The 72089-nt window shown below is 41.2% G+C and overlaps 1 long non-coding RNA gene across 1 annotated transcript; it reads left to right on the top strand.

The window, feature by feature from the left end:
* The first annotated feature begins 43722 nt into the window (after positions 1-43722).
* LOC144380503 (uncharacterized) lies at positions 43723-68923 on the top strand. The gene is made up of 3 exons (XR_013444686.1): positions 43723-43770; positions 53521-53592; positions 68819-68923. It is a non-coding gene; the product is annotated as an uncharacterized LOC144380503 (long non-coding RNA).
* The last annotated feature ends 3166 nt before the right edge of the window (positions 68924-72089 follow it).

The raw sequence follows: 72089 nt of genomic DNA, 5'->3' as shown, positions 1-72089 counted from the left end.
GTCATTATCTAGAACTTCTTGCTTGCCCCAAATTTATAAATATATTCTCCTGTATTATCTTCTAAAAGTTAAAAGGTTTATTTAGGTATTTAATCCATCAAGAATTAATATTTGTGTTGGGATCTATTTTTATCTTTGTATAAGAATCACAGATTATCTCAGTATCATTTATTGAATTCTTGCTTTATACACCTGTGTAACCCAAACCCTTATCAAGATACAGAATATTATTATTATAACTCTAGAAACCTTCTTCATGTCCCTTTCCAGTGGATCTCCATCCGCAAATACCACTGTTCTGATTTTTTTTCACCATAAATTAGTTTTTCTTGTTCTAGAACTTCATTTACATAGAATCAAGCAAGAAATATTCTTTGCGTAAAGTTTATTTCATCCAGCCTGATGTTTCTGAGATTCATACATGTTGTTGTGCATACCAGTTTATTTCATTTTATCACTGAGTAGTATTCCATTGTATGGAATATCACATTGCTTGTTCATTGGTTTCTATGCTTTTTCCTTTTTTAGAATCTTTTTATTTTGAATTAATTCTTGATTCACAAAAAATTGCAAAGATAGTATAGAGAGATCTTGTGCCCCCTTCACCCAGTTTCCTCCAGTAGTTACATTTTACATAACTATAGTACAATACGAAACCAGGAAATTGGCATTGGTACAATGTATGTGTGTATGGATCTGTAATTTTATCACGTGTAGATTTGTGTAACCACCACTGTAATCAATATACAGAACTATTCCATCACCACAAAGCTTTACCTCCTGCTACAGTTATAGTTATATCTCTGTCCCTAACCCCTGGCAACCACTAATCTGTTTCTCCATAATTTTGTCATTTTGAGAATGTTGTATAAATGGCACCATACAGTATGAGACCTCTTGAGATTGGCTTTTTTTACTTAGCATAATGCTCTGGAGTCCATCCAAGTTGTTGTATGTATCAATAATTTGTTCCTTTTCATTACTGAGTAGTACTCCATGATATGAATGCACCACTGTTTAACCAGTCACCTTTGAAGGATATTTGGGTTGTTTCCAGTTTTTGTTTATTATTAGTAAAACTGCTATAGACATTTGTGTGCAGGTTTTTGTGTGACTATAAATTTCCATTTCTCTGGGATAAATGTCCAAGAGTGCAATTGCTGGACTACATGGTAATTGTGTTTTTTTCTTCCTTTTTTTTTTTTTTTAAAGAAACTTCCAAACTGTTTTCCAGAGTGGCTGTGCCATTTTATATTCTTATCAGCAATGTGTGAGACATACAGTTTCTCTACATCTTTGCCAGCATTTGGCATTTCACTATTTTTATTTTAGGTGTCTAATAGGTTTGCAGTGATATCTCCTAATGGTCTGAATTTGCATTTCCTGAAAGGCTAGTGATTGAACATCATTCCATGTGCCTATTTGACATCTATTTATCCTCTTTGATGAAATGTCCCTTCATGTCTTCATCCCCTTTTAATACATTTTTTTAAACTGTTGAGTTTTGAGAGTTCTTTATCTGTTCTAGATATGAGTTTTTTGTCACCCAGATAAAACCGAGTGAAGGGTGCACGAGATCCCTCTACTTGTATGTGGCTAGATTTTCTTTTGTTCCATTGATCTATATGTGTCTATCCCTCTGCCACTACCACATAGTCTTGACTACTGTAGCTTTATAATGTCTTGCAGTTGGCTAGAGTGATTGCTCCCATTTTATTCTTCCTTTTCAAAGTCGCTTTAGTCATTCTAGATCTTTTGTATTTCCATATAAATTTTATTTTTTTTAAGATTTTATTTATTTATTTGAGAGCAAGAGAGCAAGGGGGAGAAGCAGAGGGAGAAGCAGACTCCCCACTGAGCAGGGAGCCAGATATGGGGCTCGATCCCAGGACCCTGAGATCATGACCCGAGCCAAAGGCAGACCCTTAACCAACTGAGCCACCCAGGCGCCCCTCCATATAAATTTTAGACCATTCTTGTCAATATCTACAAAAAATCTTGCTGGGTTTTTGATGGAAATTGTTTTAAACTTGCATACCAATTTGGGGAGAATTGACCTCTTTACTATACTGAGTCTTCCAATTCACAAACACAGTGCGTGTCTCCATTTATTTAGATCTTTGATTTAAATAAATTTTATAGTTTTCAGCATCTAAGTTCTGTACCTATTTATTTATTATTTTTGTCAATTGTAAATGGTGTTGTGTTTTAAATTTTGTGTCTATGTGTTCATTGCTAATATATGGAAATACAATTGAGTTTGGTATGTTGATCATGTATCCTGTGACCTTGCTGAACTGACTTATTCTAAGAGATTTTTTGTAGATTCCTTATTATTTTCTATGTAGATTATCATGTCATCTGCAAATAGGGAGCTTTATTTCTTCCTTTCCAATCTATATGCCTTTTATTAACTTTCCTTGCCTTATTGTGCTGGTTTGGATTTCCAGCACTATGTTGAATAAGAGTAATGAGAACAGACATTCTCACTGCGTGTATTAGTTTCTTGGGAAATTTGTGAAAAATTATCACAAACTTGGTTGCTTAGAACACCAGAAATCTATTCTCCCACAGTTCGGAAGGCCAGAAGTGTGAGATCAGTTTCAGTGAGCTGAAATCAAGATGTTGGCAAGGCTGTGCTCTCTCTGGATGCCCTAGGGGAGAATCTTCTCTTTTCTGGTGGCTGTAGGTATTCCTTGGCTTGTGGCCATATAACTCCAATCTCTAAAGCCAGCATCTTCAGATCTCTCTCTGCTCCATCATCACATCACCTTCTTTTCTGTGTGTCTTATTAAATCTCTATTTGCCTCCCTTTTATAAGGATACACGTGATTGCATTTAGGCCCATCCAGATAATCTAGGATAATCTCCCCATCTCAGGATTCTTAATCACATTTGCAAAATCTTTGTTTTATATAAGGTAACATTTATAAGTTCTGGGGATTAATATTTATAAGATCTTTGGGAGCCACCATTCAACCCACTACAGTCTGCCCTCTACCCTTTAAAGGTTCGTATCCATCCCATGTGCAAAATACGTTCACCCTATACCAACATTCCTTAAAGCCTCAAGCTATTATATAGCATTAACTTGAAATAAAAAATCTTATATAAATATCATCAGCTCAAAAGACCCAAATCTCATTATCTAAATAATCTAAATCAGGTATGGATGAGAGTCTGGATATGATTCATCCTGGAGCAAAATTCCTCTCCGTCTGTGGACCTGTATAACTAAAGAACAAATTGTCTGATCCCCAAATACAGTGGAGGATCAGGCATAGTACAACAGTTATAGATAGTCCCATTCCAAGACGAGAGATGGAAAGAAGAGAGAGGTCACTGGTCCCAAGGAATTTCAAAATCAACCAGCACAAATTTCATTAAGCTTTAAGGGCTGGGAATAATCCTCAGTGGTTTGAGGCATTGTCCCCTGGGTCTGTGGCTCTTGTCTCTCTATACTTGTAGGTCTGATGTCTGGGCCCAAAGCTCTGCCCTCTGGACTTAGGGGTCTGTCTTTGAAGTTGGTCTTCATTGTTTCTTGAAGGATAGTACATTTTGCAGCTAAGTAGTAGAGTTTTGAGAGTCCAATGGCCTTCTTTCATTTTGTCCTGTCTTTACCTCATTCTGTCCAACCTGGTAGTGTTTCTGCTGCGGTCACATTCTCAAAAAGTTTGTGAGTCTCCTGGGCACATCACAGGGATTTGCACCATTAGACAAGAAGGTTATCCACAGATATTTCCTGGGTCATTCCATCTCTATCCTGGCTTCTGCTGAGGTAGTTGAGGGGATCCTTGAGTTACATACCCAACCTCTTAAGTAACTAGCGCTAGCAAAATGCTGTCCGGCCACACCTTTGGCCTTCTCTCCAGAGCATGCCTTCCTGACAGCAAATCTCCTAATTTTAACATCCTTTGCAATACAAACAGGCTGAGAATTTCCCAAATCATCAAGTGCTGATTCCTTTTGGCTTAGGAGTTTTTTCCTCTTACATTTTACTGTAAACAAAAGAAGAAACCAGGCTACACCTTCAATATTTTGTTTGGAAATCTCAGCTAAATGTTCAAGTTCTGCTATCACTTAAAAGTTCTTGTAATATCACTTACAAGTTCTACTTGCCACACAACTGTTGGACACCATTCAGCTAAGTTTCCTGCTACCATGTAACAAAGATCATCTTTTCTCCAGTTTCCTGTAACATTTTCCTCATTTCTTTCTTAGTCCTCACCAGCGGCAAATTTAACATCCAGATTTTCTACCAACATTCTGCTCAAGTGGTGGTGAAAGCTTTGACCCTCCACTGGGCTTCCTCTGACACTACCTGCCGTAGGAATTGGGGTGCTTCCTTATAGTCTAGTGGGGGTGGAGGTCTGGACTCTCCACTAGGTTTTTTTACTGGTGGGGGTGGGGCTGGAGCTGCAGTTTTTTTCTGTAGTATTTGCCTGGAGTAGATCTGTAATCCTCTAAAAGTTTTCTGTCCTGCTCGGTTGTTCCTTTCCTAGTTCTTTGGGTAGAGAATGCAGGCTTTTTTTTTTTTTGGTCTGCTTCTATTGACATTTCTGTGTGTAAGCCTGTCCAGTAACAAGGCTGGGATATATAAGGCAAAAAGAAACCTCAGGGAATTCACCATTGTGTTGTTCCTTGTGTCCCAAGGTAACTAGATGGTTTGTCTTCTCTGTAACTTCCAGTCTCTAAAAAAATTATATATATATATATATATGAATATATATGTATATGAATAATGTCCAGGGTTTATGGTTATACTTAGCAGGGGAATAGGGAAAAATGTGTCTACTCCATTTTCCTGGAAATGCAAATGCTTCTATCATTTTAAAAGAAATAAAACTCTTCCAAACATATGAAATTTATTTGGCTTTGCATTGGAGTCAGGCCAACCTGGATTTGAAATTTTGCTTGACTGTTAACCAAAGGTATAATTTAGTTTGATAACCATCCTGTACCCCAGTTTCATTGACTTTAAAATAAGACTAGTAATATCTATTTGATAAGGTTTTTTTGATGGTGAAGTCAGAAATGTATCTGAAATACTCATCACAGTGTCTAGCATGCTGTAAGTATTCAATAAGTGGCAACAAATTTGTTATTATTTCAAAATAATGAGATCATTTGTCAGATTCTTCAATAAATAGTTCCTTCCTCGTTGACTGGCCCTTCATTATGGATCTTATACTAGAAAGTTTCCGGATTAGTTATTTATTTTTGGTGGTGAATGTGTCTACACTTGCATCAGTATCACAGTGTTCTAATTGTTATACTTTTATGATGCTTTAAAGCTGAAAGGGTTAATACATCATTACTCTTCTTTGTGTTTTTTATTAGCTTAAAAAAATTTTCCCTCTAGTTTTTTCATCTTTTCCCTGTTACTATGTTAGATGTTCTTTAAAAATCTTTTTGAAAAATTCAAAACCAAATCCCATTGGGACTTTAATTGGAATTTTGTTTGACCTTTAAATTAATTGGGAAAGAATTGACATTTATATACTATAGAGGTATCGTCATCTAGGAAAATGGTATGTTCTTCTCAATGATGTTATTGTTATCTCAATGATGTTTGGGAATTTTTCATGGAATTTCTTAGATTTATGTTAAGTTCATTCCTGGTTATTTTTTTTTTTTTTTCAAGATTCCACTTATTTATTTGACAGAGAGAGAGAGAGCAAGAGCAGGAACACAAGCAGGGGGAGTGGGAGAGGGAGCAGCAGGCCTCCCGCCGAGCAGGGAGCCCGATGCGGGACTCGATCCCAGGACTCTGGGATCATGACCCGAGCCGAAGGCAGACGCCTAACGACTGAGCCACCCAGGCGCCCCATTCCTGGTTATTTTAAGTTTTAACAATTATTATGTTGGGATGCTCCAATTCTATTACCAAATTGATAACTAGATATTTTGTGATGACCTTCCCTGCATAATTTGTGGGTTAGTTTGGCCAGTATTTTTTAATTGATTTTCTTAGGGTTTCCAGGTAACCCTTCATATGGTGATAAACTGGTGTCTTCCTTTCCAGTAATTATAGCTCTTATTTCTGTTTTACATATTATTGCCTTGGTCAGAGCTCCGAGAGTCATGTTTGTGGTGTCTAAATGAGGTGTCCATCCCGATCAGAAGAGGGTCCCCAAATGTGGGGCGATGAAGGGGTGAAAGCCAGTGGCGTGGGCGGTAGAAAGAATTCACCTGAGGCACAACAAAGGAGACAGAAATTTACCGAATACACCACAAGGGAGGGACGGGCAGGACAGCAGAGGAGAGACTGTCAGCCATGAGGCAGTGGGTAGGGGCTGTTTTCAAAGGGGGGAGATGATGAGGTAGGTGACGAATGGCATTTTCCCTTTTTTGGTTAACTGTGCCCAGTTGTAAGTAACCCATTGGTTAGTTAGGGCCTATGGATGTCTTTAGGTGGGTCACCTGATGCGCCTGTCTGTATTCAGCCAGGGGGTTGCTGTGGGCCCTTTCTACATTCCATCGCTCAAGCCTGTTTGCCTAAAAGATGCCTCTACAGTGTTAAAATTAACATCTCATAGTGAACATCATTATTTTGTTTCTGCTCTTGATAGAAATGTCTCCCATTATTTCAGCTGAGTATAAAGTTAATTGGGTTGAGATAAAAAAAACATTTATCCTATAAAATAATGGTTGTTTGCTTTCTGGAGGTCATAGAGCCCTTTGAGAATCTGATGACAGTTTTACGAATTTTATTTCTAAAAAATACTTGCAGATACCCATGCACAATTTTGCATACAATTTCATGGGATCACAACCCCCCTGAACTATTATTCATGGACCCCTAGGACCCTAAGTTAGGAACTTCTGATACCAAGGAAATACCCGTTGATTCTTAATTTTAAAGGGTTTTCATATTTAAAATCATGAGTTGGATTTGAACTTCATTAAAATGCTTTAAAAGCATTCTTAGTGATGAGCTTTCTTATTTAACCTATTGATGAGATATATGCTATTTATAGACTTCCTACTATAAATTAAATCCTGTAGACTTGGAACAAACTCTAATTAGGTACGGATATGATAGGTTATTATTTTAATATTCTGTTGCATTTGACTTTATATATGTTAAAAAACCAAAATCCAACTAAGTTTAAAGATCTAATTGGCTTTATTAAGCGATTCAGGAATCAGACAGCATCTCATCTTGCAAGTAGAGAGATGCTCTGAGGAGTTGTACAAAATGGAAGGTTTTTATAGGCCAGAAGGGTGGGGCAAGGAAGTTACTAGCAAAAGAAAAGAAAGGATTGTTTTAAGCCAGGACGGTTTCTTTTGAGGTGGGGGGACAGAAAAGTTTTTATCATACAGATGACCTCCCTAGTGCTGATCAGGAAATTTCAGATTGGCTGTTACAAAGTCACATTCCTAGGAGAGACTGAAACTGTTGTAAATCTTGGTTTGCAGTCATGAGGGGCAAATGACTTCATTTTGGGCTTGGTTTTTCTTTAACATATTATTTATGCATTTTGGCTCTTTTTAAAAGTGCTAATGGTCTATATCTAATTTTAGCTGTTCTTGTCAGGTTTAGTGTCAGATTTATTTCAGTTACATAAGACAAATTGAGTAGGTTCCTGTTTTTGTTTTGTTTTCTATTTGTTTTTTAATTCCTGGAACAATTTATGGAGCATTAGAAGTTAGCTAATTGAGAGTTTGAAAGGACTCATCAGTGAAACTATTTGGTCCTTCAGCCTTCCTTTGAAGGTGCTTCCCTGCAAACTTTTCTTTCTTTATCACTTATTGGTCTGTTTGCATGTTCTCCTCCTTCTTTATATGTCTCCAGAAAATTCTCCATGTCACCAAGCTTGTCAAACCCACACATCTGTGTTCTTTTTTGTCCATTATATTTCTATTTATTTGTATTTCCTCTCTTCTTAAAGTTGTATTTTGCAAAGTTTTGTCTAATTTTTTGAGAACAATTTTATTTTCCTTATTTTCAGTTAATTTATTCATGATTTTCTATTATGTCTATCCTCTTGATTTCCCTAGGATTGTTTTTGCTATCTTCTGACAAACTTCTTGAATTAAATTTTTAATATTGTAAATCCATTTTTTAAATAACAGAATCTATTAAGGCTATGAATTCACATCTGAGGACAATTTTGACCATATTCTATAAAATCGAGATACAGTGTCATTTTCACTCTTGAATATTCACATACTGTGGTTTTATTTTCTCTTGACCCAATAACTACATAGGAATGATTGTATGCTATTGGTTGATAAAGATTGAATAAAAAAAAATCATATATATTTCTTCCCACTATGGGATTTCTCGGAGACCATATTATGGCATTGTGAATTTCTAGGAAGGTAATGAATATGCAGCATTTCTTACATTTATTGTCCATGGAACCCTTTTACTGTGGAACACTTAACGTTTTGCATGACGTTCGGGTCAGAGATAGGAAAGCATTGCTCTAGCATAGTGTTTTCCAAATCGCGGAAAGTACCCCATTAATTATGTTGGGAATCAGTTTAGGTTGTGATTAGCTTAAAAAAGAAGCTAGTTTAGAAATTGGCTCAGCACTGCTCTTACTATGCATATATCCTTGTCCCCTTGTGATCTGTGCTGCCAAGCTTCATTAAACACATTTTTTCCCATGTTTCATTTTTTATATCATTTATTGGCATTTTGGGGTATAGTATTTAAATGTTCATAAAATATATGTGATATTGACTTTATGCTTTTACTTTATGATTTGTAGTAATAGTAAGTATTATTTAGTGAAACATTTGATTCATTTACATGTATGGGTCATGATGTAAAATGTACTTCTTACTCAGAGTCATGGTTGAAAAAGTTGAAAAACAGTTCTAGAATATCAGTCCAAAGCATGGGAAATACTTGGAGGATAAAAGGAGATGATTCAAATAAAGTGAATTTGTGGGGCCCAGTGTACATTGAAAATGTGAGGCAGCTTATTTAAAAAGCAGAAAAAATTTATTTTTTTAAAGATTCCACATATGAGTGAAATCATATGGTATTTGTCTTTGTCTGACTTATTTCACTTAACATAATACCATCTAGGTCCATCCATGTTGTTGCAAATGGCAAGATTTTATTCTTTTTAATGGCTGCATAATATTCCATTACATTTAACATACATATATCCATATCCATATATATGTATCTGTATGTATACACACATGCCACATATTTCTCATCCATTTGTCTATCAATGGACACTTGGGCTGCTTCCATAGCTTGACTATTGTAAATAATGCTGCAATAAACATAGGGGCACACACATCTTTTCAAATTAGTGTTAATCAGACCTATAAATACAGAAAACAAGCTGGTGGTTGCCAGAGGGGAGGGGAGTGGGGGAATGGGCAAAATGGGTGAAAGGGAGTGGGAGATATAGGCTTCCAGATATGGAATGAGTAAGTCATGGGGATGAAAGGTCCAGCAAAGGGAATATAGTCAATGGTATTGTAATGACGTTGTACGGTGACAGGTGGAGCTACCCTTGTGGTGAGCACAGCGTAACATATAGAGATGTTGAATCATATGTCATACACCTGAAACTAATGTAACATTGTGTGTCAACTATGCTAAAAAAAAAAAAAAAAAGGAGCAAAGGTAGCCTATTATATACTTTTTTTTTAAAGCAGGAAAAAGTACCACTAAAGATACCAAAATAATAGAGTTTTTTCTTTTCTTCCACAGTCTCTCTCCACCTGTCATGCTATTTTTATCTGCTATTAGAAGTCCTGCTCCCCCGGGCCTGAATCCTGGGGTGCCTCCTCCCTTTAGCTGCAGAACAGACATTACAGCATGGCCAGGTGGGGAAGTCCATCCGGCCGGTTCTCCTTCCAAAGGACCCAGTGCTGCAATCCTGAGCAGATGAAAAGGAGTGATTCCCGAAGGACTGTGACCTTGTGCCTGACCCTGCTCTGCATCTGGATTGCGGGTGGGTGAGAAGCTTGTCCTCCTCTGAGTCACACTAAATGCTCAGAGGAGCTGTTAGTCCAGGCAAGGACCACAGCCACCATGCTCCGCGCAGAGAGCCAAGGGTGCATGTGCCCAAGCTGGTACCTAAGTCCTTGCTGAGGCCATGGATCCTGGAGGTAGGGTGGGGGTGGGAACCATTCCAGAGAGTAGGGAGGCTCCAAGGCTCTGGAACATGTTCCATTGTCCTATCTGACTTCACCTAGGAAACACAAATGCAAAGGTTAAATTGTTAAGAACGTCAAGATGGTGATCACAACACATTAATTTCCAAGTGTAGGGTTTGAGGGGATGATTCACTGGGATGGTGATTTCTAGGGGGGTGCGGTTGGGAGATGGACAAAATAGGTAAAGAAGAGTGGGAGGTACAGGCTTTGTTATGGAACGAATGAGTCACGGGGATGAAGGGATGAAAGGTCCAGCATAGGGAATAGAGTCAATGATAACGTAATAGCGCTGAATGGTGACAGATGGGAGCTACACTTGCGTCCAGCGTAGCTTCACATACAGAATCACTATGTTGTACGCCTGAAACTCATGTAACATTGTGTGTCAAATACACTTCAGTAAAAAAAAGAAGCTTCACTGGGGGGATTCACAGGACTCAGAATACAGTTGTATTCATCTCTAAGATTTATCTCAGTGAAAAGCCACGAAGCACAATCAACAAAGTGAAAAAGTGCACAGGGCCAAGTCCAGGTGCAGTTTTCCAAGAATCCTCTCCCAATGGACTCACAAATGAATTATGATGACACATGTGACATGCTCCCAAACTTGGAATCTCATTAGAGATTCAGTGCCCAGGATTTTTATTGCCGGCTCATCATGTAGGCACCCCTTGCCTGGCACCTAGCCAAATTCCAGCCTCCCAGAAGGAAAGCAGTTCAGCATAAACAACACTGTTTGCACAGGTGAGGCTCAGTGAGCTGCCCTTATCTGTTCTGGGAATGGTGGGAACCCTCCCCAAATCCAAGTGTCCAGACGCCAGCCAAGGACCCATCTTGTAAGCAGGCCTTTCCGAGGATAAGCAGTCAGGCCTGCTGGGTTAATTCTCTTCTGCACAGGAACCTTCTGGAACGTGGGGCCCAGTGCAACAGCACCGGTTGCACTCCCTTGAAGCTGGCCCTGGTTGCTGTAACAAAGCCATGCTCTGTGAAATGGCACAAGAAAGTGGGGAGTGCAGGCTGCACTCCGAGGGTGGTGGACACAGAGAGTAGCCCTGAAGTCTTCAGGGTCAATAGAGCAGGGACCTTCGGCCACTTGGCTGCTCTGTCCTCTGGTGTTGGGTGGAAAACAGAGGCTGAAAGTGCCCATTTTCATGTTCTTCCCCTTAACCACTGACAAAGAGTCTCTCTTTGACCAAACGGTAGTTGGGCAGGCTCTTCTGAATCCTCTCCCAACTAGGCCTTGACTTTGGGGCTTTTGTGTTCATCTCTGCATTGTCCAATTTTAGCAAGAACCCTGCTAAGTCAATCTAGACAGAATCCTCCGTCTTCCATATCTGATCACCCTCCACATCTGATAGGGTTCCTTTGCCCCCACCGCACCCCAGGTGATATGTGATCACCCTGGCCCACCCTCAGCAAGAATCATGTCAGAAATCATCATTTCTTAGTGAATTTCCATTCACTGACCACCACCCCGCCCCCAGCCCCTGGTCCTCGGCTATAAATTCCCACTTTTCCTTGTTGCATTCGGAGTTGAGCCCAATGTCTCTCCCTACTGCAAAACCCCTGCCGTGGTCCCTCCACCAATCATGATGGTCCTGATAAAGTCTGCCTTACCATTCTTTCTCAAGTGTGAATAATTTTTTCTTTAGCACCATCACTCACACCCTTCAATTAACCGAACTGCTAACTGACTCACAGTGTCATCATGGGAAGAGATGAGAGGAAAATATGTCTTAAAAATCAAAAGTGATGGCAATTTTGTGTTACCATGCGATTAAGCAGATGCTAACGTGACTTGATACACGTGCCCTTTATTACTTCTCTTACTAATAAAAACTTGAGAGTCTATAGGTGTTAGTGGACTATTGCTGCAGAACAAGCCACTCCAAAACATAGTGGTTGAACACACCAAACATTTATTTAGCTCACAAGCCTGTGGGTTAGTGACTTGGGCTGGGCTCAGGCAGTTCTTCTGTTGGTTTCATTCGGGTTCAGTCATATATCTGCAGTTGGCTCCCCATTAGCTAGTGGCTCTGCTTCTAGGGGCTGGAGGCTATGGCAACAGGGGTGACTGGGTCATGTGTCTTTCTGGCCTGGGCTTATTCACACAGAGGCAGGTAGATTTTCAAGAGACGTAGGAGATACCAGGCTCTGATGCACAAATGCTTTTGAAGTCTCTGCTTGTGCTGCACGTGCTAATGTCCCATTGACCAAAACATGGCATCCAACCCAGATTCAGTAGGTGGAAAGCAGACTCCATCTCTGGATGCAAGGGTCTGCGATGCCCCTTTTAGGGGCATAGAAGCTGGGAGCAGAAAAATTTGTAGCCTTCTTTCTATTGACTCACTGGAACCCCATTTTAGGAAACAGAGAAATCAATAGCAACTAGTATAATCTTTAAATGGAATTCCAATCCATTGTGGGATGGAGTGTTCATTAATTCTCTTGTGAAAATTGAGTCGTTTTATGGAAGTCTGAATCTGATATAAAAAGAACAAATGGCTCATTTGTAGGGGTCCGTACAGATAGCTTGACAACAATGACAACCATGAAAAGCGTACACACACCCATTGATTTAATTTCCAGTATAGGAAAAAATACAAAAATACAGGTTTGTTGGAAAATTGGTCGATGCACCAGCAGATCACATTGGGACTCTTTGAACTCTTTCTGACAAGCCTAATTTGTAGAAACCATTAATAAGGTCTGTTTGTTTCCTGTTCTGTCTTTTAGTTGGCTATTATTATACCATATGGTGGGTTGTTCATTCTCCTCACTATTCAGACTTGAAATGGAGAGCAAAAACGTTTTTCTTGTTATTCTTTGTTTTTGTTCAGCTTAACAGAAGAATTAAAGCCATACAGGATATGTGCTGTCCCCTGAGTATTTGTGTTTCAAGAAGCAGAACTTCGCATTTCTAAAATTGCCCTCAAGGATCTTAATTTGGCCTTGAAAACACCCACACAATGGGATTTTGATACTTTTACTGTCAATGAACTTTAAACACATGTCTTCCAGTTCCAGTAAGGCCTCTGATTGCTTTTCCTTCTTCCTGCAAATTATGTGTATTCAACAGCATGTGATCTAGTTCTTAGAAACATTGAGTCGTCGGGCACTGACTAGGCCTTGCTTGGCACGGAAGGCCACAGAGAACACTGTGGGGAGGGAAGACCCCTTGCTTCTGCCCTCTCCAGGCAGAAAGCACCTGAGGAGGGAGCTCTTCACCCAGGGGCCTGGAGTTCCTGTGGCCAGTAGCTGGTGGCTCTGGGGTCTTTCCCAAGGGTTGGTGGCTATGTTGAACTAGAGGTCAGAACTGTTGGCAGTTTAGGAGAGACTCACCAATGCTTTTACTTCACTCCTATAAGCACGAACTCTGGGGAAGAAGTTGTTTGAATCTGCTAGGGCTGTCCTAACACATGCCATAGACTGGGGGGCTTAACCAACAGACATTTATTTCCTCACGGTTCTGGAGCTGGAAGTCCAAGAACAGAGTGCCAACATGGTCAGGTTCAGGTGAGGACCCTCTTCCTGGCTCGCAGAGGCCACCTTTTCAACATATAGTCACATGGGCTTTCCCTGATGTGTGAGTGTGTGGAGAAAGAGCATTTTCCTCTTCTTAGATAGGCACTGATTCCATCATGGGGGCTCCATCCCCATGACCTCATCTAAACCTAATCATCTGCTAAAGGCCCACCTCCAAGTACCACCATATTGGGGGTTAGGGCTTCAACATCAGAATTTGTTGGGGGGGGCACAATTTAGTTAGTAATAGAAGTGTTTATCTGGGGATGGGGTAGGGAGGGATCAGAGCTCCTGGGGGCTGGGAATCCTCACTCCATGCAACAATTTACTCCCAGTCCCCACTTCTTAGTCATCGTTCGGGTGCCCAGGAGCAGCCTAGGGGCCCTCAGGACTGCCCAGAATTTCTACCCCTGTGCTCCTTCCCACCACCACCCTGGAGACTTGGGGAGGCTCGCCTTACTTCTTCCAGAGACATCTTATTACTCATGTGACTGTAGCAGTCTGCATTTTCCAAAGATGGCTGAGATAGTAACTTCCATCCCAACATTCCTCCACACCCGTGTCACTCCCCCATTAAGAGGTGAAGTCTCTGTCCCTTCCCCTTGAACCTAGTGGACCTTTTTTTTTTTTTTTTAAAGATTTTATTTATTTATTTGACAGAGAGAGACAGCGAGAGAGAGAACACAAGCAGGGGGAGTGGGAGAGGGAGAAGCAGGCTTCCCGCAGAGCGGGGAGCCCAATGCGGGGCTCGATCCCAGGACCCTGGGATCATGATCTGAGCCGAAGGCAGACGCTTAACGACTGAGCCACCCAGGCGCCCCGAACCTAGTGGACCTTTTTGACTGCCTCGACCAATAAAGTGTGGAGAAAGGAATGTTACATGACTTCTGAGGTGTGATCATAAAACTACTCTGCCCTTCTTCCATCTTCGTCCCTTGGCATGCTCACTCTTGGAACCAGCGTCATGCTCTTAGGAAGCTCAAACTAGCCTATGCAGAGAGCACAGGGAGAGCCATGGAGAGGAGCTCAGCCCAGCTGAGGTTCCAGCCAATTGCTATGTCACCCCAGCCTTTGAGTCTTTCCAGTGGGGACTCTAGAAATTGGGAAACAGGGAAAAACCGTCTTTGCTGTCTATTAGAGCTTGAATTCCTGACCCATATTCTCTCTGAGCAGAATAAAATGTTTCTTGGTTTCCATCACCATGTTTGGGAGGTTTGTTATATAGGAATAGTGAGTGGAGCAGGGATCCTTTCCTGGGGTCCAGATTCTGAAGAAAAGGCACAATCCTCTTCTAGAAAAGCAGCATTACAAGCAGGGTGAGTAAGCATCCTGGTTGCCCGGGACTCGGGACTTTTCAGCGTTAAATCCCAGAATGTCCCAGGTGAACCAGGATGAGTTGGCCATCCCTGAAGGAGGGCGAAGAGCCTCCAGGAAGGAATGATCGGTAAGGGAGATGGGATTTCCCAGGGCCTGGGTGATTTTTTTTTTTCTGCAGCTTTATTGAGATCCAATTAACATAAAACCCTGTGAAAGTTTAAGGTGTGCATGTGATGATTTGGTCCGTGTTTACCACAGTAGGGTTACATCCTTCACCTCACATAAATTATCCTTTCGTTATTGTTGTTATGGTGAGAACGTTGAAGATCTGCTCTTATAGAAAATTTCAAGTATGCAACACAGTACTGTCAATTATAATCACCATTTGTACCTCACCGCCCCAGAACTTACTCCCCTTGTAACTGGAAGTTTGTACTCTTCTACCAACATCTCCTCATTTCCTCCACCCTGGAGGATTTAAAAATGCACACCAAAAAATGCATTTGGAGTCTTATTTGCTTAATGAAAAGCATTAAAAGAAAACCCCATTGGGGTGAAGAATCTGGGTTGGAGATTGGGAAAGGGGAAGAATTTGAGGGTGCATTTGTGTGCCTGTGTTGAGGGGTTAACTGTCACAAGATAGGAGCCCTTGCATGCTGCCCACTTGTCAAGAAGTTGTCTCACCTGAGTAGGGCTAGGACTAGGGTGAGGCAGGACTTGGGTGCAAAATTTAAGGGGGTGCCAAACACTCAGCAATCAAGATACATAGTATTTTTTTTAAAGATTTTATTTATTTATTTGACAGAGAGACACAGCAAGAGAGGGAACACAAGCAGGGGGAGTGGGAGAGGGAGAAGCAGGCTTCCCACCGAGCAGGGAGCCCGATGTGGGGCTTGATCCCAGGACCCTGGGACCATGACCTGAGCCAAAGGCAGACGCTTAACGACTGAGCCACCCAGGTGCCCCAAGGTACATAATATTTTAATGCAGTAATATAAAAAATCAAATTGGCAAACTACAGCCCACAGGCCAGCCACCTGTCATTGTAAATAAAGACCCAGAGCCTGGATGCGGCTGAGGCAGTGAGGCAGGGTTGGATCCTGTCTTTACACAAAACATCGCTGTTTATTCATCATGGATTTTTTTTCACACTGATTTTGATTTTTGGAAATATTACATCAAGGTATTATTTATCTTCATCGCTGAGATTTCAGCACGCCCTGAAGTTTTGTGCCTGAGGCAAGTGCCTCATTTGCCTCATCCTGGCCCCGTTTGCCCCCACCTTGTTTTCAAGTTGTGTAGCAAGTAGCTTGGACACAGGTAATGGACCTCTGGAAGCCCTCAAACCCCTTTACTGGTGCAGCGTGTCTCTCCCCACCTTTGGTGGGCTTTGCTGTTCATGGCCTGTGTCCGCCACCTTCTATAGAGGCCTCCCCTTGGTTACTAGGGCCAGAAGTGCTGGAAGATTTACGTCCCTGGAGTGATCCTTAGCTGATGTCTGACAGATGTAGAAGTCCAGCTCACTCGCCTCCAGACCTACCAAACTCTGAAGAGCTTTTTCACCTTGGAGCTTCCTGTGGGATCAGCTGGGGCTGGGTGTCTCTTAAATCCATGGCCTTGTTCGGCTCCGTCCCCCTTCCCTCAACAGTTTCTCCCCGGAGCATCTCCTGCATGAACCACTTCTGCCTGAGTCCTTATCCCAGAGACTGCTTCTGCAAGAAGCCCCGCCACTCAGTAAAACTTACAAGCCCAAACTTAAGGGCCCTGTACAACTGTTTTTTTCAGGGTCTGCCTATAAAATTAGGTTTCCTTAGCAACTGGACTCATTACTATGACAACTATGAGTCATGGTTACCAAGGCAAACTAGACTTTCGGAAAAAAGAGAACAAGGCCCTCATCACTTATCTTGGTGGTGTTTTTTTTTTTTTTTCTTCCTCCAGTCTACTTTTTTCTCTCCATGGCAGTTGTGTGTGGGCTGTAGGGTTCTTCACTTCTCTTAAAATGGTTTCTTTCAGTGAAACTTGGATGAAGTGAATCAGGCATGTGAGTGGAGAGCCTGGCGCTTGGCTGCCCCTCGGATTGCTCAGGAGGGAACTCCGTGTGCCCAGCTCCATGCCAAGGGACAGAATGCCCACAGATATGGGGCCAAGATGCAAAACTGGACCCAGTGCCCCATGGCCAGTCTGCTCTGCCAGCTTCTCTCCCGAAGTGCTCAGGAAAAGGATGTGGCAGAGGGTGGGTACAGCGGCACCTCAAAATAGTACTGCCATAATATATTGGTAATGATAATTGCCAGTGATAATTATTATTTCAAATTTCAAACATAATTTCAAAATGATGGCTAAGTGAAGAGATGTTGCTTTTTCTCTAAGACACATATATGATTTTTAAAAAAGATTTATTTATTTGAGAGAGAGAGAGAGAAAGAGCTTGCATGCTCGAGTGGGGGGAAAGGGGCAGAGGGAGAGAATCTCAAGCAGACTCCCTGCTGAGTGCCCAGCTCGACCCGAGGCTGGATCCCGTGACCCATGAGATCATGACTTGAGCTGAAATCACGAGTCGGAAGTTTTTTTTTTTTTTTTAAAGATTTTATTTATTTATTTGACAGAGAGAGACACAATGAGAGAGGGAACACAAACAGGGGGAGTGGGAGAGGGAGAAGCAGGCTTCCCGCCGAGCAGGGAGCCCGATGTGGGGCTCGATCCCAGGACCCTGGGATCATGACCAGAGCCGAAGGCAGACGCTTAACGACTGAGCCACCCAGGCGCCCCATGAGTCGGAAGTTTAACCAAGCCACCCAGGCGCCTCTATAATTTTTTTTTTTTTTAAGTCGAAAGGACCTATACAAAGCAGCTAGCTCTTTGCATAAGGCTTTGTTTTCCTTGGGGGCAATTGTTTTTGTTTTTCCTGAACATCTCTGCCTCTTCAGGGCTGACACTGTGTGGTCTCCTGCTGGCTCCAGCCTCCCTGCTGGTGGGAGGCCTATGGGTGGGCCGGCCCCCTCTTGCCATTCTGTCCCACTGTCTACTGGCTTCTCGGGAAAACAGTGCAGGGGTCAGGGCTGAGAGAACAGAGGTACCTTGCTGGTTTTCTTTTAAAAAAGCAACTCACAACGCAAAACCCTCTATTATTCTAAAAAGTCTTTTTCCTGTTCAGCTCTCTGTTTCCATGGAAATGGAGCTAGTCACCAACCTGCAAGTCAATGGCTGCAATGGCTGTATATTGTTCGTTGTTCTCTTCTCCATGGTATTGATTCCATTTGTCCTCTTTGTCAGTGGGCAAGGTACTGTCACTGTAAAGCTTTGAATCAGACACTGAGTTGCCATCGGGGCCAAGAAGAGGGGCAAGCACAGGCTTTCAGAAGACTCCTTTCTTCCTCATTGCCATCAAGCCCTGGAATAAAAGCAACCGGAGGAGTTGATAGAGGTCAGGGGCAGAGTTGATCCAGTCCCCCTAACGTCCAAGGTCAGCCTGGAGACTCAGGAATGGAGGTGCTTCCTGGCTTGATATGGAGCCTTAGCCGTTTGGCTAGTTGTTCCCTCAGGGAAGAAATAACTCAGTGGGGGCCCAAACCAAAGCAGAGTAGATTTGTGCTGGTACATTGAGCCCTGCTGGCACCCCACTAGCCCCCCTCCATTCCTTTTACCAAGCTGTGTGCCCATCCCCCAGCGTCTTCAGGCTTTGCAGCTAATGACTGGCACCTGGGACCTGCAGGGGATTGTCCCTGAGCACAAGAGTCCCCTCATCTGTACAGCGTTGGTAAATGTTTAACAACTATCTGTGTAAAAACAACAACAGCCGAAGGAAAAAAAAACCCTAAAAAACCAAAGTCCTGGTTTCTATCATCTACCATTTTCCATGGTGTAAATACTCCCACAATGGCTAATTTCAAGCTGAATTTGGAGTTGGGAATAATTCATTGCTTCTTGGGAGCCAGGACCAACTGGCTGCAACACATCACTAGTGGGAAGGGCCTGGGGTTTCCATTCACACCCTGTCCACTGCCAGGCAGCTGTGATGGACTGCTGAGGGAAAAGCTAAGTCAGCTCCTTCCGGAAACCTGGCTGAGTCTGGGACTTCACATGACAGTGTCCCTTCACTTGGTTTCCTCCCCTTTGTCATCCTGCTTCTTCTCCTCCCTTACTGGCTTCTTCAGGGAGCACTTCCTTAATGAGTCATTTGTACACAAATCCTCATCTCAGGGTCTGCTTCTAAGCATAACTGACCTAACACGGCCAAGAGCACATTGAACGCTGCCAGGGGCAGAGAGCGACCCTTCTTTTAAAAAAAGTTTGGCTTAAAAGGTAGACGGTAACAGCAAGTGACAGTGAAAGAGTATTATGCTTACTTTGGGGACTTGTAGTTATTGGATTTTAGGGTTCTGTGGATGAGAGCTGTAGGATATAAAGTAAAAAGGGAAATCATTATAGTCGTTCCTTGACAATTCTCTGAGTGACTCCTGCCACCTTGAGGAAGGCATAGTGGAGACAATCCAAGGACTGATGGCTAGGAGGTTAGGGAGCTATAGGTGAAGAACAATTATTTGAGGGAAAGGACCTCAGTGAGAATAATGAAAACAATAGTCATTATCATTTATTGAGAGTTTGCTGTGTGCCAAGCACATGCTTAGGGCTTGACTGACATTATTCAGTAATATGTTTACATAACAACTCTTTATTGAGCACTTACTGTATATTAGGCCCTGTTCTAAGCACCAGAAATCCCAGTAGTAATAACAAAACAAAGTCCCTGTTCTCCTGGGGCATACACTCTAGTTTGGGGGAGATTGACAATGAAAGCAAACATGGTTATGTTAAAGGATACAAAGAAAAATAAAATGTAAAGAAATGCAGTGACTGGGGTGAGGGTGTGCATTCGTTTCCTAGGGCTGTAATAATAGACTACCACAAACTGGGTGGCTCACAACAATGAGAATTTATTTTCTTGCAGTTCTGGAGGCTGGATGTCTGAAATCAAAGTATTGGCAGGACCTTGTGCTCTCTGAAGGCTCTGGAGGAAAATCTGTTCCAGGCCTTTCTTTTAGCTTCTGGTGTTGCTGGCAAGCCTTTGTGTTCTTTGGCTTGTAGACACATCACTCTAATCTCTGCCTCTGTTGTCTCATGGTGTTCTCCCTTGTGTGTCTCCATGCCTCTTCCCTTATAAGAACACCAGCCATATTGGATTAAGGCCCACAGTGATGGGATATGACCTCATCTTAATTTGATTATACCTGTAAAATCTTATTTCCAAATAAGGTCACACTCAGAGGTACTGAGGGTTGGGACATCAACAGATCTTTCGGGAAGACAACTCAACTCATGGTGGGCTGCTATTTTTATATAACTGAATGTCCTCTCTGATAATGTGACATTTGAGCAGAGACCTGGATAGAGTGGAAGAGTGAGCCAGAGTGAGCCATGTAGCTATCAAGAGAAAGAGTAAGTGCAAAGGGCCTGAGGCAGGAGCAGACTCGGTAGAGTCCAGGAGCACCAAGGAGGCTAGTGTTTCTAGAGTTCAGTGAGCAAGCAGGGGAATGGGGTGGTAGGAAACAGGACCAGAAAGGTAGCAGAGGGCTAGATTATACAAAGTCTGATGCTGACCATGGAGGGGGGGCTCTGAGCAGAAGAGGGGTGTGATTTGACTTACATTTTTAAAAGATCCCTCAGGCTGCTCTGTGGGGAATAGATTGAAGGGAAGGGACAGGGGAAACAGGGAGGCCAGTGGGGGCTGTGGCAGACATCTAGGTGACACGTGATACTGACTTAGAACAGAGTGGCAGCTGGGAAGGTGGTTTTCAAGTGGCTGAATCTTGGGCAAATTTGGAAGGTAGCACCCAGCACTGCATCTGCTCATCTAACCCTCTCAGCAACACGATGAGGTAAGTACTTATCATCCCCATTTTACATACAAGTAAACTAAGGCTCAGGGAGGTTCATGAGCTTGCCCAGAATCACTCAGCTGCTGGTAGGAGGTAGTATGAGGTCTGGCACCTAAGTCTGTCCAGCATTGGCACCAGTGATCTCAACAACCATGCAAATGGATGAACATACCTTTTGATTTCACCTTGCATGGCTGTGGCCTATGAGTGGGGAAGAGCCTAGGGTGGATTGAATGGTGGCTCCCCAAAAGGTATGCCCATGTCCTAACCCCAGAATCTGTGGTGTGACTTTATTTGGAAGGAGGGTCTTTGCCGATGTAATTTAAGTCAAGGATCTTAAGATGGGGAGGGTATCCTAGATTCTACAGGTGGGCCCTACATCCAATGACAAGTGTCCTGATAAGAGACAGAGGAGAAGACGCAGACACAGAGGAGGCCATATGAGGACAGAGGCAGACATCATAGCGATGCAGCTATAAGCCAAGGAACACCTGCAGCCACCAGAAGCCAGAAAAGACAAGGAAGGAGTCCCCCCCCTCCCCAGGAGGCTCCGGAGGGAGCATGGCCCCGCCGACACGTTGCTTGCAGACTTCTGGCCTCCAGAACTGTGAGACAATACCTTTCTGTTGTTTTAAGTCACCCTTGTGGTCACTTGTTACAGCAGCCCTAGGACACGAACACAGGGTCAGACAGAAATGAGTCTTTCTTCAGCTCAGCCAGTATGAGCTGAGGAACCTGGAGATGATCTCAACTCTCTGAACTTCATTTTCCTCATTTCTATATTGCAGGCATACACCTTCCTTACCGAGACCTTGGGTGGATTAAATGAAGGAATGTTTTTGACGTGCTTATAAGGTTAAAGAACAGAGCACGCTGTCCTGTCAGGATGTGGCTGACAAAGCAGGTGTCCTCGGAAGGCAGCAAAAATCCAACTGAATTAACATCAAATGAAGTTATTCTTGGAGGCCATTTCTGTCTTAGACTGTTCTCTGGTCCCTTTAAGCTTACTCTTATTGAAGTATATATTGAAATGTGGTAGTACAATTATTTACTTCTTCCTAGCTGAAGCAAATTAGTGTGCATTTATATGACAAACAAGAAAAACATCAGAGTTTTAGCCGCAAGACAGCTGAGCCCCAGTCGTGTGTGCCTGGAGTGGTTGTGATACGAGGTGATGGGGAGAGTGTGAGTCTCCCTGCGCTATGCTGAACTGAAAAATCTTAGGCAGTGCTAACATCTTGTTCTGTAAAAGCTTTCTGAAGACTGCTGTACATTCTTTTGGCTGAAGGGTTACAGGGAGAGAAGGTTGTCAGCTAAGATGCTGGCAGGAGCTAAATTGCTTTCAGGAGTCAGATGATTTGATTGGCCCCTGCCACCTATCAGGGAGTGAGGTCTCCAGGAGACTGGGCAAGGGGATGGGTTGGTGGTTTGAAAACTTGCCCACAGATTCAATGACTCTCCTCCCATCAAGAGGTAGGGTCTGACTGCCTTCCCCTTGAATATAGGCTGGCTTTAAGGACTTGCTTCTCTAAGGAATAGGACTCAACTTGGCACTTTCACCAATAATAATTTTCCCACTGTTAGTGGGAAGGGTCACTTCCCCATTTAAGTCGGAAAATTCGATACAGCTCCTGTGTGGTTCTCTCTCTTTCAGGACACACACCTCTGGATCTCTGAGCCATCATACAAGAAGACTGGTTACCTTGAAGCCACCACGTTGGAAAGACCATGCGGAGGTAGAGAACGAGGTTTGAGGAGGCCCAGCTGTTTGAGTGTTTGCAGCCCAGAGGAAGACCTGTGAGCCAAGAGGCCTTTGAGATGCTGTCATCTCCAGCCACTCTTTGGCTCCGATTACATCACAGACTCTGAGTGAGACACTACCAAGCTGAGCTCCCCAGTTGGGAGAGGTGATAACAGATGACTGTTGCTGTTCTACACTAAGTCTGGGGGAGTTTGTTATGCAGCAATAGATAACTGGGACAGAAGAGTGTATTTAGGTGATGACTGGAGCAGTGGAAGGGGAAAGAAGATGAATGAATTATAGGGGTTGCAGAGTGTGGTGGGATGTAGTGGTGGGGGGCTTACAGCTGGAGAGTTCTGGTTGGCCATGGAAATTTGCCATATTTGTTATTCATATATTCAAGTTTATTGAGACCCTGTTTTGCTAAGCACTGAGGATATAGACAGAAACAAGACCCAGTACCTTCCCTTAAGAAGCCTACAATCTAGTTAGGTAAACCAGGGTAACAAACACAAGAATCCAAGGTGTATATTATGGTGTCTCTCCCCATCAGATGAGGGCCCCCAAATGTGGGGCGATGATGGGGTGAAAGCCAGTGGCATGGGCAGTGAAAGGATTCACCCAAGGCAGAGCAAATATAGAAGTTTGTTGAATACTGCGCAAGGGAGTGGCGGGCAAGACAGCAGAGGAGAGACTGCATTGAGGCAGGGGGTGGGGGCTGTTTTTAAAGAGGGAAGATGAGGAGGTACAGGGATGTATGGCATTTTCCCTCTTTTGGTAGCTGTGCCTGGTTGTAAGTAGCCCATTGGTCAGTTAGGGCTTACGGATGTCTTGAGCAGGGTCACCTGATGGGCCTGTCTGTCTTCCGCCTATTCCATTGCTCAAGCCTGATGTCTAAAAGTGGCCTCTATATCCCCACCTGAACAATTTTGACCCTTTAATCTTTAAGGTTGCTGAGGATGGAAGGTCTTATCTTCTGTAACTTCTTCCTGCTCAATAGGTGCATAGAGATGTCCCTACCTCTGGGTCAACACTGGTCAGTTGGGAATTTATATGTAGGAATCATGAAGGACAGAGGCAGTTGTGTCGGGAGTCTCCTTGAGCAGAGACAATCATCTATTGGCTTGAAGTTATGGCAGTGAAGGAGTCTTGGCGCCAGGTGGAGAGACATGGGAGAAAACAGCAAAACATAATTAGAATAGCAACAAAAAGAAGCCCAAATAAGAGTCCTTTGATAGTTGACAAAAATCTCCCACCAGTCTGGGGGTTTAACCAGTCATTAAAGGAAAGAGAGGGATCCTTTAAAGTGCCAATTTGAGTATTCCTGTCTTCTAGTAACCCTGTCATGTTTCTGTGGTAATCTGGAGCGCATAAATAACATTCTTTTTTAATAAAGCATAGATTCCTCCTTGAGTTGCAGTCAGGATATCCAAGGCCATTTGGTTTTGGAGGACCACTTTCTGAATTTATGGGTGAGTACGAGTTGCATTTGGTTTAAGGCAACCTCTCTATGCTTGGCTAAAGCCTCTATTTGCAATCTGACATCAATAGAGGCAGCTCCTAGGGCAAATATGCCTAAGGGATAAAACCATCAAGAAGCCCTCTTTGATGTCTAGCCTTAACAATATCCTAATTATGAAGAATCACTGGCAAGTGGGAGAAGACTAGTCTGGGAATATGGGCATCCCCAAGTGCATCATCCAATCCAGTCATAAGTGGGGCCATCCATTATTTCCACAAGTCCACAGTTAACCCCATGAAGTGGGTGCACTCTGGCTTTTAAGGAGTGATTTTGTCATCCCAGCCGCACAGAATTGTTCAAGGTGATAGTTGAATTACACAGTTGCTGGGGCGTCCATCCCATTTTCCAGCTGTTTAAATAACCATATGCCCATGGGGTTCTGTTATTATCCCCACAGAATAACAAACATGAAGACTGTCTATAGGGGCACCTGGGTGGCTCAGTTGGTTAAGCGTCTGCCTTCAGCTCGGGTCATGATCCCAGGGTCCTGGGATCGAGCCCCACGTTAGGCTCCCTGCTCAGTGGGAATCCTGCTTCTCCCTCTCCATCTGTCCCTGCTCATGTGTACCCTCTCTCTCTCACTCACTCTGTCTCTCAAGTAAATAAATAAAATCTTTAAAAAAAAGACTGTCTATACATGAACTATTGTGGCAATTTTTCTGAAGTTACCTCAAGTTGTCTAGCTCAGGCAAACAACAAATATTCAAAGACAATCATGATGAACTAGAATTTAACACCCACAAAGGTATGTCATTGAAACATAATTTTTCTCTAAGATTTTATTTATTTATTTATTCATTCATTCATCTGTTTATTTATTTTTAGAGAGAGAGAGAGAGAGTGAGAGCACAAACAGGAGGAGGGGCAGAGGGGGAAGGAGAGAGAGAATTTCAAGCAGACTCTCACTGAGTGAGGAGCCTGATGTGGGGCCCGATCTCAAGACCCTGAGATCATGACCTGAGCCGAAATCAAGAGTCAGACGCTTAACTGACTGAGCCAGCCAGGCGCCCCCATAATTTTTCCTCATTAAAATCACCCTTATTTCCAGGGTGCCTGGGTGGCTCAGTCGGTTGAGCGTTTGACTCTTGATTTCGGCTCAGGTCATGGTCTCAGGGTTGTGAGATCGAGCTCTGCACTGGGCTCCACACTGGGGGCGGAGCTTTTTTGAGATTCTCTCTATCCCTCTGCCCCTCCCCTGCTCTCTCTAAAAAAATAAAAAAATAAATAAAATCACCTTTATTTCCAGAGATAGCCAAGTCAAGACTCATTTGCAAAACAAGTCCAATTTTAACAAACTTGGCCTAATTATTTACATAAGTTCAGCAATAGCGATTGATCATATAAATCTTTTAAAATCTGCTTTGCTGGAACTTTTTATAAGGAACCTCCACTGAACTTTTAGTAGCCTCTCCAGGCCAGGAACCAAGCCAACTACTTGCCATCAGACATGCCTGCAATACCTGTAGATTTGGGCGAATTCCTCTTCTTGAGGTCCCCAAAGTATCCTGAGGTTCCTGCACCTGCCAGGAAGTGACATTCTTTACTCACCTGGTAAGGCTGCTGGGAATTCTGTAAGCAAGGTATCAGGCCAACAGTTCCAAGGGGCTCTATTGGCTTGGTAAAATCAACCTTAGTTCCTTAAAGCTATGTGGTCATATCTGAATCCATGCATGCCTCTCAAATATGACATTCCAGTCAAAGCCTTGGTAAAATAACCAGTGTTTCCAATGGTGTCCTGTTACAGGGAGAACAGAACTTATGTAAATAACTATGATTGCCATGGAAGAAAGAATATTCACTGAGACTTTTTGAATTTCAGAGGGTTCAGGTAGAGAGAAAAGTTAAATGCTTCCATTTCCTCACAAATGAATACTTTATCACATTTCTGTAAGTCATCGATACCTTAAGAGACAATTTCCTTAATCGGGAAGAGCAAACATTAGAAAACCAGCAGTGTTTCAAAGTGGAGACATAATAACTATAATCATCTCCCTCAATTCATTTAGTCCTATGTTACTAATTCTTCCTCAGTTCGAGTGCAGCCTCTTAGTTGGTTCTGGAAATTCTTACCCATTTTAGTTTTATGATTTTAAAGATATCAAAAAAACCTGTATTTGTTAAAAGTCCTTGGGGCGCCTGGGTTAAGTGTCTGCCTTCAGCCCAGGTCATGATCTCAGAGCCCTGGGATCAAGCCCTGCCCTGGGCTCCCTGCTCAGCAGGGAGTCTGCTTTTCCTTCTCCCTCTGCCCCTCCCCGCCCCCGCTCGTGCTCTCTGTCTCTCTCAAATAAATAAATAAAATCTTTTTTTTAAAACAAGTCCTTTTTTGAATCTCCTTAAAGATGAAACACATTTCGCAAGAGCATCAGAGCAATTAACTATAAATGACAAAAGACTCAAAATTAGACATGCTTAAAGATCTGATATGAGAGGTCATTATAATGTAATTGACAAGGAAATTCAGTTATTTCTGTGACACATAACACTTTAATAATTAGAATATCAAGTGATGACCTTATACTAGAACATAACATACCAAATAAACAACCTTAATTAGTCAGAAGAGACTTTGTTTACAATTCAAATCTTGGAAGTTTGTTAAAACCTTAGAAAGTTTTAAAGCACATGTCTAAATAGGATTACAGATCATCAAAGACCTGATAAAGACAAAACTTAGAAATTGTTTTTTCTGGGCAAAGAGAAAAAAAACCTTCGTTTACATTTTCATATTGAGAGCAGACCAACAATCCAAGAAAACTGCTTTTAATGGAGAGAAAAGCAGAATTTCAACCCTATACCAGTGTACTTTTAAAATCCATTCATTTCAATCTTAGTCTATCCTGACCACACAGAAGATTCTTTTCCAAAGATTTCCCTCTACAACCTTCTACAATTTTCTTTCTTTTTTTTTTTTTTGCATTCAGATTTTGTCCCAAGCCATTTCTCTCCAAACAACCAGTCTCATTTTAGGACAAAATTATTTCCTTTTTCCTCCAACAAAAATGTACTCTCATTTCTTACATCTTCCTTACACATCTCTTACTTTCCTACATACAGAGTTGCTTCCCTTATTTCCATCAGTCTTAATTATATTTAGCAGAAACCTTAGACTCCAGTGAAAACTAAGTAGGAACCAATTGTGAATTGTCTGTTGCACCGGAATTCTTCTGATGGCAAATTTATGAATACACTTTATCAGTAAGGCACAAAGCATGTTTTCCAACAGACCCAAGTATCTTTAGTTTCTCTACAGTAAGAAGCCAAGAGCACAAACCTGTGTTCAGTGATCAATACTTTAGTATTTTATCTCATTTGGGAAAGACTTAGATGTCCAACGAATTCAATCCAATTTGTCATCCAAGCAAAACTTTAAAGTTTCGGGTTACCAAAGACTTTTTTTTTTTTAAAGATTTTATTTATTTATTTATTTGAGAGAGCGAGAATGAGAGAGCGAGAGAGAGCACACGAGACGGGGGAGGGTCAGAGGGAGAAGCAGACTCCCTGCTGAGCAGGGAGCCCGATGTGGGACTCGATCCCGGGACTCCAGGATCATGACCTGAGCCGAAGGCAGTCGCCTAACCAACTGAGCCACCCAGGCGCCCCTCGGGTTACCAAAGACTTTGAAAGCTATCTAAACAATTACCCATGAAAACGTTGAAACAGACATAATTAACCATCATTTTAAATCATCTCTTTGCTAACAAATTGCCACAGATAATACAAGCTGATGTGACCTTCAGTAATCCTTGGTAGAATAAAAGTTTCATATTTAATGCTGATACCTCTATAAATACATATCTGTCTTAATTAAAGCAACAAACTTAAATTAGTTTAAATACTGCATTCTCTTCCACCTGGGTCCACATAAAAGTCAATCAATTTGTTCCCAATTGTCAGTTTTTACCTGGGCCACTGGTGGGGAAATCTGAAGTGGGCGGTGATGCAGAAAAATGTTGGGGTTCAGAGCCCACGGCCAAGAAGGAATTCTTGAGATGTCTTTGGTGCAAAAAGGTGGTTTTATTAAAGCACGGGGACAGGACCCGTGGGCAGAAGGAGCTGCAGTGGGGTCGTGATGGGGTGACAGATTATATACTTTCAAGTTGGGAGGGAGTTAGGGACAGCACAAGCCTCCAAGGTATTTTGGAAACAAGGTTTCCAGGACCTTGAGGGGGCTAGCTATTGTCAGGAAAAGGTCATTTATTACGGTCTAATAAAACCTTAGTCATGAGACCCTTCAGATGTATATCAATGGGTCATACGCTTGGGGGATGATTGCCAACATAGATCTTGGGGGGGTAGAGATAAAGGAAGTTTCCAAAGGAATTTTTATGTTAAAGTGGACTTACAGGATCCTGGGGGGTGGGGAGTTGGGATGTTAAACTAAAGTTGCCTTTTGTCCTTAGCAAAGTATTAACGTGGAGGCAGCTGAGTCCCTAGAGGAAGGTCCCTCTGCCTGTCTCAAGGACTTGTCAGTGGGCTGTAAGTAGTAAGGAAATGTAATTTTTCTTTTGCCTGTGTTTCCCACATCAGGTGGTGTAAGTCCAAGGGGGTGCTCGCTCCTTGACAGTGAGGGTAGGAGGAGGAGCCAACAGTGCTAGGGGCACCGAGGAGGGTAAAGGAGCCAGTTATGCAGGCTGCACCCAAAGTGGTGCCAAAACAGGAGGAGGGAGAGGGGAGGCAGAAGAGGTGTGGTGCCTAAAAGCCCAGAGGGCAGAGAAAGAGGACTCCGGGTTCTAAAGCTCCTCAGCTCAGACAGATGAGCAGACGCCATGTTTCTCCACCAAGTGGAAATTGGCAATCCATGTTGGGCTGGATAAGACAGGGAACTTTCCCGAAACAGAAGGAACTTTGGCAGCTGCTTGGGGATATTCCTTAAAGTCCCTCCGGAGGTAGACTAACCAGAGATAGTTGGCTTCAATTATCATAGCCATTAACCCAGGAAATGAATGAGGGAGAAGCCCCCACATATAACAAGAGTAACCTGGGTCTGTTAGGAAGAAGAGAGAGAGAGGGTCAGTGTCCCCTTCATTAGGGATGGCCTGTGTTTCCTCCAGCAACCTGGGTTTATTAGGAGGTCGGGGAGGGGGTTTGTTAGCCTGGTTAGTCGCCAAACACATTCCGCAAGAGGCCCTTAGGTCGGGGTCCTGATTTAGGACCCTGAAACCGAGCAAGACATGGTTTACAGTTTTTATGGAGGTCAGGGTTTTGGGACAATGCCATGAAGGCTTGCATATCTGGGACTTCTGACCATTTGGAGGAGTTCCGGCAAAGGAGGTCAAGTTGGAAAATAGTATGATAAGAAAGTTCTGTGGAAGGGCCATAACTCTTGATCTGGCATTTGTATCGAGGCCAGGAAACATAAAAAGACGAGACATTTTTCCTCAGCCCTTGGGGGTCAAATCTGTCCCAGCTTTTAAGAACAGAGCTCAAGGGTGAGTCCAGGGAATCGAGGGGGTTTGTCCCACAGTGGGAAAGACTGGCTGCTGATTCCTACCAAAGGGAATGGAGCTCCCACTCATGGTGGCGGTCGTGATTTCAGTCAGGGCTTCCCGCTCACCTGAAAAAGGACCAGACCTTAGACAAGGTGACTGACTCTTTTGGGGCTCCTCATGCGGGGTTCCCCCAAATGTGGGGGGCCATAAAGTCTGGGAGGGGAAAAAGAACATCTGAGGGTCAGGGAAGACTTCTTTGAGGGTCAGAGTTTTGAAGAATGACTAGAAATAAAGGGAGACTGACTGTGAAGCTAATGAATCTTAAGCTACGGAGCCCCTCACATGCACCGCTTTTCCCAGGCCCTTGGATGGGCCTCAGTAATATATGGTTCTATATTTTTGTAAAATTTGAAAAAGATATCTTAACTGTAATTGGTTAGGACCTTCTATTAGTCAAGGTTTCCCAGAGAAACAGAATATCCATCTATCTACCTACCTACCTATCTATTTATTTTTAAGGAATTGGCTCACGTGATTATGGAAATGAAAAGTCCCAAGACCCAGGAGAGTTGGTGGTAGAGTTTCAGTCCCGATCCTAAGGCCCGAGAGCCAGGGGAGCTGATGATATAAGTTCCACTCTGAGGGCAAGAGAAGACTGAAGTCCCAGCTCAGGGGACTCACTCAACATTTTTGTTCTACAGGTTTTCAGTTGACTGGGTGAGGCCCATCTACATTAGGGAGGGCAATCCACTTCGCACAGTCTGTGGATTCCAATGTTAATCTCATCCAGAAGCATCCTCACAGACACATCCAGAATAATGTCTGACCAAATGTCTGGGTACCCTGTGGGCCAGTGAAGTTGAGACATCACATCAAACATGACAGACCTCTGTCTTGTCTCGTTGCGAATGTTACTCCCTGACATTTCCCCACATGTAGGTGTTCTTAGGTAGTGTTGGAGCAACGTCAGAATTCTGAGGATCCAACTGAGAGGAAGTTGAGTTGGGCTTACATTTAGTTTGGGTTTAGTGGCATAAAAATCGGTGAGTTCTATAACGTCACTTCTGTGTATAGTTAAGTTATTGCTGGCCACCCTGGCGTAGAAATGGCCACTACCCTCCACCGTGTAGACTCTTTGGCATTGGGATACAGAAATTTTGGAACTAAGGTTGTATAGTGATATGAACATATTCTGGTATCCAGCACCAGAATTACGTGGGTAGTGTAAGAAAACCTTTGAGCTTTGATAGAAAACTATGCATGGTCTAGAAGATACCACTCTGGATTATCAGTTTCTGATTCTGTGGGATAAATTATAGATAACCAGCAGCAATGCAAAATGATTCTTGTCTAAAGACGTGCAAGTTCTGTCCTGTCTGGTAGAGGTTCAACTGACTTCCCTAACCCCTGCAGAAAACCTGGATTATAAAGTCTCTTAGAGGACCTGTGTTCTGATTAACTTATAAAGGTAAGTAAGCACTTCTATAAATTGAATATTCCCCAAATTACTAGAAAATGAGAAAATGGAAGTTCTAATTTTTAAATGTGCTAGGATAAAAAAATTCTTACGGAAACTAAAAAATGTTTAAGAATCCAATGTCTTAATTTAGGTAAATCTTTGGTAAATAAGACTAGCTTACTATTTTTGGTTTAATAAAAACAGCTGTGTCTTCTCTGATTTATCAGACTTAAGTACAATATAAGTACACACTTTATTCTACATGCTTATGTTCTTCCTAACTTACAGAGATTTACAACCAAATAAAGTAGCATTTCTTCTACTTAATATTTAAGCTTATAAAAACATAAATTTGTGTTTAACCAAATTGAATCATTATTCTCACAAATTTTATTCCAACAGAAATTATGCTTTGCAGTATTTCCACTTGAAGATAGTTGCCAAGATTTTTAGGGTGCTCCAAAAATGGATTGATATTAAATTGAAATAATGGATATTCATTGGATGCCTAGATCATTTCTAAATAAGTTAGAATGCTGAAACACTGATTGTGAGGCATAACTTAAAGTTTACATGCTTTTGCTTCATATTTTTTTTATATGCCTGTAGAGAGGCTATGTCTTTGAGTCTGTTAAGGAATGTGTTCATTTTTACCACACTGAGAGTTTGTTTAAAGAATGTGTGTGGCCGTAGAAAGCTGTGTTATGAGTAGTCATGAGCTCTACAAATCCATTAAAATCCTGGTGTGTGACAGACATTTCTCAGTTACTCCTGTCCCCCCCTCCCCCGCAGTTTTCTCTGTGAAATAGAGTTACTTTGGTTAACAGTTATGGAGGGGAGGAAAAATGTCTTTGCTACTCTCTTACACTCCGTAACTGGAGCCTGCAAATTAAATTGACAAAAGCTAGATTAACAGAGGAAAAAACAGAGTTTATTTGTGCATGCAACACACATGCACGTGGGAGAACTCAGTGATGAGTAACTCAAAGGAGTGGTTAGAATTTGGGGCTTATATACCATCTTGATAGGTGAAGGGAGGGCAACAAAGGCATTTATGAGAAAACAAATGATTTTTGGAAAGATAAATGGGTTTTCAGGAGAACAAGCAGGAGATAAGAGAGTTTGTAGTGATGTTTGTCTATAGAGGTATGAGTAGTCTCCTTCATGGGCTATAAAACTCCCCTAGAGAAGGAATTTGGGGTAGCTTTTGTCAGCATTCTCCCTTCTGGGAATAGATCCAATCTGAAGAGCAATTTATGACAGCCTTATTTTCTAGAAGTTCCTGTTTTAATCAGATAAGGAAAGCTCTGAGAAAAGTTTTTATTTTTTATTTTTATTTTTTTCCTGCATATGTTGAATCTCAAATGTCTTCAGTTCAAAATAATCTTTATACCACCTCTGGGTTTCCAAGTGGGTCCCCATATTTCTAATGAATATAGGTGGTTAAAACTAAGGAGAAATCGTTTCAGAAAAATACACTTGTGTATGTGCTTCTATGTTTCAAGCAAAATGGTAGTTTTGTCTTAAAAGCAGCAGTTCTCGATGCCTCGGGGAAAGATGGCGGAGGAGTAGGGGACCCTATTTCAACTGGTCCCCGGAATTGAGCTGGATATTTACCAGACCACTCTGAGCACCCACGAAACCAGCCTGAGATGTAAGAAGATCTGGATCTCTACAAACAGAATATCACAGGCGGTTGGTTTTGAGGTACGAAGCGGAGAGCCGTGATTCTGCGGGCAGATATCGGAGGATAAACAGAGGCGGGAGGGAGCCTGGCCATGGGGATCCTACACCGCCAGTGAGTGACAGCCTCGCGCGCTGTGGACGGGCACAGACTCGCAGACCGGTAGCGTCGGGAAAGGACTTTAGGGCAGCCCCCGGGGTGGAAACCCAGAGCCACAGGGTCGCAGGGGTGAACTGGGAGCGGCTGGTGGTTTTAGAAGCACAAAGGGCAGAGACGTGCCCCGACCTGGAGGCAGGACTGGGGGTGCTGCGGAGGGGCACACAACCCAGGCCGCTGCAGTTTATAGCAGCACGGACAGAAACGGAGACGGTGTGGCCTGGAGAGCTCACTGAAGAACAGACTGAGGCCTCTCTGCTCTGAGGCAGAGGGTTGGAAACGGTCTCTTCTGCTCTGACTTGCAGAAGAGACGCGGAAAGCCGTCAGGGAAAGGCGCCAGAGAACAAAAGCCCCCAAAACTGATTCCCACTGAGCCCATCCCCCGCCACAGGGGCGCAGGGCAACTCCGCCCAAACAGGGTTGCCTGAGTAACAGCGGGGCAGGCCCCTCCCGCAGAAGACAGGCTGGGAAAACAAGAGGCCAGCAACCCTAAGGTCCCAAGAAAACAGGTGCATCTTGCTTGGGTTCTGGTCAATAATTTCGACTCTATACATTCCCTCAAACACCCATCAACAGAATGACTAGGAGGAGGAGCCCCCAAAACAGAAAAGACTCAGAGATTATGACTTATGCTGCAGATTTACAAATGGATGCAGATATAACCAAGATGTCGGAGATGGAATTCAGGCTAGCAGTTGTGAAGACAATGGCTAGAATGGAGAAATCAATTAATGGCAACATAAAGTCTCTAAGGGCAGAAATAAAAGGTGAGTTGGCAGAACTTAAAAATGCTATCAATGAGATCCAATCCAATCTACATAATCTAACAGCTAGGGTAACTGAGGCAGAAGAGAGAATAAGCGACCTGGAAGATAACATAATAGATAAAAAGGAAAAAGAGGAGGCCATGGAAAAACAACTCAGAATCCATGAAAATAGAATCAGAGAAATAAGTGACACCATGAGGCATTCCAATGTCAGAATAATTGGAATCCCGGAGGGAGTGGAGAGAGAGAGAGGGCTAGAAGATGTATTTGAGCAAATCGTAGCTGAGAACTTCCCTAATCTGGGGAATGAAACAAACATTCGAGTCCTAGAGGCAGAGAGGACCCCTCCTAAGATCAAGGAAAACAGGCCAACACTCCGGCATGTAATAGTAAAACTTGCAAATCTTAGACCAAGGAAACCATCTTAAGGGCAGTTAGGGGGAAGAGATTCCTTACGTACAGAGGGAGGAACATCAGAATAATGTCAGACCTATCCACAGAGACCTGGCAAGCCAGAAAGGCCTGGCAAGACATATTCAGGGTACTAAATGAGAAGAACATGCAGCCAAGAATACTTTATCCGGCAAGGCTTTCATTTAGAATGGATGGAGAGATGCAGAGCTTCCACGACTGGCAGAAGCTGAAAGAATATGTGACCACTAAGCCGGCCTTGCAAGAAATATTAAGGGGGGTTCTATAAAAGGAGAAAGACCCCAAGAGTGATATACAACAGAAAGTTACAGGGACAATCTATAAAAACAAAGTCTTCACAGGCAACATGATGACAATTAATTCATATCTTTCAATAATCACTCTCTTTGTGAATGGCCTAAACGCTCCCATAAAACGGCACAGGGTTGCAGATTGGATAAAAAGACAGGACCCATCCATATGCTGTCTACAAGAGACTCACTTTGAACCTAAAGATACATCCAGGCTGAAAGTGAAGGGATGGAGATCCATCTTCCATGCCAGCGGACCTCAAAAGAAAGCTGGGGTAGCAATTCTTATATCAGACAAATTAGATTTTAAACTAAAGTCTGTAGTTAGAGACACAGAATATCATTCTTAAAGGGTCTATCCAACAAGAAAATCTAACAGTTGTAAATATCTATGCCCCCAACATGGGAGCAGCCATCTATATAAGCCAACTGTTAACCAAAATAAAGAGTCCTATTGATAACAATACATTAATTGTAGGAGACCTCAATACTTCACTCTCAGCAATGGACAGATCATCTAAGCAGAAAATCAACAAGGAAACAAGAGCTTTGAATGATACATTGGACCAGATGGACCTCGTAGATATTTACAGAACATTCCACCCTAAAACAACAGAATACTCATTCTTCTCGAGCACACATGGGACTTTCTCCAGAATAGACCATATACTGGGTCACAAATCAGGTCTCAACTGATACCAAAAGTTTGAGATTATTCCCTGCATATTCTCAGACCACAATGCTCTAAAACTGGAACTCAATCACAAGAAAAAATTTGGCAGAAATTCAAACACTTGGAAGCTAAAGATCACTCTGTTCAAGAATGTTTGGGTCAACCAAGAAATCAAAGAAGAACTTAAACAATTCATGGAAATCAATGAGAACGAAAACACATCGGTCCAAAACCTATGGGATACTACAAAGGCAGTCCTAAGGGGGAAATACATAGCCATCCAAGCCTCACTCAAAAAAATAGAAAAATCCCGAATTCACCAACTAACTCTACACCTTAAAGAACTAGAGAAAAAGCAACAAACGACGCCTAAGCCACGCATTGGAAGAGAAATAATTAAAATTAGAGCAGAAATCAATGAATTAGAAACCAGAAACACAGTAGATCAGATCAACGAAACTAGAAGTTGGTTCTTTGAAAGAATTAATAAGATCAATAAACCACTGGCCAGACTTATCCAAAAGAAAAGAGAAAGGACTCAAATTAATAAAATTATGAATGAAAGGGGAGAGATCATGACTAACACCAAGGAAATAGAAACAATTATTAGAAATTATTATCAACAACTATATGCCAATAAACTGAGCAATCTGGATGAAATGGAGGCCTTCCTGGGAACCTATAAGCTGCCAAGACTGAAACAGGAAGAAATTGACAACCTGAATAGGCCAATAACCAGTAATGAGATTGAAGCAGTGATCAAAAACCTCCCCCAAAACAAGAGTCCAGGGCCTGATGGATTCCCTGGGGAATTCTACCAAACATTCAAAGAAGAAATAATACCTATTCTACTGAAGCTGTTTCAAAAAATAGAAACAGAAGGAAAATTTCCAAACTCATTCTATGAGGCCAGCATTACCTTAATCCCCAAACCAGGCAAAGACCCCATCAAAAAGGAGAATTTCAGACCAATATCCCTGATGAATATGGATTCCAAAATCCTCAACAAAATCCTAGCTAATAGGATCCAACAATACATTAAAAGGATCATCCACCACAACCAAGTGGGATTTATCCCCGGGATGCAAGGGTGGTTCAACATTTGCAAATGAATCAATGTGATAGAACACATTAATAAGAGGAAGGAGAAGAACCATATGGTCCTCTCAATTGATGCAGAAAAAGCATTTGACAAAATACAACATCCTTCCCTGATAAAAACTCTCCAGAGTATAGGGATAGAGGGAACATTCCTCAAGTTCATAAAATCCATCTATGAAAAACCCACAGCGAATATCATCCTCAATGGGGAAAAGCTGAGAGCCTTTCCCTTAAGATCAGGAACACGTCAAGGATGCCCACTCTCACCACTGTTGTTCAACATAGTACTAGAAGTCCTAGCAACAGCAATCAGACAACAAAAAGAAATAAAAGGTATTCAAATTGGCAAAGAAGAAGTCAAACTCTCTCTTTTTGCAGACGACATGATACTTTATGTGGAAAACCCAAAAGTCTCCACCCCCAAATTACTAGAACTCATTCAGCAATTCAGTAATGTGGCAAGATACAAAATCAATGCACAGAAATTAGTTGCTTTCTTATACACTAACAACGCAACCGTAGAAAGAGAAATTAGAGAAACAATTCCATTTACAACAGCACCAAAAACCATAAGATACCTCGGAATAAACCTAACCAAAGAGGTAAAGGATCTACACTCTAGGAACTACAAAACACTCATGAAAGAAATTGAAGAAGACACAAAAAGATGGAAAAATATTCCATGCTCATGGATCGGAAGAATAAACATTGTTAAAATGTCTATGCTACCCAGAGCAATCTATACCTTCAATGCCATCCCGATCAAAATTCTAATGACATTTTTCAAAGTGCTGGAACAAACAATCCTAAAATTTGTATGGAATCAGAAAAGACCCCGAATCGTGAAGGAAGCACTGAAAAAGAAAAACAAAGCTGGGGGCATCACGTTGCCCGATTTCAAGCTATATTACAAAGCTGTGATCACCAAGACAGCATGGTACTGGCACAAAAACAGACATACAGACCAATGGAACAGAATAGAGAACCCAGATATGGACCCTCAACTCTATGGTCAAATAATCTTTGACAAAGCAGGAAAAAACATGCAATAGAAAAAAGACAGTCTCTTCAATAAATGGTGCTGGGAAAATTGGACAGCCACATGCAGAAGAATGAAACTCGACCATTCTCTAACACCATTCACAAAGATAAACTCAAAGTGGATGAAAGACTTCAATGTGATATAGGAATCCATCAAAATCCTAGAAGAGAACATAGGCAGTAACCTCTTTGACATTGTCCACAGCAACTTCTTTCAAGATACATCTCCAAAAGCTAGTGAAACAAAACCAAAAATGAACTTTTGGGACTTCATCAAGATAAAAAGCTTCTGGGGCGCCTGGGTGGCTCAGTTGGTTAAGCGACTGCCTTCGGCTCAGGTCATGATCCGGAGTCCCGGGATCGAGTCCCGCATCGGGCTACCTGCTCAGCAGGGAGTCTGCTTCTCCCTCTCCCGCTCCCCCCTCTTGTGCTCTTTCTCTCTCTCACTCTCTCTCTCAAATAAATAAATAAAATCTTTAAAAAAAAAAAAAAGATAAAAAGCTTCTGCACAGCAAAGGAAACAGTCAACAAAACAAAGAGGCAACCCACAGAATGGGAGAAGATATTTGCAAATGACACTACAGATAAAGGGCTGGTATCCAAGATCTATAAAGAACTTCTCAAACTCAACACCCAAAAAACAAATAATCAAGTCAAAAAGTGGGCGGAAGATATGAGAAGACACTTCTCTGAAGAAGACATACAAATGGCTAACAGACACATGAAAAAATGTTCATCATCATTAGCCATCAGGGAAATCCAAATCAAAACCATACTGAGATACCACCTTACACCAGTTAGAATGGCAAAAACGGACAGGGAAAGAAACAACAAATGTTGGAGAGGTTGTGGAGAAAGGGGAACCCTCTTACACTGTTGGTGGGAATGCAAGTTGGTACAGCCACTTTGGAAAACAGTGTGGAGGTTCCTCAAAAAGTTAAAAATAGAGCTACCCTATGACCCAACAATTGCACTACTGGGTATTTACCCCAAAGACACAGATGTAGTGAAAAGAAGGGCCATATGCACCCCAATGTTCATAGCAGCAATGTCCGCAATAGCCAAACTGTGGAAAGAGCCGAGATGCCCTTCAACAGATGAATGGATAAAGAAGATGTGGTCCATATATACAATGGAATATTACTCAGCCATCAGAAAAGATGAATACCCAACTTTTACATCAACATGGATGGGACTGGAGGAGATTATGGTAAGTGAAATAAGTCAAGCAGAGAAAGTCAATTATCATATGGTTTCACTTATTTGTGGAACATAAGGAATAACATGGAGGACATTAGGAGAAGGAAGGGAAAAATGGGGGGGGGAATTGGAGGGAGAGGTGAACCATGAGAGACTATGGACTCTGAGAAACAAACAGGGTTTTAGAGGGGAGGGGGGAGGGGGGATTGGTTAGCCTGGTGATGGGTATTAAGGAGGGCACGTACTGCACGGAGCACTGGGTGTTATATGAAAACAATGGATCGTGAATCACCACATCAAAAACCAATGATGTATTGTATGGTGACTAACATAACATAATAAAATAAAAAAAAATAAAAGTCCAATCTGAGGGGCGCCTGGGTGGCTCAGTCATTAAAGCATCTGCCTTCGGCTCAGGTCACGATCCCAGGGTCCTGGGATGGAGTCCCACATCAGGCTTCCTGCTCAGCGGGAAGCCTGCTTCTCCCTCTCCCACTCCCCCTGCTTGTGTTCCCTCTCTCACTGTGTCTCTCTCTGTCAAATAAATAAATAAAATCTTAAAAAAAATAAAAGTCCAATCTGAGATTCCTTATGAAAATTTCCAGCAAGCTTAAGAAGGCCTATCATATGGTACATTAACCCTCTTGCTGCACCTATGTAAACAATCAGGCCAAACCTGACGAGACCAATGGTATTTTGTGATCATGAATACTCTTTCTTTAAGATTGGTTTTGATGACAAGTGGGGAGACCGTAGTGGAAAAGTGTGCCTCAGTGGAAAGCTATGCATCATCTAAAGGACACGCTCTGGGGTTATGGGATTTGGATTCTTCCAGAGCTATTTTATGAATCTTGAGGTTGTAAATAACAGATTCTAATATAAAATAATTCTTGGTCATTGATGTGTAAAATCTGTCCTGTCCTGTAAAGGCTCAACCTATCTCCCTCCCCTGCTATAGAAAACCCAGCTCTGCCTTCATTGGTATATTTATGTTAATATTCTTTTACTCCATATTACATTTGGACTGTTTTTGACTTTACCTTTGAATCGGCTGTAATGTCTGCCTGAATCCTTATTGATTGAGTTAAATAAATCGTTCACATGTGTTCATTTTTATAACAGTATAACAGCCACGATTTTGGCTTTTTTGGAGAACTATCTTTTAATGGCAGTGAGGAAAACAAGGTTTGAAAGGCACAAAGGCAGAAGCTAGTCAGATGTGTAAAATTCTGAGTGGGGAATTCGGTTCTCAGGGATGCTTAGTCAAAACAGCTTTCTTCTATTAGGAAGTACTTCATGATGCAGCAAATACAACAATACAACTAATGTGCTTGGGAAAGGGGTCAGTCTATTAATTAATAAAATCCATGTGTTTTTTTAGAAAGGGTTGTGATGTTTGTGTTACATGCTTTAAAATTTATATGGTATATGTTTTTACATTTGTAATTTGATGGGATGTAGTTCCTAATTCTAAATAAATATTTACTTTCAAATTTAATTTTTTATTTGTAATATTGTGTTCTATTTCTTTTTTAAAAACAGATTTTATTTATTTGAGAGAGAGAGAGCACATGCAGAGCGGAAGGGCAGAGGGAGAGGGAGAAGCAGACTCCCTGCTGAGCAGGGAGCCTGACATGGGGCTCGATCCCAGGACCCCAGGACCATGACCCGAGCCAAAGACAGACACTTAACCGACTGAGCCACCCAGGCACCCCTATTGTGTTCTATTTCTTAAAGAGGGCCTCCAAATGTATAAGCTTTAGGCCCTACAATAACTGGATTCCAACCTCCACTTAAGTCATGTATTTTTTAAAAAATGCTGTCTTTTAAAATTTGAATTGGTGGGGCACCCAGGTGGCTCAGTCTGTTGAGTGTCTGACTCTTGATTTCCGCTCAGGTCATGATCTCAGGGTCATGAGATCAAGCCCATTTCAGGCTCCGCACTGTGTGTAGAGCCTGCTGAAGATTCTCTCTCTTTCTCCCTCTGCCTCTCCCCGCTCACCCACTCTCTCTCTAAAAAAAAAAAAAAAAAAAAAGAATTTGAATTGGTTATGTTTGCTGTCCCTTTCCACTCTGACTCCTCTGTTCCACTTCTCCTTGTGTCCAGTAGCTTTAGAGTAGGAAGCAGCAGGTGTCTAAGAAACATCAGAGCCAGACAGTAGTTAGAGTGGTGAAAACAGATTTTATTGAGGACTATTGCAATAGGGGAAAAGCAACTCCAGTGTAGAACCGGCCTCAATTCTGAATACAGCTTGGGCAAGTGGGAACGTATAGCCAAGGAGCAGGGAGGGGGTGTATTTGTGGATAGAACTTTACTGAGAAGAAATGTCAGGGGTCAGGGGGATTCTGGCTGAACTGACCTATGAGGATTCTTGCTGAGGGCAGGCTGGGGTGATCACACATCACTGGGCAGGGCTGGTGGGGGATAAGGAGCCTGATCATATATTGAGGGCGCTCAGATGTGGGGGATTCTGGCTACACTGACTTAGCACGAGTCTTGCTAGAATTGGACAACACAGAGATGAACACAGAAGTCCAAAATTTGACACCTAACTGAAACGTTCAGGGGAGCCAGAGTAGAGTTTGGTCAAGGAGGGAATCTTTGTCACAGATAATGTTAGGAATTCCGCAAAAGGAAGTTGAACTGGGGACACATTTAATTTGGGTTTAGTGGGCTATAATTATGTGTTTATCAGTCATTTTTGTCAAAAAACCAGTCCAGACTTGGTAAGGTGAGACTGTACTTGAAAGAATTGTCACTGGTTTTGGGAAAAGCACTACTGCAAATAGGGAGAACACTCTGAAGTAGATCCACAGGCCTCTATAAAATGGGTCTACCAATAGCACCTATCTGTTCTGGTTAAACCTCCCCAAACTTAGTGGTATAAAACAACAACCATTCTATTATAGTCACAAATTTTGTGGGTCAGGAATTCAAACAAGGCATAATGGAGACAGTTCGTCTCTGTTCCCTGATGTTTGGGGTCTCTGCTGGGAAGATATGAAAGGTGGGGTTGATTTGAAATGTGGGTGGGGAGTGTGGAATCATCTACCGGCTTCTTTCCTTACATGTCTGACTTCTGGGCTATATTCAAGGGAGGATGGGAGTGCTGACCAGAGCACCTCCATGTGGTGCCTCCAAGTGGCTTGGATTTCTCACAGCTTGGCAACTGGGTTCCAAGAAGGAGCACCTGGAAGGAAGTGTCCCATGAGAGTCAAACAGAAGCCGCATGACCTTTCGTTCGTGACTTAGCGAGTCATGTAGTGTCACTGTGCTATACTCGATTGGTCGAAATAGTCACAAGCTCACCAAGATTCAAGGAGAGGGGACATAGATTCCATCTCTTGATGAGCGGGGATTTCGAAAATTTGGGGGGATCCAGCTTTAAAATCACCTTCTCTCATGGGTTAATTGTGAAGATTGAGTTATTATATACAAAGCACTTAGAACAGGGCCCCGCTCAGTGTGAATGTTATTAGGTGAAAGCTTTTATTATTATTTGCAGGACATAGCTCTTTTGGGCAAGGTTTTTCCCAGAAGAGAAGGCAGAGCTGGGGACAATGTTGAGGGAATGAGCCTAGGTGGGTGTCTGCCGAGAGGGAGGCTGGGGGGTAGGGGGTTGGGGAGGGTGGCTCAGCTCACATAGGACCTGTCTCCAGGGCTGTGGCTTCAGGACCAGCTGTCAGCTGTGTTGCCTAGGGCCTGTGCAGCCCAAATGCATTTGGTTCCATCAGAAACATAACTCGACACAGCAGGGCCCCTCATTCTGTTGTGGAGGTGTTAACCTCCGGGTGGTGTTTCTGCCAGAGCCTGCCCCTGGAGGGTGACCCAAATGTGCCTCAGACCCCATGAACACAAGCCTCCTTCTGGGGTGGCTGCTCCACCCTGGACAATAATCTAAGCCCTGAAATGTTCTGGCAAACACTAAATCCCATTGCAGGGGGAACAGTGTCCATATGTGTCCCCGCATATTTGGGAGAGAACAAAACCCTATTTTGCAAGCTTCTTTGGGCACAGCAGCCTTCTGTTTGGCAGCAGGGACAAAGGCAGATATTTAACTCGTTGCAAAACAACACCTGAAGCCCTTGCTCCTCTAAGTGCTGTCCGTGGACCAGAAGCGTCGGCATCACCTGGGAGTCGTGAGAAAGGCGGTTATCTCCGGCTCCACCCCAGAACCTGCATTTTACAAAATCTCTAGATGATTCTTCCACATATTAGAGTTGGGGAAACACAGATCTAAACTACCAGGTGACCTTCACTTCCCCTACTCAGGCTAATTCCCGACACTTCATACCCTGTTACACCTTTATCCCTCACTTATTTAAAAGAAAGCACAATGGTGTTTCTAGACAGTGAATGGCCACTTCCCAAGATGGGGCAAAAGAAGTTTTAGATCATAGAAAGTTTCTTTGCAGAGTAAGAACCAATTACATTCAGAGTGGACAAGAAGTAGAGGGAGTTGGGCTATAATTTCCGACAAAGAGTAAAGTAAGCCATGATATTGATGACTTAATAAAACCACAATATATAGTGTCGGGGGAGGTGAGGAGAAGGAGATGCAGACCAGAGCCAGGAGTTGTTATGTGTAATTGAAAACACAAGTGGGCTTGATGAATGCTGGCTTCTTTCTCCTTCTGGATGATGTCAAAAGCCTGGAGTCTGGAAATATGCTTTGCTCTCTCCTTCCCCAGTCTTCAGAGAGGTTCTGGGGGAGTTTTATGGAACACGGTTGTGAGGGAATCTGAGTTTCCTTCAGTAGAATTCTGGGAAGAAAGGAGAGGAGGAAAGATGGTTGCTCAGATTCCACAGTGGCTATCACCTCATTCCATGGAGGGCAGTGTTTGATAGTTCTTAGGTGCCCCATAGATATTAGTTCCATTCTCAGACCCTGAGCCACTGTCTTGGTGGCTCCATTCACCTAAAATATCACTACACCTCTCCTGGTTGCCCCCACCTACCCCCACCCCACCACCTGCGTGCAGACCACCCTCCTCCCATCTCTTCCTGGCTTGCCCCTAGGAAGCAATGTCAGGGGGATTTGTCTATTTGTCATAGAGAGGTTCTAGGACTCAAGAGACCGAGATGGAGTCAAAAGTAACAGCGTGTGCACAGCTGTGTGACCCCCTTAGAAATGCAGAACTTTTAGGTGATAACAAGGGACCTACGTGGCAGCCCTGCAAAGAAGTGCAAACCCAGTCCCATTTTCAGGGTTTCAGTTAGTTTCTATAACTCTGTGTTCCTATTCCAGGCCCCTGGCTGATTCCTTATCTCTCCTCACTCATACCCTTTACTTGGGAGCAGTTAGAGGGTCCGGCAATCTCCCTAACTTGTCTGACACACGTCTCTCTTCCTTCAGTTTATCCCTGGGTTCCAGCCCTTGGCACCTCATAGCTGAGCCAATGGCGCAGTCCTCTGGGTAAGTTCTGGGTTCCTCAAGGGGCTTGCCTTAGCAGCCCAGGGTCTTGCTGACATATTAGCTTGAGAAGGGGGAGATTCGGGAGGTGGTTTGGGCAGGAATTAATGCCCAGCGTGTGGAGAGCATCCCGAACACCAGGGTTTACAAAATTCAGTGGTCATTCATTATGACTTCCATTTTAATATCAGTTTCTTCAGAAAGAGCTATTTTTGCAATCATCCACCCCATCTGTTTTTGGCTGGGTGTCGAAATGGCCGTTTGCACTCCTGCGCACGCACACTTGTGTGTGTGTGTGTGTGTGTGTGTAAATGCTTTCTTTATCAGTCTGTGGTTATGTATGATTCTGTGTTTGGGAGGGAGGGAAGGTCTGGTGAGCACCTTTAATCCATCATAAATTTAGCTCCAACCAGCAGTTTGCTCTGAAGTAGGCTTTTCCAGTTAGATCTCTGAACAAGGCTTCTCTCCTCACAAGTGCACTGCCTGGGGGTGCTCCAGCCTGGTTCTGCACAGCTTGCTCCCGGAAAAAAGGACATAGGCAGATTTGATGAAACTAGATGGTTTTCTTTGTCTTTTAATTTTTTTCCCCTCTTACTAGATAAGCTGTACGTTTTTACCCGCTAATCAAGTTACCTATATACCACCCCTTCCGCTGGGAAATAATTAATTGAAGGATACCCCAGCTAGGAATTTTGGAAGAAAAATATTCAAGCACATTTAGGTTGGTTTGAATAAAAATTTGAGTAGCAATGGAAATCTCTAAAAGACAGCTGTCAAAACTGCAAATATTTGAAAAACTGAAGTAGCTTACAAAAAAACCTTTTCTAGCCCCTCCCAAATTAAGAGGACCTATAAATATGAATTCATGGTCTTTCCTACTTGCTCAACCTACATTGTTAGTCTTCAAGGATAAGTGAGTAAGAGATCCTTTGCAAGGCTGAATGGTGCATACTGTAGGTCGAGGGTTCTGAGAGGCGGAGGTTCTGATATGTGTCCCTGGAATCACTCTTGACACATGTTGATGAAAGGAATCAGTATTTTCAGAGCCTCTGGCTGATGGGAAGGCCATAGTGGACTTTCTAGTTAGAGACCTTAGTGGAAGAAAGTACTAATCTGTTGGAGTCATGCGTGCAGTACCCCCTACAAACATTTACCTAGCACTTACTATGTGCCAAGCACTGTAAACGACATTAGGTTGAATAAAATTGGCGATGCCTCTGCTCTCAGTAGTGGTTGTTAACATTTGCATAGTGCACAGGGCGCCTGGGTGGCTCAGTAGGTTAAGCATCTGCCTTTGGCTCAGGTCGTGATCCCAGGGTCCTGGGATTGAGCCCCGTGTCGGGCTCGCTACTCAGCAGGAAACCTACTTCTCCCTCTTTCTCTCCCTCTGCTCCTCCCCCTGCTCAGGTTTTCTCTCTATATATATCAAATAAATAAATAAAATCTTTAAAAAAACATTTGCATAGAGCTTATTATGTGCCAAAATTTTTTAAAAAAATTTCTTAACTAGGATCTTAATCATTTTATTTTTCATTTAAAATCAATTAACATATAGTATATTATGAGTTTCAGAGGTAGAGTTTAGTGATTCATGAGTTGCACATAACACCCAGTGCTCATTCCATCATGTGCCCTCCTTAATGCCCATCATCCAGTTACCCCATCCCTCCAGCAACCTTCAGTTTGTTTCCTAGACTTGAGTCTCTTATGGTTTGTCTCCCTTTCTGATTCTGTCTTATTTTTCCCTCCCTTCCCGTATGTTCACCTGTTTGGTTTCTTAAATTCCACATATGAGGGAAATCATATGGTATTTGTCTTTCTGTGTCTGTCTTTCTGTGTCTGACTTATTTCGATAAGCATAATACTCTCTAGCTCCATGCATGTTGTTGCAAATGGCAAGTTTCATTCTTTCTGATGGCTGAGTAATATTCCATTGTATATAATATATACCATGTCTTCTTTATCCTTTCATCTATTGATGGACATCTCGGCTCTTTCCATATGTTTATGAGCCAAATACTCTTATAAATGCTTTACACATATTAATTTACTTGATTCTCACCAAAAACTTACATGGAAAGTGCTATTACCCCCACTTTACAAATGAGGAAACTGAGGCACAGAGAGATTAAATAACCTCCCCCACCCCGCCCCCGCAGGGTCACAGAGCTACTGTTGGGCTGGTCCTCCACCCAGTCTGGCTTCTGAGGCTGAGCTCCCAATTGCTGGGCAACACTACTTCTCAGGGAGCTTATTGAGAAGTGAGGAAAGACACACCATGAACAGGTAATTAAGTAAAAATCCATGGAAGTGCTCTGAATAAAAGAAAGTGCTCTTCAGAAGAACAATCAGGATGTTCTGACCAATGGCAAGCCCGTAAGACAAAGCTCGTTGGGTTATTTGGGAATGCCAAACACTGGATTAGTTTGCTAGGGCTACCATAACAAGGAACCACAGTGCAAATGTACTGTGTCACCGATCTGGAGGTTGGAAGTCTGAGTGTTGGCAGGGTTGGTGCCTTCTGAGGGCTGGGAGGGGGATTCTGTTCCAGGTTTCTCTCTTAGCTGGTTTTCCTGCAGTCTTCGGGATCCCTCGGATTATAGAAGCATCACCCCAATCTCTGCCTTCATCTTCACATGGTGTTCTCCCTGTTTGCATCTGTCTCCAAATGTCTCCCTTTTTATAAGGATACCAGGCATTTTGGATTAGGGGCCCACCCAACTCCAGCCTGACTTCATCTTACCTAATGACCTCTTCAACAACCCTATGTCCAAATAAGGTCACATTCTGAGGTACTGGGGGGTTAGGGCTTCGACATAGGAATTCTGGGGGGACACGATTCAACCCATAACAGTAACCCAAAGGAAGGAATGTTAGTGCTACCTTAAAGGCAATTATTTCAAGTCCTGCTGTTGGTAGGATGTTCCTAAGGGAAATGAGCTGGAAGGAAGTTATTTTTGAGCAGAAAAGACACAGCTGAATGAATGAATGAATAAGTTCGCTTTGTCTTTGAAGTTGACATGACGGATTGGCCAGGGGCCTGCACTTGGGATGTTGTTTCAGCTGGCCTCTACATGTGCTTTTTCAGCTCCATTTCCTTCTTCAGTTCTCTTTGTGAACAACAGTCACCACTCATGAGAGCAGTGACCAGAGCAAAAGGGGGAGGCTGAGGGGTGACTGGCCTACCCAAGGATCAAATGCTCAGGTTGGCCTTCATGAGCTCCGGGCTCCACCGGCTTTGGCAGATAGAAGGGAAGAAAACAGTCCCTTTAGCAAACCTAGATGCGGGTAAGGGTGTGGTTGGGACACTCTTATTGTCCGCAGAAACAATGTGGCCGTGAGCTCGCCATTAGTCCTATTGTTGACCAAGCTATGGCACCAAAGTAAAAACAGAAAATCTGAGCCTGAGCAGAGGGCCACAGGGAACAGGAGCAAAAGGCAGTATGAGGGGCGCCTGGGTGGCTCAGCTGGTTAAACGTCTGCCTTTGGCTCAGGTCATGATCCCGGGGTCCTGGGATCGAGCCCCGCATCGGGCTCCCTGCTCAGGGGGGAGTCTGCTTGTCCCTCTCTCTCTCACTTTCTCTCTCTCTCAAATAAATAAATAAAATCTTTTTTTTTTTTTTTAAAGGCAGTATAAGGTGCCACTCATTTTCCTGGGTCCGGAGATGGCCCCAGGCATTACAAATATTGGCCTGGAACAACCTTAATATCTTTCCTGCAACCCCTGACACCTCCTAATTCCCTTCCCTTTTTTTCCAACCCAGCATGTGTTCCCAGTCATCTCACCCTTCCCCATGAGAGTGCTCCTTATAAAGAAATTGTCCTCCTTGCCAATTAAATCTTCCAATCTCTCAGCGAAGGGCAACACCTCAGAGTGGAGGTTAGGGGATTAATAAAGTTGGGTGAATTCACTCGAATACAGTAATTCTCAACCTTGGCTGCACATTGGAGTCACCTGAGAAGCTTAAAAACAATACTGAGGTTTGGGTTCCATTCAAAGAGATTATGATTTCATTGGCGCGGAGCGTGGCCTGTGCTTCAGGATTTGTAAAGCTCCCCAGGTGATTCTAATGCTCAGCCAGGGTTGAGAACACTGCTCTATGTGAGTCTTAAAAGAAGGTTATTGCTGGGCACCTGGGTGGCTCCGTCGGTTAGGCATCTGCCTTCGGTTCGGGTCATGATCCTAGGGTCCTGGGATCGAGCCCCGCATCGGGCTCCCTGCTCAGTGGGGAGTCTGCTTCTCCCTCTCCCACTCCCCCTGCTTGTGCTCTCTCTCTCTCTCTCTCTCTCTCTCCCTCCCTCTCAAAAAAAAAAAAAAAAAAGGTTATTGTTAACCCGAATGAATTTGAACAAGAGGAAATGGTCAACTGTGTGAAAGTGAGTTTGATTTTGGTAGCCTTGATATAGAGGTGGCTGGGGTGGAAGTAGGCAGGATACTTTGTGTGTCAATAGGAATCCCATGGGGAAGAGCCCATGGGGCCTCTGGGGTCACTTCTCCCTGGAGCAGAGCTCTGAATATAACCCTGCATTGCACGGCTTTGGCTCTACCTCTGTTTCTGAACCTGGTAATTTCCTAGAAGAGCTTTTAGGTGATTTTGGGGCTCTGGAGGTTTTGATGCTGAACACAAGTAGTATGGGGGCCAGGTTTCTGTGGCTGGCTTGTTCCAAAGTTGGGAGCTTCTTGAGTAGCTTAAGTAAACAGTGGAGAATAATCAGCTCATATAACTCGGGGTTAAGCCAGGGTGGAAACCCTCACTTCAAATCAGAGTCTATCAAACCACACATGTCCAGCTGATGTAAAGAATAAAAAAAATTGCATCTTCTACAAATGGAATTCACATCGGATTGGAGCTGAAATCTGCTAAGGACTGCTAGGATACTAGCAACAGGAGGTACGAAAGGAGGAATAGGGGGATTAGGTTTGCCTCTGCTTTAATTAGCATCTTCTCCTGTGCTGTGTAGAAGGGTTACCTGGGACATTAATTAAATTTGCAGCTGATGCTGAACTGGGATGCATTCCAGGGACTAATGAGACCTAGGATTAACACACAAGAGCTGAGGGAGGGAGAAAACAAGACTCCTCTGAAGAAAGACATCCTTTCCCAGCTGGAAAGCAATGTAACCAGTGAACACAGGTCCCCACCAAGAGGACGAGTGAGAAAGGAACCAGGAGATGGAACCAGACAAAGTCTGAAATAAAAGCCTGTTTCTCCAGCTCTTTTATTTGGAGTATCTGTGTTTGTTTTCATTTTAATAAAATAAAAGAAATGCCTTTGTTTTCCACCTAATGGTTGCTTTTGATGGGCTACAGTGTAATAAAGTAGTGGTTCTCCAAGTGTGGTCCCTGGACCAGCTGTCTCAGCATCACTTGGGGACTCGTTAGAAATGTACATTCTCGGGCCCCACTCCAGACCTGGGGAATCAGAGACTGCATTTTAATTGTGTTTTAACAAGCCCAACAAGTGATCTCATGCTTATTCAAGTTGGAGAACCTCCGTAATAAGGAATTGTGCCAGGCACTAAAAGAGTTAGGTCTTCTGGGGGGAGGGGTGGTGGTCGCCCTCGACAGAGCATTTGTATTAGAACAGTTTCAAAGAATTTCAGGCCTCTTGAAATGGTGCTTCAATCATTCCAGCCTTGTCCACGGGGTCTTGGCCCGGAAGGCTAAGAGCAGGAAATAGATGCTGATGTGGTCTGTATTCATTTAAAATTGTGTCTGGGTCAGCCCTGATGGTGCGAGCTAGGACAGGCCTAGCCTCCCCATCTTCTGGTCAAGGTGCTGAGAAGCAATGTCTTGCCTGTGGTTCCCTGTGAATGTAAAATGATGTAGTCTAGAACCAGGATAAGAACTTCTTCTCAGGGGGATGCCTGGGTGACTCAGTCGGTTGAGTGTCTGCCTTTGGCTCAGGTCATGATCCTGGGGTCCTGGGATTGAGCCCCACATCGGGCTCCCTGCTCAGTGGGGAATCTGCTTCCCCCTCTGCCTGCCGCTCCCCCTGCTTGTGCTCTCTCTCTGTCTCTTTCTGTCCCTCTCTGACAAATAAATAAATAAAATCTTAAAAAAAAAAAAAAGACCTTATCAGGGCCAGGTGAGACTAGAGTCCTTGGCTCTTGATTCCTGGTCCAAGGATTCCTTCCGCTGCCAGAGGGAACCCATTTTCCAGTTGAATAATGGAGGTGTATCAGGGGTCTCAGAGTATCTTTGTTCCATGTGGTCTGTGACACATCCACGGGCTGATGAATGGGGAGATGGGACCGGGGCAGTTCTGCCCTGCTCAGGCTCTGAGATCTCCCCTGCTTTTATGCTAAGACAGGTTTCCGCTACTCAGCAGGGAGAGATCACACGCAATTCTTAATAGATACAATGGAATATTATGCAGCCATCAAAAGGAATGAAATCTTGCCATTTGCAACGACGTGGATGGAACTGGAGGGTATTATGCTGAGCGAAATAAGTCAATCAGAGAAAGACATGTATCATATGATCTCACTTATGAGGAATTCTTAATCTCAGGAAACAAACTGAGGGTTGCTGGAGTGGTGGGGGGTGGGAGGGATGGGGTGGCTGGGTGATAGACATTGGGGATGGTATGTGCTATGGTGAGCACTGTGAATTGTGTAAGACTGTTGAATCACAGACCTGTACCTCTGAAAAAAATAATACATTATATGTTAATACAAAAAGAAGAAGATAGCAGGAAGGGAAAAATGAAGAGGGGGAATCGGAGGGGGAGACGAACCATGAGAGACTATGGACTCTGAGAAACAAACTGAGGGTTCTAGAGGGGAGGGGGGTGGGAGGATGGGTTAGCCTGGTGATGGGTATTAAAGAGGGCAAGTACTGAATGGAGCACTGGGTGTTATACGCAAACAATGAATCATGGAACACTACATCAAAAACTAATGATGTAATGTATGGTGATTAACATAACATAATAAAAAAAAAAAGTAGAAGTTAATGTAAACATAAACACACATTTACAATATGCATATACATATATACTCAATTATGTGAAAGTATCAAAGGTTTCAAAGTTTGTTGGTGGATATTCTGGTTATATTTGGTTAGATTTTTCTCTATAGTTTTTTGCTATTACAAATTGTATTCATTAAATAATAGTCTGTAAAAAAAAAAAAAGAAATGCTTAGTTCCACAACTTGTCATTGCGTGGGTATTGATCATCTGCTACATGCCTGGCCTTGTGCCTAGGCACTGTGGGCGCTGCGTGGGGGGATGACTGAGGCTCAGATTCTACCATTTGGATGGTAGTGTGACCATTCAATAGGGTGGCCCATTTGCTTTATCATCCAAACCAGGATATATTTTGAAAGCCGAAGGGATTATCGTTAACGTTTATCCTGGGAAGACAGATGTATGAGCAAACTGAGATGTATGTTTATCTCGCCTATGGACAAATGGGGGATACTGAAAAATACAGCATCCCTTGTTTGTTTTTTAAGTTTATTTATTTAAGCAGTCTCTACACCCAACGTGGGGCTTGAACTCACGACCCTGAGATCAAGAGCCACGTGCTCTACCGACTGAGCCAGCCAGGCGCCCCCACAGCATCCCTTGTTGAAGGAAGACAATGTGTACATAATATCCGTATGTAACAGATGTACAACATGCTATGAAAACATGATGAAGGGGAGGGTTAGGGCAGGCTTCTCAGAAGAGGAGGCGTTTGAACTGGGCTTTTAAATTTGGGAAAGATTTCAATCGGTATAGGGTTTTGGTAAGGACGTGTACGTGGTGTGTATGCTGTGCAGTGTGGCAATGGAGTTTTCTCTAATACATGTAGCTCAATGCCTGGGAGTAAGCTGGACAGAGTGTTAATTATGGCTTTTATTTCTATCATGGTTTGGTTGAGGCTCACTCGCTGGCTGGCCTGTGTTGATGGCTTTAGAATGGAAGGAACTGGGTCTGCTTTACAGAGCTGAGCTCCGAGAGGCACACGTTTATGAACTTCATCGCTGTCTGTCCATGTTAGCCCCGAAGAGCTTCCCCGGGCACCAAAGAGGCTGACAAATGAGCATAACAGAAGACTCATTTATCATCAACTTCTCAAGGGAAAGGAAATGAGGGCTATCATTTTTTTTTTTAGATTTTATTTATTTATCTGACAGAGAGAGGGAGAGTGAGAGAGCACAAGCAGGGGAAGGGGGCAGAGGGAGAGGGAGAAGCAGGCTCCCTGCTGAGCAGGGAGCCCGATGTGGGGCTCAATCCCAGGACCCTGGGATCATGACCTGAGCCGAAGGCAGACGCTTAACTGACTGAGCCACCCAGGCGCCCAAGGGCTATCATTTTTTTAAATGAATTCCCCTGCCCCCTAAGTCTTGTTGACACCTTGGTTTGAAAAGGTTTTTCATGGGAGTAAGTTTTCCTGAAAAGATCCCTATTTCGATGGATGTATCTTTTGAGAAAGATATAGGAAGAAAAAAAAAGAAATTTAAAAATTCCTTCTCTTGGGCGCCTGGGTGGCTCAGTCGGTTAAACGTCCGACTCTTGATTTTGGCTCATGATCAGGTCATGATCTCAGGGTCGAAGATAGAGCTGCACATCAGGCTCCCTGCTGGGTGTGGAGCCTGCTTAAGATTCTTTCTCTCCCTCTCCCCCAACCTCTCTCTCTCAAAAAATAAAGTGTAAGTCAGATCATGTCATACCTCTGGTCAAAACCCTCCTATGATTGTCCACCTCATGTTGAGTAAAAGCCAAAGACCTTATTTCCTCCTAATTCCTTTGAACTCACTCCATTCCAGCCTCACCGGCCTTCTTACTGTTTGTTGACGATGCCACACATGACCCTGCCTCAGGGCCTTTGCACTGGCTGTGCTCTTTGTCTGGAATGTCCCTCCACCAGATATATGTATGGCTCACTCCACTCTTTCATTTCCTTCAAGCATTGGCTCATATGCCAGTGCTGTGCGTTGGATTCTATAGGAAGCAGACTCTGAGATGATGTTTGGCATGCAGGATGCTTATTAGGTGGTGCTCTTGGTATCAACAGGGGTGAAAGGGAGGGGAAGGAAGCGGGAATGGCCAGAGGGAGAAGCTGATCTGTGACACAGGTCTGAAGACAGCCTCAACTGGTCCCAGAGTGAGCTCTGGAGCTAAAATGGCTTGTCAGAATTGTCCTCCATTGGGCTAAAATGGCCCGTCCCTTGTGTTTCCCTATTTGATCTGGACTGACCTTGGGAGAGGTAGCGTTCTGCAGAGGAGGCAATCCCTGAAGGGGTTGTCCGCATTTCCAGAAGCCGAGGCAACAACTCCTTCCTCAAAGGGGGATCTGCATATCCCATAGTCACCTTCCCGATAAGTCTTAACTTCTACTTCTTGCCAACTGCGCCCTACCCTCTACTCTTCTAAATCCCCTTTACCTTCCTCTATTTCTCCCCAGCACTAACCACAGTCTACAAACTCTATCGTTTATTTACTCTGGTTTTTGTTTATAGCCTGTTGGTAGCATGTTTATAGTCTCCTTTGCTCAAACGTAGGCCCTATGAGGGCAGAGATTTCTGTCTCTTGTTCGATGATAGACCAAGTTGCCTAGAACAGTCTGGCACCAGTGGGCACTCAATAAATACTTATGAACGAGTGATGTTTGGTGAATCCAAATCGATGTAAGATTAAACACGGTCAAGCGTCAGTGCTGAAAATAGGGGATGAATTTTGTCTTTAGATTTCCTGGTATGCAAAATAAGAGAGATACCCTGAGGTGTTTATTATTTCGCATTTTCAACCACTATTCACAGGCCTTCGGTGTCGGGTGACCTGTTTCTGACCTCTACTTGATTAACTCAGCTCTGGGGCCCCATGGGAGAAAAGTGAGTAATGACATGCAGAAGTCTGCTGACCCACCCGAAGTATGCTTCTTCTAATATTTATGAAGTCTGACATTTCATTTCTATGAAGTTATTATTTACTCTCTATATATGTTTTTCATAATATGCTCCTGCTAACTGGCATGGCACGTTAAGATCAAGAGATACCTTAACAGTTGGCCCACTAGCCCCTGATGGTCCACACAATTTGATAATGGGGACAGCAGTTCGACAATAGGAGGATTGTGGTAGGAAGGAAAAGGGAGCATATAGCAGAGCAAAGATATAAATTCCTTTTGTTACCACTGACTGAACTCTCAGATCGGGTCAGGTCAGGTTTTATTGCCCTTGGCTAAAAGCCAGCACCAGATTTACAGAGCAAGGAAGAGGCTCCGAGTGAGATCAGAGTGAATTACGGAGTTGGCTGGAGAGAGGCATGAAAGTAGTTAAAATGTCAGAGGTAATTTTTACAAAAGAAATCATCAGGCCATGGCATCATTGCCAGTTCTGTTAGAAAGTTTTTAAACATTTAAAAACATGTGTTGGAAACAAACAAACAAGAAAAGTGTTGATTTCTCATGGGTTTATAGACATAGTCCCTTCGCTCATACACACGCTCTCTTAATTTTTTTCAAAACTGGAATTGAATTGGGGGTATTTCTGCATGTCCTGCTCTGTTTACTTAATATGATAGCTTTAGGATTTTCCCATATTATTAACTGTTTGTGAAAATGATTTCTAACTTAAATAGCATAATATGGCATAGCCTGTGTGCGTGTATGTGTGTGTTTTTCTTTTTACCCGTCTTCTATTTGTACATTTATACTGTTCTCAAGTATTTGGTATTGACTCATATTGCTAAGACCATTCTTGAAAGTCAGCCGTTTTGTACATCTTTGACTATCTTTTCTTTTTCAATATTGAATAGAGAATTTTAATAACAAAAAAGTTTAGATTATACCAAAACAGTATATCATTAAGACAAGTACATTTATAATAGAAATAATAGATTTTTTAATAATTTGATATCCAATTAATAATAAGTGAATCAGAGGAACACATTGCAACAAAATTTCAATTTCTTGCTTATGTAACACTGAACACTGACACTGATAAAGACAGTCTAAAAGTCCTATAGAAGACAGTCTAAAAATCCTAAGAGACTATCAGTGTCACTATTTAGTGTCACATAAGTAGTCCACAACACACCAAGGACATTGATGACCATCTGGTTAGTGGCAGATGTCAAATCAAAGAATATTTAGAAAGAGTCACTCACAAGAAAACTTAAAATGCCTTGAAATCGTAAAGCTCATGTGCAATAGAAACTTAATAAATGTTGTCCCATTTTAACAACAATCCTAAAACTTTACCAATAATGAGTTGTAAAGCTAAAGTTGATCAACTGAGCAATCTTTTCTCAACTGCCAATAATAAATGCATGTTGGTCACAGATGCTAGAGGAAAGACTGCATTACCAACCTATTCTCTCTGTTTACATATATATATTTTAATTGGTTTGTTGTTATGTTAATCACCGTACATTACATCATTAGTTTTTGATGTAGTGTTCCATGATTCATTGTTTGCGTATAACACCCAGTGCTCCATGCAGAACGTGCCCTCTTTAATACCCATCACCGGGCTAACCCATCCTCCTATCTTTTTAGGATGATTTTCTAGAAATGGAATTACTGGGCCAAAGGCAGGTGCTTTCAAGACTCTTACTGCATATTGCCATACAATGTCCCAAAAGGCTGCTTCCATTTGGACCTCTACCAAGAAGCAGATGAAATCGTTCCCACACCCTAGGCAACACTGGATGTTCTTGTCAGGAAAATTTTCCTCCAAGCCCTCTTGGTTCTTTTGGCTGGTCTAATAATTAAACTGACACAAGACAGATTAACAGGAGGAAAAAAAAAAGATTTCCTATGTAAGAAGGTTTCATAGATATGGGACCTAAGAAGTGACCAAAGCAGGCTGTTTATATACCTTTTAGATAAAGAGGTGATAAATTTGTGAAGAACTGACAAGACAAAGAAACTTAGGTCTGGGTCCTAATTAGTGAAAAAAATGAAGCGGAATTTGTTTACATAGCCTTTTCGGCCCTGAATTCTCTATCTCTGGCGATAAGGATGTCTCTCTACCTCCTGGGGCAGGGAGGGCACCCTTCACGTGGGACATTTATTTCCTGCTTTCAGGGGACAGAAAAGAGGGTCAGAGTGTCCTGTTTCCACTGGCTGTTTTTCAGGTGGCTTTCGTTCAGAATAATTAATATACCACTTTGGCATATATTGAGGCAACCTGCCCTGAGCCCCATCATTCTCAATATTTGCGATCTTCGCCAGTCTAGGTTAAAAATGACATTTTTATTTTAATTCAAATTTCCACTTATGGAGTAGATATTTTTTTCACATCTTGATGGATTATTTGAATTTATTCTTTTCTGAAATACCTCTTTTTTTTTGCCTTTGCTCATTTTCTTGGGGGGGGGGTTATATTTTTCTTATTGATTCTTGTAATTTTTTCTAACTTAAATGTTATAATAAATATAGTAACATATTTAGCAAATAGAGGAAAACACAAAGAAGAGAAAAGTTCATCCACAATCCCATGACCCAGAGAAACAAAGTTAATATTTCAATTTGTTTTCCTCCACATGGACATGTGGTTTGGTATGTTGTGTGTACAAAGGATTTTATATGATTTTACAACTTTAGAATAAAACATACCATTTGTTTTTATTTTTGTTTTCACGCTTCCATCAACATTTACCTTTAATTGCACAAGTATACATGACTGATACACTTTTTTTTAAATTACATACTTTTTAAATGAAAAACATTATAGATAAAGTCAAGTCCCCTTCCCCAAACCCTGGCCCCCCTCTACCTCCTTCCCTCGCCAGAGGCCACTACTATTATAAGTGTGCTTTGCATCCTTAAAGTAAATTTAATTCATTTATATCACAATTGGGATTTCGTGTGTGTGTGTGTGTGTGTGTGTGTGTGTACTCTTAAAACTTTTTATTGTGATATAAACTCAAAGAAAAGTTATGGAATGTAAATATCCAATATGATGAATTAAAAGTTAACACAGCTGTTACCCAATCCAGCACCCCTAACTTCCTATGGGTTCCTCACTGATCACATCCTCTCTCTGATGACTGTCCTGAATTTTATGATAATCACTTTCTTGTTTTTTTAAAAATTAGTGATTTTATCAGTTAGGTGTTTATCCTTACCTATTATGGTGATTTTTTCCCTGCTTTTTAACTTCATGGAGATAGACTTATGCCATGCATAATATATTCTTCTGTGCCTCGATTCTCTCGCTAAACATTATGTTTGTGAGATTAACCTGTGTTTTTGCTTGCAGCTAAACTTTGCTCGTTTTCGTCATGGTGTAATATCCCATTGCATGACTACATCACCACTGTTTATCCTTTCTACTGCTAATGGACATTTGGATTGTTTCCAGCTTGGGACAATTACAAACAACATTGGCATGAGCTTACAAAAAGCATGTCTTTGTACACATGTGCGTGCATGGGTTTCTCTAGGTTATCAATCTAGTGGCGTCACTTGGTCATTGTATATGCCTATCTCCAGCTGTATTAAGTAATGCCAAAGTGATTTTCAAGATGTCTGTGCCAATGTACACTCCCACACCCAGTGTGGGAGAAGTTCACTTAGCTGTTCCTACATCCTCTCCAACACTTGGCATTGCCATATTTTTTGAGTTTTACCAACCTGCTGGCTGTGTAGTGGTGGTTTATGTGACTTTACATTTGACTGATTATTAATGAGGCTGAGCACAATTTCATATGGCTATTATAAATGGTAAATAGTATTTATGGTAGTAAATAGTATAAATGGTAAAATAGTAAGTTTTTGCCCATTTAAAAATGATTGATTGAGTGAGTGCTTTTCCAGTATAGTTAATATATAGTGTTATATTCATTTCAGGGGTACAATATAGTGAGTCAACAATTCTATACATTACTCAGGGCTCACCGTGAGAAGTGTATTCTTGGTCCCCCTCACCTACTTCACACACCCCCCACCCACCTCCTCTCTGGTAACCATCTGTTTTTTTCTATAGTTAAGAGTGGTTTTTTGTTGTTGTTGTTCGTGTCTCTTTGTTTTTTTTTCTTTGGTCCTTTGTTTTGTTTCTTAAATTCCACATGTGAGTGAAATCATATGGTACTTGTCTTTCTCTGACTGACTCATTTCACTTAGCATCATACCCTCGAGACCCATCCACGTCATTGCAAATGGCAAGATTTCATTCTTTTTGATGGCTGTGTAAGATTCCATCGTATATATATACCACCTCTTCTCTATCCATTCATCTGTCGATGGACACTTAGGCTGCTTCCATAATTTGGCTACTGTAAATAATACTGCTATGAACATCGGGTGCATGTATCCCTTTGAATTAGTGTTTTCATATTCTTTGGGTAAATAACCAGTACTGGCATTACCGGATCCTATGGTAGTTCTATTTTTAATTTTCTGAGGAACCTCCATACTGTTTTCCAGAGTGGCTGCACCCTTTTGCATTCCCACCGACAGTGTATGAGGGTTCCCCTTTCTCTGCATCCTCGCCAACACTTGTTTCTTGTGTTTTGATTTTAGCCATTCTGACACGTGTGAGGTGGTATTTCATCGTGGTTTTGATTTGTATTTCCATGATAAGTGATGCTGAGCATCTTTCATGTGTCTGTTGGCCATCTGGATGTCTTCTTTGCAGAAATGTTTGTTCATGTCTTCTGCTCTTTTTTAAATTGGATTATTATTTGTTTTTTGGGTGTTGAGTTTTTTAAGTTCTTTTCTATATTTTGGATACTACCCTTTATCAGATATGTCATTTGCAAATATCTTCTCCCATTCAGTAGCTTGTTTTTTAGCTTTGCTGATTTCCTTCGCTGTGCAGAAGCTTTTTATTTTGATGAAGTCCCAGTAGTTCATTTTTGCTTTCATTTCCCTTGCCTATCTTGAAAGAAGTTGCTATGGCTGATGTCAAAGAAGTTACTACGCTTGTGTTCTCTTCCAGGATTTTTATGGTTTCAGGTCTCACATTTAGGTCTTTAATCCATTTTGAGTTTATTTTTGGGTATGGCATAAGAAAGTGGTCCAGTTTCATTCTTTTGCATATTGCTCTCCATTTTTCCCAACACCATTTGTGGAAGAGACTGTCTTTTTCTCATTGCATATTTTTGCCTCCTTTGTCAAAAATTAATTGACCATATAATCATGGGTTTATTTCTGGGCTTTCTATTCTTGTTCCATTGATCTATTTTTGTTCCAGTACCATAGTGTTTTGATTACTATAGCTTTGTAATATAACTTAAAATCTGGAATTGTGATACCTCCAGTTTTATTCTTCTTTTTCAAGATTGCTTGGCTATTTGGGGTCTTTTGTGGTTCCATACAAATTTTAAGATTATTTGTTGTAGTTCTGTGGAAAATGCTGTTGGTGTTTTGATAGGGATTGCCTTAAATCTGTAGATTGCTTTGGGTAGTATGGACATTTTAACAATATTTGTTCTTCCAATCCATGAGCATGGAATATATTTCCATTCCTGTGTGTGTGTTGTCTTTGATTTCTTTCATCAATGTTTTGTAGTTTTCAGAGCATGCGTCTTTCACCTTTTTGATTGAGTTTATTCCTAGGTATTTTGTTATTTTTGGTGAAATTGTAAATGCAATTGTTTTCTTAATTTCACTTTCTGCTATGTCATTATTGGTGTACAGAAATTCAATAGATTTCTATATATTGATTTTATATCCTGTGACCTTACTGAATTCATTCAGTTCTAGTAGTTTTTTTTTTTTTTTGTGGAGTCTTTAGGGTTTTCTATATAGAGTATCATGTGATCTGCAAATAGTGAAAGTTATACTTCTTTACTGATTTGGATGCCTTTTATTTCTTTTTGTTGTCTGAATGCTGTGGCTAGGACTTCCAGTACTGTGCTGAGTAAAAGTGGTGAGAGTGGGCATCCTTGTTTTGTTCCTGACTGTAGAGGAAAAGCTCTCAGTTTTTCACCATTGAGGATGATGTTGGCTGTGGGTTTTTCAAATATGGCTTTTATTCTGTTGAGGTATGTTCCCTCTAAACCTGCTTTGTTGAGGGTTTTTATCATGAATGGGTGTTGAACTCTGTCAAATGCTTTTTCTGCATCTACTGAAACTATCATATACTTTTTATCCTTTATCTTGTTGATGTGATGTATCATATTGATTGATTTGCGAATATTGAGCCATCCTTGCTGATTTGGGAATATTGAACCATCCTTGCAACCCAGGAATAAAACCCACTGGATTGTGGCGAATGATTTTTTTAATGCATTGCTGAATTCAGTTTGCTAATATTATGTTGAGGATTTTTGCATCTATGTTCACCAGAGATATTGGCCTGTAGTTCTCTTTTTTTGTAGGGTTTTCATCTGGTTTTGCTATTGGGGTAGTGCGGGCCTCATAGAATGAATTTGGAAGCTTCCCTCCCTCTTCTTTGTTTTGAAATAGTTTGAGAAGAATAGGCATTAACTCTTCTTTAAATGTTTCTTTTGCCCATTTTTTTATATTGGGTTGCCTGTCTTTTCCTATTGATTCGTACAAGTTCTTTATGTCTTCCAAATACTAGTCATTTATCAGTTTATATGAGTTGCAAATGTATTCTATTCTGCATCTTGAAATGTTCACTCCATGATGTCTTTTGATGTAATCAATTTATGAATATTTTTCTTTATTATCAAAACACTAAATTTTTTGTAACTTGGATATGTGTTTTTACTTTATACATCTTATCATATGTGTATCATCTTGCAACTTGCTTTTTTCTTTTACTCATCACTATGTTTTCATGATCTACTTTGTTAATACATACAAAGTTCTTGATTATTCTGAAATAGCGAACAGTGTTCCAGATTGTGACTAATCCCAAGTTCATTTAATCATTTCTCACTGGAAGGTAAATTAGACTGTTTGTAGTTTTATTTATTTTCTGCTATTATTCAAAAATATAATACTGAACATTTTTGTATATAAACCCTTTTTGTCACCCTCATTATTTTCTTAGACTGAGTTCCTGATTGATGAATAATTAGATCAAACATCAAAAAAAATTAAGTCAAAAATAAATAACTTAAAAAAATTTGTTAAGTTTCCCAAATTACCCTTTGGAAAGTTTGAAACAATCTACATGGCCATTAGCATTATGTGAGTGGTTTGTGAATGAGGCAGTAAGTCTCCCTTGTGGGGTCTTTAGGGATCAGTCTAACATGGCTGTGGAAATTACATTTGGAAAGGCATATGAAATTGAAGGATTTATTATGCTCTCAGATCCTAGAGAGGGAGGCATGCTATGCCACACAGGGACCACACAGGCTCAACCCAGTAGTTTGAATGTCACTAAATCCCCGTCAGGAGAGGGCTGGAGTGGGAACTTGTTGCAGGAACCAGCTTTATTATACTGGTGTATGTGGTCACCAGGGAGGGGTGTTCACAGCCTGTTCATGGGGATGTTAAGGCAACAGGAAAATATGACATTTAAAAAATTTGTAATATGATATGTCCATTTTTCCAGAAGTTGCCTTCATTGAGTGTTTTATTTTAAAAGTCTTTGCCAATAATAAAACCATAAAGCTTTTACAGGAAAACATAGAAGAACATGTTTGTTACCCTGTATTATTTAAATAAATTGTTATTGTTCAATTGTTGCTAAGTATTGTTCAAATATTGACCATAAAACAAATATTTTCAAAGAATATATTAAAATTGAGGACTTTCGTTCATCAAAACAGAGGGAAAAGGCAACCCAAAGACTCGGAGATAATATTCATAATACACATATCTGAAAATGGACTGATATCCACAATATATAAAGAACTCCTACTAATCAATAAGAAAAAGACACAATCTAAGAGAAAAATGGGCCAAAGATTTGAACAGATACCCCACAAATAAGTATATCTAAGAACAATAAACATAGGAAAATGTGGTGCTCAGCTTCATTATATTTAAGGACATGCAAAGAAAAATCAAAATAAGATAATGTTACATACCCACCAGAGTGGCTATAATACAAATGACAATACCAAGTGTTGGTGAGGATGTGGAACAATTGGAACTCTCATACATTGCCCCTAGAAGTGTAAATTGGTGCAAACATTTTGGGAAACTATTTGACAGTATCTACTAAACCTGGAAAAATGCACATCCTATGACCCAGCAATTTTATTCCTAGGTATATATCCAACAAAAAATGTGTACTTAGGATCACCAAAAGACATGTGCTAAAATAGTCAAGAGAGCACTATTCCTAAGAGTTTCAAACCGGAAACTACACAATGACCTTTGATAGTAGAACGGATAAATTTTAGTGCATCTACAATGGATTACTTCACACAGCAGTGAGAATGGTCTATGACTACATACAATAACATAGGTTAGTCTCACAAGCATAATCTGAGCAAAAGAAGCCAGATAGAAGAGTACATATGCAAGATAAAAATGGACAAACGTATGCTGTTAGAAGGCAGGGTAGTGGTTACCATTGGGTGGGGTAGGAGGTTGTGACTGGAAGGGAGAATGAGGGTGCTTCCAGGATGCAGGTAATGTTCTGTTTCTTTATCTGGGTGCTGGTTGTAGGGACAAGTTCAGTTTGTGAAAATTCAGCTAGCTACGCACTTTACATATGTGTTCTTTTGTATGCTTCAATAAAAAGCTATTTTATTTTTTTAAAGATTTATTTATTTATTTATTTGAGAAAGAGAGAGAGCACACAAGTGGGGGAAAGGGGCAGAGGGACAGGGAGAGAAGCAGACTCTGTGCTGAGCCCAGAGCCTGACCCAGGGCTCTATCTCATGATCCTGAGATAATGACCTGAGCCGAGACCAAGAGTAAGACACTTAACTGACTGAGCCACCTAGGTGCCCCTAAAAAGCCATTTTAAATGTGTTTGAGAAACTGCAAGTCAAAAGCCATCGTTGCTTCTATTTACATTTCTCTGATTTTCATGGAGATTGAATATTCTTTCATATGCTTTTGGCACTTTGTGCTGTTTTCTTTTTTTTTACATTATTTATTTATATTTTTTACTAATTTCTATATGTGGATGTTTGTCTTTTTCTCATTGATTCATAAAAGCTCTTTATATACAAAGGATATTCTGTTTTTTCATTGATGCTGCAAAATATTTTTCCACTTGTCGTTTTCCTGGCACAGAAAAGTATTTAATTTTTATGTAATCCTTTCTATCAATCATTTCTTTTATAATTTCTTGGTTTTCATTTATGCTAAGTAACTTTAATATCCTTAGACCTAATTTGTTTGTGAGTGCAAATACGATCACAATAATACTTCACTTTCCTTGGTTTGTAGTTTCTACCTACTGAAGTGCAAGACACATCTCCACCCTGCCTTTCTACACTTCCATGTCTCCTCAGTTATTTCTGGGAATCCTTGTGCTCATTGGCCTCCTTGTTGATAAGAATACACATTGCCTAGGGGCACCTGAGTAGCTCAGTCAGTTAAGCGTCCAACACTTGGTTTCAGCTCAGGTCGTGATCTCAGGGTTCTGAGATCCAGCCCCACTTGGGCTCTGCCCTCAGCATGGAGTCTGCTTAAGATCCTCTTTCCCGGGGCGCCTGGGTGGCCCAGTCGTTAGGCATCTGCCTTCGGCTTGGGTCATGATCCCACGGTCCTGGGATCGAGCCCGGCATTGGGCTCCCTGCTCACTGGGAAGCCTGCCTCTCCCTCTCCCACTCCCCCTGCTTGTGTTCCCTCTCTTGCTGTGTCTCTCTGTCAAATAAATAAAATCTTAAAAAAAAAAAAAGATCCTCTTTCCCTCTCCCTCTGCCCTGCTTGCTCATGCTCTCTCTCTCTCTCTCAAATTAACACACACACACACACACACACACACACACACACACTCCAACAGCATTCTGGAATCTTCCGTTGGGAAGGCTGGACTTCCACACGTGTTCTCCCTTCTTGGGTTTCTGCCCAAGTCACTATGCTCCAGGTTTTTCCTGACTGTGGCTGAGATAGATTGGGGCAGGTTCGTCAGCTCCTGCTGGTTTTGCAGCCCATATCAAGGTCTGTGTGCTTATTGCCAGATTTACAGATGGGCAAGACTCCTTCTGGGCCCCTTGGCATATTGTGCTGGATCCTGCAAATCCCAGAGGCACTTCTGTTCATGGATGGATGCCGAATTAATGACTGAAAAAGGGGATATCCAGGAGGGCTATCTTACGCTACCTTGATGCTGATGCCACTCTTCTGGAACCTCTTTATACAAATGGTTTTACCCAACAAACAGGTGGATGTGTTTTTTGCATGACAGCTCTAGTTGCTAAACCGGCAAGCATCTGGTGGGCTTACTAGTTTATAAACATGACTTTGGAAGTGCCAGGAAGGTTGAGACTCCTCCTAAGAGATGCCAGCCCTTCAGAGCACTTATTTTTATTTTATTAGAAATTAAGCTTAGAAGGAGTAACTGAAAAATCCATTTGTGCAGACACGTTTTGATAAGAATACCATGCATTTCTGAGCATTTATTTAATCAAATAATTTTATGCTTAAAAAAAGCATATATGTAGTCAAAGTTTTAAAAGTATTAAGAAACATAAAAATGACTGATCTGAGCACAAGAACCTTGACAAACTGCAGATGAAAAGCTATATGTAGTGCAACATATGAATAAATAAAGTGCATTAATATTTTATCAATTACTATAAGATCTGCTGGTTTATTTTTCCCTCTGGTATGTCGGTTTTTATATTTTCATCCTTATTTAATAGTATGTTTTTGCATTTGCAGTTTTCTTTTCCCCTGATAAAACCAGCAAGAAGTTTGTCTACCTAATTGGATTATCTTTGATTTACTTAGCAATTCTGTTTTCTTCATTCTAATTCTCATTTCTGTTTTTTTAATCTTAATTTTTTTCTCTTGGATAACTTGATTTCTTATTTGCTTATGATGTTTGAGACTACTTGTGTTAAATTTTAGTTCAGTTCATTTTTATCCTGTTTTTGCTTAACAATAAGACAATTAAAGCTCTAAGTGTGTCTCTGAATGTTGGAATCAGCCTGTAAATTTTTTTTTGACTTGCGTATTGATTGTAATAATTTAATTTTTTCCCTAAATGACAATATGTTCATTATAAAAATGCAAACACATGCACATATATGGAAGAGAAAAGTGACATTCACTTTTTTTCTATTTCTTCTGTAATACCCCTTTCCTCATCCAGAGATAAACACTGTTAATGATTGGGTATATATCCTTCCCGATCCATTTCTATGCATTTACAAATGTATGTGTATGTGTGCATTTATATTTACACACATTAGACATATATACAAACATATGTGATTTACACATAAGTATCATATTATACATATGGTTCTGTAAATTGATTTCCATTTTAATATGTCATAGATGTATATTAATTGCCAATTGCCCCCTCATGATATTTTACCAGTTCACATTACCTCCAGGGCTATGATTTCCAATATCCTGTCCAGCACCAAAGGGGATCCTGCTTTTCTAATTTTTGCAAAATTGATATGTAAAGACATATATTATTATTTTACATGGATGTACACTTCTTTCATTATTAGTGAGATTAGGGTAATTTCATTTATTAGCCACTAATATTTTTTTCAATTGGTTGTAGAGGCTTTCTTATTTTTTATTTTATCTTTTTAATTTTATTTTAATTCCAGTGTAGTTAACATACAGTATTATATTAGTTTCTGGTGTACAATATAGTGATTCAACAGTTCCATACATCACCCAGTGCTCATCACAAGAAGTGCCCTCCTTAATCCCCATCACCTATTTCATCCATCCCCCACCCACCTCTGGTAACCATCAGTTTGTTCTCTATAATTGAGTCTGTTTCTTGGTTTGCCTCTCCAGCCCCCCCTTTTTTTTTTTTGGTTCCTTTTGCTCATTTGTTTTGTTTCTTAAATTCCACATATGAGTAAAGTCATATGGTATTTGTCTTTCTCTGATTGGCTTATTTTGCTTAGGATTATATTCTTTAGATCCATCCATGTTGTTGCAAATGGCAAGATTTCATTCTTTTTATGGCTGAATAATATTCCATTATATATAATATAAATATATAGTATATTATATTATAGATATAAAATAGATATATTATAAAATATAAAATGTCTATAATATTATATTATAGATATAAAATTTAGATATAGATATAAAATATATATATACATATATATATATAATGCAATATATATATACCATGTCTTCTCTTTCCGTTTATCTACTGACGGATACTTGGGTTGCTTCCATAATTTGGCTATTGTAAATAATGCTGCAATAAACATAAGGGTGCATGTATTTTTTTTTTTTTAAGATTATTTATTTATTTATTTATTTGACAGAGAGACACAGCGAGAGAGGGAACACAAGCAGGGGGAGTGGGAGAGGGAGAAGCGGGCTTCCCGTGGAGCAGGGAGCCCGATGCGGGGCTCGATCCCAGGAACCTGGGATCATGACCTGAGCCGAAGGCAGACGCTTAACGACTGAGCCACCCAGGCGCCCCAGGGTGCATGTATTTTTGAATTAGTCTTCTCATATTCTTTGGGTAAATACCCAGTAGTGGAATTACTGGATCATACGGTAGTTCTATTTTTAATGTTTTGAGGAAACTCCATACTGTTTTCCGCAGTATTAGCCTCTAATATTAGCTTCAGTAAATTGCTTGCCCATGTTCTTTGCTTGATTTTGCTTGTTTAGCTTCTTCTGATTTATTTGACTAGCTCTCATTATTTTCTAAGCAGTTGATAAATAATGTTTGATTTCCCATTTCCAATAATTCCCAAGAATTATTGAGGAGAGTAGTTTCATATTTCTAAGAAGTTAAGAATTTTTGTTTGTTTGTTTTAAATGTCATTCCTTTTAAACTTTATTGTGTTGAGGTTAGGAATGTAACCTACACAATCTCTACTTTTTAAAATTTATTGAGGCTTATGTCATGGTTTAATATATAATCAATTTTTAAATATTTCCATGGACATTGGTAAAGGTGTATTTTCTTTTGCAGTTTATGTAGTATACACCTATTAAATTAATCATTCCTTATATATACAGATGCTCTACATCCTCAGGATTTTTTTGGGTCTAAATATAAGAAAGGTTGGCTAAAGTCTCCCAGTATTATTTTATCTTGTCATTTTATCCTTGTATTTTTTAAGAGTTTTTGTTTTGTACTTTTAAATATAATGTTATTTAACATAAATATTTATGACTACTATACCTTCATCTTAAATCACATATTTATCCTACTTAATTTTTTTTTGGCTTCACCTGGTTGATTTCTTTGCTTTTTTTTTTAAGTTTTAAACTTTTTATAATTTTTGTTTTAGGCTTGTCTCTTATAAGCAGCATATGAGGGACACCTGGGTGGCTCAGTCAGTTAGGCATCTGCCTTCGGCTCAGGTCATGATCCCGGGGTCTTGGATCAAGCTCCGCATTGAGCTCTCTGCTCAGTGGCCAGTTTGCTTCACCCTCTTCCTTTGTGATCTCTCTCGCTTTCTCTTCCTCTCAAATAAATAAATAAATCTTAAAAAAATAAACCGCCACATATTTTATTCCAGTATGAGTCTTTGTTGTTTTGTTTTTTGTTTTTAAAGATTTTATTTATTTATTTGACAGAGAGAGAGCACAGGCAGGGGGAGATGCAGGCAGAGGGAGAGTCTTTGTTTTTTTTTTTTTTTTTTTTTTAAGATTTTTATTTATTTATTTGAGAGAGAGAGAATGAGAGAGAGAGAGCATGAGAGGGTGGAGGGTCAGAGGGAGAAGCAGACTCCCTGCCGAGCACGGAGCCCGATGCGGGACTCGATCCCGGGACTCCAGGATCATGACCTGAGCCGAAGGCAGTTGCTTAACCAACTGAGCCACCCAGGCGCCCTCTTTGTTTTTTTTTAATAAAGTGCTTAAATCATAAATATTTGTTGTTATACCTACTGAGTTTGCTCTTTATTTTTTTCTTATGGTTATTTTATTTTATTTTATTTTATTCATTTTTCTGTTGTTATATAAACCTGTTTCCTTGCTTTATTCTCTACAGGAGTTTGGCAAACAATATATTTTATAAATTCTAAGATACATATTTTTTACATTCTAATACTTCTAGAATTAAAATTCATCTTATAATTGATGATACACTAGTTTAATTGGCAGCCTTTTTTCTATCTTGGTGGCACATAAAAGAAGATGTTTCCTACCTCAGATCAGATGAAAAACAGTAGGTGGTATTTTAATTTCTTTTTTACCTTAATTTTTTCAAAAGATTTGGAAAATCTATATTTCTCTAATTGAGTCAAGAAAGAATGCCATTTTAAACAATCCTCTCTATTTAAAGACAAGAAACTCTTTAAAAAGGCATTTCCTTTCTTCATCTTTGATCCAATTAATTCCAGGTCTGGAGTCTTCTACCTGTATTATTACTATTCAAGTAGTGTTTTTATATTATATCTTTTTTCTTTTAAGAAAGGTTCTTGACAATTACAGGCAGTTTCACAACCAAATTCACAAGAATCATTTACATTAATTTTTGGTTTAATAGATTTGATGTTCCCTGCTAGTCCTTTTGTAATAGAATTTACCTACTTTTGAGCTGTTTATTTTCTTTATCTCTCAATTTTCTTTTAAATCTCCCAATTGATGGAGTTAATTTTCAAGTAAGTTTTTCAAAATATATATGTATATATATGTGCATATATAATGAATGTATTTTTTGAGCCTTTGAATATGTAAGTTGATTTTCAGTTGTCTACACATACATATATGACAACTATGCATGATATGAAATAAGTGGGTTGTGTTCCTTTTCCCTTAAATTTATTAGGTATTGAGCTGTTGTCTTCCTGCATTTTGTACTGCAGAAAAAGAACTCTACACTCAGCTTGCTTTTCGTTCCTTAGTTAGTAATTTATTTTTCATGCTTGAGTGTTTGTGGGTTTTTTTAACCTTTAAAATTAAAAAAAAAAAAAAAGAATGACCAAGATTGCTACGTTTAGGGATATAGTGAACCGTTCAAACCTGCAGATATTCATTGCCTCTCCAACATCCACTTCTTTCTCTCCCTTTATTTACAGGACCCTCATATTTCCTAGCCATTTGATTGGAGTCGATTATTTGAGAACTTTCTCCTTTTTTTTTAAAGATCTTATTTATTTATTTGACAGACAGAGAGAGATGTCACACACAGGGGGAGCAGGAGAGGGAGAAGCAGACTCCCTGCTGAGCAGGGAGCCTGATGCGGGGCTCGATCCCAGGATCAAGACCTGAGCCGAAGGCAGACACTTAATCAACTGAGCCTCCCAGGTGCCCCATCCTTTCTCCTTTTTTAATATAAGCAATTCATACTCTAAATTTCCATCTAAGCTGTATCCCGTGAGTTTGACAGGTTATGTTTTCATTTCACTTAATACAAAATATTTTTAAATTTCCTTGTGACTTCTCATTTGACCAGTAAGCTTTTTAGAAGTTTTGTTTGTTTGTTTAATTTCCCAATATTTTACCACTTCAACTAAAATGTAGAAGCCTTACAACCACATATGTCCCTTTACTTTCCCCTTGACCTTTATGCTTTTGTTGTCATATGTATTCCATCTACATACACTTGACACTCACGGACATTATAATTTCTGCTTTCAGCAGTCATAGCTTTACAAAGCACTTAAGAGGAGAAAAATAATCTATTATATTTACGCAGGTATTTACCAATTTTGCTACTCCTTCTTCATTCATGAAGTTCCATTTTCTCCTAGTATCATTTCTGTTCAGACTGAGGAACTGCCTTTAGAATTTATTTTATTTTTTACTTTATTTTTTATAAAGATTTTTTTTAAGAGAGAGCACACATACAAAATGGCAAGGCAGGGAGGGGGGAGGGAGGAAGGGAGAGGCGCAGAGGGAGAGGGAGAGAGAGAATCTCAAGCAGGCTCCACGCTCAGCGCAGAGCCCCATGTAAGGCTTAATCCCAAGACACTGAGATCATGACCTGAGCCAAAATCAAGAGTCTGCTGCTTAACTGAAGGAGCCACCCAGGCGCCCTGCCTTTAGTTTTTATTTTAGAAGAAGTCTGCTAGTGATGAATCCTTTTTAGTTTTCCTTCCTGTAAGAATGTATTCATTCAGCCTTCATTCCTGAATGATATTCCTGGATATAGAATTTGGAGTTGTCAGTTCTTTTCTTTTAGCACTTCAGAGCTGTCATTCCACTGTCTTACCTGTTTTCTGATATGAAATCTGTTAAGTCATTTGAGTCGTTGTTATCCTGTATGTAACATGTTGTTTTTCTGTAGCTGCTTTCAACGTTTTTCCCTCATCTTTGGTTGCAGCAGTTTGACTATGTGTCTGGGTGTAGTTTTCTTTGGTTTCTTCTGTTTGGCATTTACAGAGCTTCTTGAATTTGTAAGATTATTTGTATAATTAAGAAATTGTAAAAACCATATTTGGGAAGTTGTATGCTGTTATTTTTTTTAACATGTATTTTTTTCTTCACCAGCCTCCTTCACCTCTCCTTCCGGCACTCCAATGATACAGCTGTTAGATCTTTTGATATTGTTCCATAGACCCTGAGGCTTTCTTCATTTTTTAAAAATCTTCTTTCTCTCTGTTCTTCATATTGGATAATATTTTTTGATCTATCTTCAAGTTGGCTATTTCCTCTGTCATCTCCATTTTGCTGTTTAGTCCATCCAGGAATTTAAAAACCTCAGCTCTTTTATTTTCAGTTTTAAAATTTAAATTTGATTTTTTTTTTTTTTTTGCAGTTTCTATTTCTTTGCTAAGAACCTCCATCTTGCCATTCAGAGCATATATGTTTACCTTCATTTCACTGAGCATACTTATAATTCTCTGCAGAAAGTTGATTTATTTTGTATGGCATAAAATTAACTCAGATTCAGACTGCAAGTTTTATCCCACCATATATGCTTCTTGTGGTTTGTCCCTCATATGTGCCACTTGGGGTTAGGTTGAGACTTGGCAGTGGATTGACTTCACTTCTCAAAGCATCTACTCTGTTTCTTTGGGTCTCTCTTATGTATGCAAAATGCAGGGGTGAGCCCAGGACTTGTGTGGATTCATATAGAGAATTAGGGGGTCTTTTCTCCAGTTCTCTTCTCTCTGGTTCTCCCCCACCGTTTCTGCCTCTCAGGGGTCCCTTTCCCGGTTACTCTGGCCAGAAAATTGGGGTTTATCTGAGAGTTTTAGCAACCCATCCTGCCACTACAGTGCAGATCTGTAACTGGCACCCACCCTTGGGGCAAAGGTGGAAGAGAAAAGAGACCAAAAAGGGCTTTTTCCCCTCTTTGGACCAAATGGACTCCTTTTTTCGGTTCCTCTGGCCAGAAAGATGGACCTTCTATCTCAGTTTTAGCTGTTCACATTGGTGCCTCTTCACAGCTCCATGACTGGGGTCTGTTCTGAGAGCAATTCTGTAAGAGTAAAGAAAGAGAAAAAAATGAGAAATTCACCCCCATATGAATCACTTCTGCAAGTTTGATTTTTTTTTCCTCCTGCTTTTGTTTACTTTTTAGTCCTCAGTATTTTGCCCAGCATTTTTAGTTGTAATCAGTAGGAGATGCTTTAGCGGACTTACACCATCTTGGCTGGAATCAGAAGCATGCTCATTGTGCTATTAATTTGCATTTCCCAGATAATAGGAAGGTTGAGCATCTTTTCTTCTCCCCCCACTTTTTTTTCTCACTTGGATAGCCTCTGTAATAAAGTATTTTTGAGTATTTTGCCTAATTTTCTATTAAGTTGTCTGTGTTTTTCTTATTGATTGTTAGGAGTTCTTTATTCAGAATATGAGTCCTTCCTGGATTCATGTATCATGAATAACTTCTCTCACTCTGTTGATTGCCCTTTCACTCTCTTTATGGTCTCTTGATAAATAGAAGTTCTTAATTTTGATATAATGCTATTTACTTTTTTTATTCAGGGATAGTGCTTTTTATACCCTCTTTAAGAAATTTTTTGCCAATTCCAAGATGTTCTCCTATGTTTTCCTCTGGAGAGACTTATTGTTTTACCTTTCACATTTAAATTTGCAATCCATCTGAATTTTTTAAAATAAAGGGTGATTTAAGAGTCAAATGCATTTTTTTTCATATGACTATCCAATTGCTTCAGTATAATTAGTTAAAAAGACCATCCTTTCTCCACTGAACTGTAATGTTGAGTGATGGATATTATTTAGTTAGCTCTTTTTTTTTTAAGTAGGCTTCATGCCCAATGCGGGGTTTGAACTCACAATCTTGAGATCAAGACCTGAGATCTAGAGTCAGATGCTCCACCAACTGAGTCACCCAGGCGCCCCTGAGTTAACACCTTTATTTGAAAGAATTCTATCTAAGGTAAGTAGACTGGGTGGAAATGTTATTTTTATTGAAGATTTTTAGTTGAAGTGAGTAACTCTATATGAAATAACTTGTCACTCTTTTTA

This window comes from Halichoerus grypus, chromosome X (assembly GCF_964656455.1).
Source record: "Halichoerus grypus chromosome X, mHalGry1.hap1.1, whole genome shotgun sequence".
NCBI classification, from domain to species: domain Eukaryota; kingdom Metazoa; phylum Chordata; class Mammalia; order Carnivora; family Phocidae; genus Halichoerus; species Halichoerus grypus.
Note: the sequence above shows the minus strand (reverse complement) of the source record. Positions and strands in the feature narration are given on the sequence as shown.